The sequence below is a fragment of the Heteronotia binoei genome, chromosome 21, assembly GCF_032191835.1.
Source record: "Heteronotia binoei isolate CCM8104 ecotype False Entrance Well chromosome 21, APGP_CSIRO_Hbin_v1, whole genome shotgun sequence".
Lineage (NCBI taxonomy): Eukaryota > Metazoa > Chordata > Lepidosauria > Squamata > Gekkonidae > Heteronotia > Heteronotia binoei.
Window position 1 is genome coordinate 188,458,760 of NC_083243.1, and position 71,291 is coordinate 188,530,050.

Below are 71,291 nucleotides of genomic sequence, written 5' to 3' on the forward strand. Positions count from 1 at the left end.
TAATATTATTTACCTTCATGGGGGATAAAAAATACAGCCAAGGCCAATGATGCAAAATCAGGTAAAATCTATTTCATTACTCAGTTATATTTCCAAAAATACCCTATGCGTTTTGCCAACAAGCTATGTCAGGGGAATCTGTAATATATAGCAATGAGTTTAGGGAAGTATAGTCAAAATTATAAAATTACGATATTGTATTAAAAGTTAAATCCAGGTCCTAAAATACCACTCACATACCACACCACTAGAGTTTATTCTGCCCTAGAGACTGCATGAGGAAGAGAAACTCCTTGTAAAGAAGAGATATAAGATAATGCTGTCTGGCACCCAACAGGTTTTTTGCTTAAAATTAAATATTTTCCTGTGCCTAAATGAATGTTACAAGCCTGTTCGTCTTGCAGCCGTTCTTCAAAAAGAGTAAAAGATCAGTAGCTAATTGTCACTGGAAGAACTTTACTACATTCTGATATCCAGTTGATATAATCGCTCTCTTTTTTTTTACATAAGCAGATACCATTCTAGAGGCAAATTTAACCCTTCAGGGGTCAGTCATCTTTTTTCAGTCGCAGCCTTTTGTTTTTACATGTTAATTTCTGCACAACCCAAAAACTAAAATCAAAGGGACCATAGTTACCTTCAAAAAATGGGGCGCTTGTCGGGGGATTCCTATTACTTCTCTTCTTTAAGGTTTAAGGATGTTCCCGGGAAGGGCCAATTAGAGTCACAATGCATAAGTAACTGAGCAGTAAATATAGCTAAGACTGGATGAAGGCAATCCGTAAGACTGTGAATAGCAGCAAACAGCATACAGAGTGATAAAGGAGTTTACAAACGAATATGAGAACTGAATGATGTTAGCATGGGTGGTGAGATAACCAATACCCTGGGGGTTCCATGGTCCTGTGCGTTGTAATAACTTGTAATTCAGCAATCTCCCATTCTAGTCTGTTTCTGAAGTTCCTTTGCGATAAAACTGATACTTTGAGGGTTCCCCATTGAATGTCCTGGAAGGCTGAAGTGTTCTGTAGGTTTCTCAGTTTTGAGGTTCTTGATGTCAAGTTTGTGTCCATTTAGCCTTTGGCACAGGGTTTGCCCTGTTTGCCTTATGTGAAGAAATGAAGAGCATTGTTGGCATTTAATAACATATACAAAGTTAGAAAATGAGCATGTGAAAGAAGATGATGCTATTGGATTTATATCCCGCCCTCCACTCCGAAGAGTCTCAGAGCAGCTCACAATCTCCTTTCCCTTCCTCCCCCACAACAGACACCCTGTGAGGTGAGTGGGGCTGGAGAGGGCTCTCACAGCAGCTGCCCTTTCAAGGACAACCTCTGCCAGAGCCTGAGATGGTGTAGCTGACGTTGTTAGGTCCAGTGATTGTGTTGTCTGAGTGTATGTGGCAGCAAAGTCGGCATCTGGGTTTATGGTATCAGTGTCCGTTTTCAAATTAGATGTTGTATTATGGTGGGTGAGTAGATGAGACGGGGCGGGGATCTCTGTATGCAAGAAAAGGTTTGCCCCCCCAGTATGTGAAAGAGGACTGATTATGGTGGCTGATTATGCTATTTTGAGTTGAGAGCTGTACGTGGCCACTAGCGGTATTCTGTTATTGTCTCTTTGGGCCCTGTTTTTCTCTGGGTATCATTCTGGGTTAATTTGTTTCTTGATATCATCAGGTGGATATTTTAGTTCCAAAAAGATCTGTTCTATATCCCTCTGGTGAGAATCTCTGTCTGCAGGGTTGGAACAGATGAGGCTGTAGCACAGAGCCTGGCTGTATGTAATGGATTGTTTGGTATGTTTCGGATGGTAGCTGGAGGCAGGTAGACATGTCTGTCAGTCAGCAGGTTCCTGGTATAAGGTGAAGTCTGTGTTTCCATCATGTCTTTGTACAATAATGTCCAGAAAATATATTTCTTGCATAGATTGGTTCATTGTCGGGTTGATGATGAGGTGAAAGCCATTGAATGCCTGGTGGAATTTGTAAATTTGTAAATGGAGGACTTCCAGACTTTTGTTTCATCACACTGTCAACTAGTTCCTTGCCAGATGCCTCATTATAGGCAGTAAAAGTTTGGTTTTCTATATTGACCACTAGGTGGCCTAGCGGTAACCATCTATACGGAATTCCTTTATCACGTAGAATTTTTGTTGTGTCTCTCAGTCTCTTCCTTGCATTAATGACTTCAGCTGGGATATCCAGAAATAAAAAAAAAACTATTGCGTCTTCAAGGCGCAGTCCCTGTTTTCCCCTGGCAATTTAAAAAAGTTTATTCTTCATCTGCAGTTGTTTAAATTCAACAACAATATCTAGGGAAACGTTGTCAGGAGCATTTTTGGAAATGTTTAATCGGAAGGCAGAGGTAACAATCAATTGGGGAGACTCTGCTTCTCCTTCTTTGAGAAGAATCTGACTCAGCCATCTATTTAAAGCTGTAGTAAGGTTTTCCGCCTTCCCAAAATTTACAGATATTCCACGAAGCTTGGCCTTTCTTTCTCTCAATTTTAACTCCTGAAATATGGTCTTGTTTTTGGCCCAAGACTCAAAATCTGTAAAGTCTTTCAAATCCTCTGCTGTCTTTTTTGCCATCTGATATGCAGCTTCAGCTTATCAGTTGTTTTCAATGCTGCAGTGAATTCATCCAATTTCTTATTAATTTGTTCGACTGACTGTTTGAGAAGTCCAAGTTCCCTTGTTAATTCTCCAACCTCTCCCCGAAGAGACCTTATATCATTCTTAATTTCATTCTTTATCTCTGTTAGGGCGTGCAGTATCTCAGTCCGTTCGCTTTGGGGAGGGTTACTCCCTCTCGCCGCCATTTTCTCTAACAGAGAAGTCTCCAAGTCAGAAATGATCAGATTCTTCTAAGTCAGTTTTACCCTTTCTAGAAGGTTTATAGGGAGGGGTTTTAGTACCTTTTTTTGCTCTGGTCCTTCCCATACTTCACTTGATGTTCTTTCCATATTTGGCTGTGTTATCTGGGAATAGTAGTTAATCTTCCGCAGGGATAGCAGCAGCGTAAGAGGGATGCAACCGACCAGAAGCTCAGTCGCCACGCTCCCCGACTATTGTTAATTATTAATTACTTTTTGCTGGAAAAGTTATGTTAATCGTATTCTTTCGCTCTCCCAATCTTCTGTGACTTACCCCAATACTATGTGCAATTATCTGAAAACAAGCGAATTCTGCTAAACTTATTGGGACTCACTTGCAAGTAATTGCTCTTAGGGTTACAGCCTTACTGAAGGGTTTCTCTGGGTTTTTTTTAGTTGGATCTGCAGAAACCAGAATATGGAATCTCCTTCTGAAGTAGGGTTGCCAAGTCCAATTTAAGAAATATCTGGGGACTTCGGGGGTGTAGCCAGGAGACATTAGGGGTGGAGCCAAGAGCAAGGCTGTGACAAGCATAATTGAACTCCAAAGGGAGTTCTGGCCATCACATTTAAAGGGACGGCACATCTTTTCAATTCCTTACTTCCAAAGGAAATCATGAAGGATAGGTGCACCTTCTTTGGGGGCTCATAGAATTGGGCCCCTTGGTCCAATCTTTTTGAAACTTGGGGGGGGTATTTTGGGGAGAGGCACTAGATGCTATACTGAAAATGTGGTGCCCAAAAAACAGCCCCCCCCCCGAGCCCCAGATACCCACCGATCAATTCTCCATGATTTTCTATGGGAATAAATCTCCATAGGGAATAATAGAGTTCCCAGCAGACATTTCCCTCCCCTCCCCCCGCTTTCTGATGACCCTGAAGCGGGGGGAGGGCCTCCAAACCAGGGGATCCCCTGCCCCCACCTAGGGATTGGCAACCCTATTCTGAAGGGCTGAAACATAACTCATGACACAGCATGTCTCTCCATTTGCTCTGGAAAGTATGTTTGATTAAGTATCAGATTCCAGGTTTCTGCTCCTATGCCCAGCTAGGGAGAGCGGCATATTTATAATCCAGGCAGCCTAAAGAAAGCAGCTACTGAGCTTACTCCGTGGTTTGGCTTGAATTGCAGTACTGTATTAAACACCGTTGCTTTTATAATGCCAGAAGCCTAGACAAAGATAAATTTGTGCCTAGAAGGATTAATAGTTTAAATGAGACACGTTATCATAAGAGTGCGATCCATGCAAGAGCGACAGCCACAGCAAGGCCTGAGCAATCCCAAAAACAATTCTGTAGGGGGAAGAGCAATGCAGTGGGCATCAAATAAGGGGCTTTTAACATTGCCTCCCCACCCCCAGCCATTCAAGCCATTTCTATTGTCAGGAAGCCAGGCAATGCTGGGCAAATCCAGGTGCCAGCAGCAGTATAAAAAATGGTCAGAGCCACTCTCACTGTTTCACAGGGGTGTAGCCAGGATATATATATATATTTTTTTAGGTCAGGGGCTTTTTAAAGTTGGGAGGGCACTTGATCTTTTTAAAAGCCCCTCAACCTAAAAATATCCTGGCTACGCCCCTGGGAGACGAAAACCTGCCACCTCTTACTCTCCTGTCCTGCTCTGCCAAGCAGGAGGGGAGAGAGAGGCAGGGCAAGCTCAGGAGCCATGAGTTGGGGGGCCTCCTCAAGAAGTCAGGGGTGGGTCCCCAGAGCCCCCCCCCCCTCCATGGCTATGGGCATGTTGTTTCATGTACATCGACTCTTTCGGAAACCGCCATGGAAACCGCCATCACAAAAAACCAAAAACAAATATAGCATTCGCACTTTGTTAATTTAATTTAATTTTTAAAAATTTAACCAGAATTTTAATTAAAATGTTTTTAAGTGTTTAGATGTGATTTTACCTATCTCTGTATAACTGAAACTGAATGATGCTGTTAGCCGCCCTGAGCCTGCTCTGGCGGGGAGGGCGGAATACAAATAAAATTTTGTTGTTGTTGTTGTTGTTGTTGTTCCCCCCTCTCCAAGGAAAGGAAAGGAAAGGTCCCCTGTGCAAGCACCAGTCGTTTTCGACTCTGGGGTGACGTTGCTCTCACAATGTTTTCACGGCAGACTTTTTGCGGGGTGGTGTGCCATTGCCTTCCCCAGTCATCTACGCTTTCCCCCCAACAAGCTGGGTACTCATTTTGCCGACCTCGGAAGGATGGCAGGCTGAGTCAACCTCGAGCCAGCTACCTGAAAACCCAGCTTCTGCCAGGATCGAACTCAGGTCATGAGCAGAGATTAGGATTGCAGTACTGCAGCTTAAACACTCTGCGCCACTCTGCGCCCCCTCCAAAGACGTGTGCAAAAAGGGATACTTTTTTTAAAAAACAGAATGCAAAAGAAAATCCAGATTATAGTACGGTTTTATAGTAGGTGAGTTACAGGAAAGAAAAATCAGCAGTGCATTTCACAACTAAGAACAGGGCTTAGAGATGCCTAGGGTTGCCAATCCCCAGGTGGGGGCAGGGGATCCCCCGGTTTGGAGACCCTCCCCCCGCTTCAGGGTAATCAGACAGCGGGGGGGGGGGGGGGGAGGGAAGGGAAATGTCTGCTGGGAACTCATGATTCCCTAAGGAGGCTTGTTCCCATAGGAAATAATGGAGAATTGATCTGCGGGTATCTGGAGCTCTGGGGGCCCTGTTTTGTGAGGTAGAGGCACCAGGTTTTCAGTATAGCATCCAGTGGCTCTCTCCAATATACTCCCTAAGTTTCAAAAAGATTGGACCAGGGGGTCCAATTCTATGAGCCCCCAAAGAAGGTGCCCCTGTCCTTCATTATTTCCTATGGAAGGAAGGCATTGAAAAGGTGTGCGGTCCCTTGAAATGTGATGGCCAGAACTCCCTTTGGAGTTCAGTTATGCTTGTCACACCCTTGCTCCTGGCTCCACCCCCAAAGTCTCCTGGCTCCACCCCCAAAGTCCCCAGATATTTCATGAATTGGACTTGGCAACCCTAGAGATGCCGTGGAGGTTGAGAGACCCACAGGGTGAGCCAGACTTTGCTGGAGTCTGCGCAGAGCCCGAGGGTACACTGCCCCATCTGAGGCATGAATCCTACCTGCTCCCGAGAAACAGGTTTTTACTAATTGTGAGACGACAACTTCCACTTGAGTTTTTAGAAATTTGTTTTCATTTGAAAGGCTGTGTCTGAGTGGTACAGCACATGGTTTGTGTGCATAAATGTCCAGGTCAAGGATCTCACACTTTTTCCTATGTGGGAGTTTAACAACTGTTACCATTCAGACTAGACAATACTGACCGAGATGGACTCATGATTTGGTTTGGTATAATGTAGTTTCATACAATATCTCATAAAATAAGACACAGGTGTTATTGTTTGTTTGTTTTTTAAAAACTAGACTGGTAGTTATTGTCTCCTAAAAGTGGTATTGTTCCAAGCTTCACCCTTCCATTCAGTCCACATATACTGTCCTGGTTTAGGAGGAATTTTCCAACAACACTCCCATCAAGCTTCTCATAGTTAATTGATGGGGGCAGGGGGAATCTCACTTTGGCTGGTATGGCTGAAGGCATCATAAGGGTTATTAAAAGGTATGTTTGTGCTGACTGTAATTAAATGTGCAACTTGGTAGCTCAGTATAAAATAATAGTGCATGATAGATATGATAGATTTAACATAAAATCTTATATGTTCTAGTTGTGACTACTTTTTAAAAAATATGACAAATACTAGCATGGAAACTTTATAATGGCCCTAATGACTGATACACACACACACACACTTTCACATGAAATCTCTCTCTCTCTCTCTCGGCTTGACTTCACGAACGAAGATTTAAGAAGGGTGCAATAGTCCAAGTCTGCTGCAGGCTCGCTGGTGGCTGACAAGACCAATGCGGGACAGGCAGATCCGGCCACAGTGGCTGCAGGGAAAAGTCTGATTTGGGGTTGGTGCTGTAGCAGTGCGATTCTTCCTCAATCTCCTTTTGTCCTCAAGACCAGACATGAAATACTCTCATGTTATTATGCTAATATATAATGTTATGTCACTACTGGCTAAACTATTCTTACCTATTTGTACATTCAATAAGAAATATTTTCAGTATTTGTATTAGCAAAACTGCCCATATATTGTGTACTTATTTAATATATGTTTCTGCCCTTCACATTCCCCCTTTTTCTCTTCTGTATTTCTACTGAAAATTCAAAATAAAAATTTAGTATACAAAAAAGGCATCCTAAGGGGCAAGAAGCTAATTTAAGGAAGATGCCTACTATAATAAGGCTAAAGCTTCAAAATACAAGCTGTCCTTATAACTCGATTTATGCACAGTTCTAATGATGCATAAACATTAAAACATACCTACAGCCGTGGGTATGTCAGCAGGGCCCTCGAGGTTTCTGTTGGCTACTGCTGATTTTCCAGACGTTCCTTTGAAACCTCACCTGGAAATGTGGCAGCCCCAGCTACTAAGGAAGCCTGGCTATGGCCCTGTAGCCAGTGGGGAAATCGGCTGCCTTCCTACATAGATAGGATTGCCAAACTCCAGGGGATGGTTGGAGATCTCCTGCTATTACAACAGATCTCCAGGCAACAGAAGTCAGTTCACCCGGAGAAAACAGCAACTGTGGACTCTGTAGCATTATACCCCAAGGAAATCCCTCCTCTCCCCTCCTCCTCCAGCTCCACTAGGGTTGCCAAGTCCAATTCAATAAATATCTGGGGACTTTGGGGGTGGAGCCAGGAGACATTGGGGTGGAGCCAAGATCAAGGCTTTGACAAGCATAATTGAACTCCAAAGGCTTTTTTCCCACAAAAAAAGCCCTGGGTCCAGATCATTGGTTCACAAAGATTTTTATTTTGTTTTATAGGAAATAGAAATTTAAAAAGGGAAAGGGAGAGGTTAATAAATAGATAACAAAGGGGGTGTGTGTCTCCACCCCTTCTTCAGTCTCAAAGCAACCCATACATTACACTAACAATACATTCAGTTATTATCAGGTACAGACTATTTGAACCAGTGATGAACAAAGGGGGACTCGGTTTGCTCCTTTTCACAAGTTGTTCCTACAAAGACACTCACATATCCACAATCCACTTTGCAATTAAATTACTAACCTGATGGGCATGCTATTTAAGTGTTTCCCCAGTATAAGATGTCGCACTTTGCTCAAGGAACGTAAAATAACTTTAGCTAAAGTTCTACTTGTCCAAAATATTAATTTATTACAACTGGGAATCAACTGCAATATATGTTACAACTGGGAATCAACTGCACAGGAATCTAAACACACACACATACACAATACACACTGAGTGGGCAGAGAGGCCTTGCTTGCACTAATGTAATATACTGCCCTCTAGTGAAACTAGTATTTTTTTCCTCCTATGAAACTACAAAGTTTGGGGTTAGACTGAGGTTTTGCACATTATCACTTAAAAATGCAATGTGTCATGATTAAAAATGTGCACAAAAACAGATACATTTGGGGAAGCATCACACATTTGACAGAGGTATCCTGAGGGGGCAAAGGAGAACAGGGAGGCGATTGATCCCAATGCCAGCATAAGTGGCAGATACGCTACGCCATCGCTGGCCACAAGCTTCACAGCACGCACAGTATTGACTGAGCTGTGCAAACCCCTGTGCCAGTGGGAATGTGGGTGTGCCAGGGGGTAGGGCAGCAGTGAGTTGGCTCCCTATACATTTCCAGCTGGGGGACACCCCGCTGCAGCAAGTGCAAAGTCACACCATAAAAAATGGAGGTGAAGCCCACCAGCACCAGTGGAAACTTCTTGGCCACAACCCGAAGAACCCATGTAGCTCAGGATCCTGACCAAGAGTGCATCCAATCGCCACAGCACTCAAACGTGGTCCCCATGCCCTCTCTGCACCCAGTGCCAACCTGCCCTGCCCTACTACACACTACACCTTCACAGGTATGGCACATGGCACAGGATGCTGTCAGGCAGCTCCCGACCACGCGGACTTAGAGCGAGTGTGCACTTAGCTCGGTGATAGCCAGCACAGGCACAGGGCACCTTGAACCCAAAGAAGAACACCAAGAGAGCAAAGTCCACACTCCATTGTTGAGCCCGTGTTCCCCATGGAGCATGAATGTGGGTTGGTTGCCCTTGCTGCAAGGTGGGATGAAGACTGCCTCCATCTGATAGTGATCCCCTTCCTTTGCAGGTGCAGCAACTCCCATGGTGGCTGAGCAAGGGCATCCCCAAGATAGGAAGGTGAGGAGAGCACGTTGGGGTGGCCGTGGCCACCTTCTGTCCTAGTGCCAGCTGGATCCAGGAAGACTGTGAGATGAGCCAGGAGGCATGTTGGCAGCTGCACAGGGGACTGCTGTTTCCACGTGGTGGTGCTGATCCTGCAGGGAGAGCTGTCTCCATGGCTGGTGATAGGAGACCCCTTCCAGAACCTAGCCAAGACCAGAAGCTGCACCTACAAGCATGCTGAAGCAACTGATCTCCTGGCCGCTCTCCCGGTGTCAATCCCACATGCACCCCTGCCTCCAGGGCCGAGTGGGAGCCTGGTCGTCTAGGCCGCCACCCTAGTCTAACCACTCTGTAGGTCCATGCTCCAAGAATAAAGCTCTAGTTTAGTGCTCTGGCCTGTGTGCCTTGCTTGCTGTGGACTATGGGCAGCTGGGGTCTTGCAGGAGTGCCTTGGTTGCCACAGTGCCAACAGCATTCAGCCCATAATGGCAGCCAAGCTGCAGGGAAGGGGGGGGGGGAATGGCGGGTGAAGGCTTGCTCCCCAACAGCACAGCAGCGAGCCAGCATCTGCCCCACTGTGGTGTCATTAATAGCAGCGTACACATGAACATATGAAGCTGCCTTATACTGAATCAGACCATCAAACTCACAAACACCTCCCCCTAAATTCACAGGATCTTCATTGCTGTCAGATGGCCATCTAACCTCTGTTTAAAAGCCTCCAAGGAAAGAGAGCCCACCACCTCCCGAAGAAGCCTGTTCCACTGAGGAACGACTCTAATGGTCAGGACGTTCTTTCCAATGTTGAGCTGGAAACTCTTTTGATTTAATTTCAACCCATTGGTTCTGGTCCTACCTTCTGGGGCCACCAAAACAATTCCACACCATCCTCTATATGATAGCCCTTCAGGTACTTGAAGATGATGATCATATCACCTCTCAGCCGCCTCTTCTCCAGGCTAAATATGCCCAGCTCCTTCAACCTTTCTTCATAGGCCTAGTCACCCTGAAACCACTCCTGGCAGCAGAAGCAGCCTCCAGCCCCACCCCAGCTACTTAAAGGGCCCGTGGACCAGCTGTTTCACAGTCTTAATTCGCGTGGGACTGGGGGGCTGCTTCCACCTGCCCACATGTTATTTTATTGGTAGGGAAGAGAGGGTGGTGGTGAGCTCGCCACAGCCCTCCCTTCCCTGCCGCTAAAACAGTGTGTGGGCTGGCAGCAGAAACAGGCCCCCCTGCAAGTTAAGGGCCCGCAAAACAGCTGACCCACAGGCCCTTTAAGTAGCGGAGGGGGCTGGGGGCTGCTTCTGCTGCCAGGAGTGGCTTCAGGGTGAATAGGCCCTAGGCAGGCCCCCGTGCCCCCTTAGTCACGCTCTGCTCTCCCCCAATTGCCCTGGCAGCACTCTGCTCACTTCCCCCCCCCGCCACTGTGGCGCGCCCCCCTCTTCCCCGCCCCCCCCCTGCCACCACGACTGCTGCCGGCCAGCACACTGTTTTAGTGGCAGGGTTAGGAAGGGAGGGCTGTGGGACTCACTGCCACCCTCTCTTTCCCAGCAGTAAAATAATGTTACAGCCGGCAGCAGAAGCAGCCCCCCAGCCCCTGCGCCTATTAAAGGACCCGTGGCGCAGAGTGTTAAAGCTGCAGTCCTAAGCTCTGCTCATGACCTGAGTTCGATCCCAGTGGAAGCTGGGTTTTCAGATATCTGGCTCGAGGTTGACTCAGCCTTCCATCCTTCCGAGGTCAGTAAAATGAGTACCCAGCTTGCTGGGGGGAAAGCGTAGATGACTGGGGAAGGCAATGGCAAACCACCCCGTAAAAAGTCTGCCGTGAAAACGTTGTGAGAGCAACGGCACCCCAGAGTCGGAAACGACTGGTGCTTGCACAGGGGACAATTCCTTTCCTAACTTGTGCAGGGCTGGGGGCTGCTTCTGCCGCGGTTTACTTTTGTTTTACTTTTGCAGCTACACACTGACACACATTAGGGTTGCCAACCCCCAGGTACGAGCAGGGGATCCCCTGGTTTGGAGGCCCTCCCCCCCCCTTCAGGGTCATCAGAAAGCGGGGAGGGGAGGGATATATCTGCTGGGAACTCTATTATTCCCTATGGAGATTTATTCCCATAGAAAATCATGGAGAATTGATCTGTGGGTATCTGGGGGTCTGGGGGGACTGTTTTTGGGGTAGAGGCACCAAATTTTCAGTATAGCATCTAGTGCCTCTCCCCAAAATACCCCCCAAGTTTCAAAAAGATTGGACCATGGGGTCCCATTCTATGAGCCCCCCAAAAAGGTGCCCCTATCCTTCATGATTTCCTATGGAAGGAAGGCATTTAAAAGGTGCCGCTATCCCTTTAAATGTGACGGCCAGAACTCCCTTTGGAGTTCAATTATGCTTGTCACAGCCTTGATCTTGGCTCCACCCCAATGTCTCCTGGCTCCACCCCAATGTCTCCTGGCTCCACCCCCAAAGTCTCCTGGCTCCACCCCCAAAGCCCCCAGATATTTCTTGAGTCGGACTTGGCAACCCTAACACGCCTGCACATTTCCTTTTGCAGCCACACACCTGCACATCCGGGACCCTTGGTGGTTATTCTCTGTGGGTGCACCGGAGCGTCGCTCTAGGCTCATCATCTCTTTCGCATCGGCAGCACAGGGAGGGGTGAGAAACGTCGCTCAGGCGCTAGACCGGAAACGTCTCTATGGTTTCCCTTTCCGGGCGGTGCTTTGCGAAGGCGTGGAGGGCTTTTCTCCGGCGGCGCTGCCGTGCTCGTCATGTCTGTCAGCGGGATGTTCATCACTTTGCAGGGCGTGCTGACCGCGGACCAAGATATCCGCGAGGTGAGGCTCGAGGGGGGCGTAGGCATGTTGCAGCCGCAGCAGTTTCCTTTATCTAAGCCCCACTTATCATCTTGGGGCATTGCTGTCCCACTGCTTGCATTGCACAGAAGAGGGGGGGGACGTTAGGGAATCTCTTCCGGCGGAAGCTCTCCTTTTAAGCAGCTGCACTAAAGGTAGATAATTCCCAGGTGAGCAGCTGAATGAGTTACTGCAGGATGGACAAGTTGTCCAGTTAGGGTTGCCAAGTCCAATTTAAGAAATATCTGGGGACTTTGGGGGTGGAGCCAGGAGACTTTGGGGGTGGAGCCAGGAGACATTGGGGGTGGAGCCAGGATCAAGGCTCCAGGATCAACAACTCCAAAGGGAGCTCTGGCCATCACGTTTTAAGGGGCGGCACACCTTTTCAATGCCTTCCTGCCATAGGAAATCATGAAGGATAGGGGCACCTTCTTTGGGGGCTCATAGAATTGGACCCTCTAGTCCAATCTTTTTGAAACTTGGGGGGCATTTTGGGGAGAGGCACTAGATGCTATACTGAAAATCTGGTGCCTCTACCCCAAAAAACAACCCCCCCAGAGCCCCAGATACCCGCAGATCAATTCTCCATGATTTTCTATGGGAAAAAATCTCCATAGGGAATAACAGAGTTCCCAGCGGACATTTCCCTCCCCTCCCCCCGCTTTCTGACGACCCTGAAGCGGGGGGAGGGCCTCCAAACTGGGGGATCCCCTGCCCTCACCTGGGGATTGGCAACCCTATGTCCAGTGGAAATGTAGAGACTTGTCAGAACTTATTGTAGCAGGAGCTTTTGTGAGTCGAAACTCCAAACGCTAAACACGAATCTTGTTCTGTCTTGTACTGTCGTTATGCAGTAGTTGATTATTCACAACTGTATTGTTTTCCACATAGGGAAATCTAGTTTTGAATGGCTGCTATAATGTAGCAATGCTGTAATATCCAATGATGTGTGGATGCAGCTTTAGTTTCTAATGTGACACTGGATGCCTGGATTATTAAAGTGAGAGGAAGTCCAACCTCCTTTGTTTTTTTGTTAATCTGCCGTTTGCCTTTTTCCTGAAAAACAGGAGGCTGAATTAAAATGTGACAGATTTTTTATTGATTTCTGTGGTATCTCCTTGCTGACACAGATATGAAATTGAATCTAGTTCTTTCAGGGTCAGATCGTGTATTGTCTGGGGACAAGCCTGGTTTTACTGCTAGTACCTGGGAGCTTCAGCTAATCACAGCTACCTGAGTGTATGATGTGTGTGAGGCTATAGGATATTTACTTGTTAATAATGTGTATGTCTGCATGTATACACCCATATGTTTTGTGCTGAACACATGAAGCTTCCTGGTACCAAATTAGACCATTGGTCCATCAGGGTTAGTATTGTCTACTCAGACTGGCAGCCTCAAGCAGCAGTCTTTCACGCCATCTATTACATAATCTTTTTCTAACTGAAGATGCCAGGGATTGAACCTGGGACCTTCTGCACATCAAGCATTGAGCCACAGCCCCTCCCCAGCATATATGTAGCTAACATTAAGTGTGCATTTGCAACATGGGAGTGTGTGAAGTGGCCCTTGAATTCAAGTCTCATACACATGAACATGTGCTTGCGGATGTTATTGCCATGTTAGCCCTCTGTGCCAAAATAGTGACAATTTGTAATTGCTTCCAGAGGAATAACTATATAGAAGTATTGGTGGGATAGTGTTATAGATCTTGTATGGTTGCCTTGTGTATATATTTGATAACATTTCTACATATCCTTTCTGTCACTGCATTCATGGTGGCTATGGTTTTTAAAAATGGTCAACAGGGTAAAGGGACTGGGCAGAAAGGGAAAATAATAATAATAGTAATAAAATTTTATTTATATCCTGCCCTCCCCGCCAGAGCAGGCTCAGGGCGGCTAACAACATTCATAAAATATACAATACAATAAATATACAAACTTTAAAATTAACATTATTTAAAAACCAATCAATACCCAGATAACTTAACTTAATCTGACAGTAGCAATGGTGTTCCTGGTGCTATTCCTGTCAGTTTACATGATAGCAAGGGTCCTTGAACAGAACTATATTAGCGGATCCCTTTGTTGAAACATCATGAATCAGCAGTCCGTAAACGCCAGCTTAAAAAGGGTGGTCTTGCAGACCCTGCGGAACTGGTCAAGGTTTCGCAGGGCCTGCACCTCCTCCGGGAGCTGATTCCATAGGCATGGGGCCGCGATGGAAAAGGCCCGTGCATGAGTGTTCTGGAGTTTAGCTTCTTTTGGCCCAGGGATAGTCAGTTTGTGTTTCCCTGCTGACCTCAGTGCTCAAATGATGATGAGCAAGCTGAAGGACTAGTTCTTAAGGTAATTCATATAATGATTACACAGTGGGCAGGCAAATGACCACTGCAGGAGACAATTAGGGGACTGGTGGAGCCAAACAGGCATTGATCCAAAGCAGGCTGATGAAGGCAAAGCCCCTCTCATTCTCACCGTAATGCAGCTTAGTGAAATGGTTGCAGGTGCAACTGATGTCAGTGTTTAGGTAGTCGCTTTGTCTTTTTATGTCCTGGTTTTGTTTCTGTTTACAGGAGATTAGGAAAGTTGTTCAAACTCTGGAGCAGACAGCTCGGGAAATCCTGACAGTACTACAGGGGGTCCACCAAGGTTCTGGATTCCAAGACAGTAAGTCAAGATCTTCCCTTCATTGTATAATCACATCGCTGAGAGTGTTATAGGCATGCATATTAACATGAGATTGATGATAGAATGTGAGGATTAATTCCCTTGAGGAATATGCACTTCATACTGTTAAGAATGTAGGCTGCTGCTCTTTGTGAACAGAAGATGTAGCATAGTGAACCAGAATGAGACATTTTCCATGGCTGGATACTCGACTGGCAAAAAGTGTTTGATTAGCTAATCAGTTGAATGTTCGGAACTGTAGCACTGAGTGAGCTGTTGTCCGTGAAAGCTTGAGCTGCAGTACATTTCACCCGGCACGTAACAATTTTTGCTGATTCTAACGTCTGAAATCTGTAAAACAAACCTAATCCCTAGCATTTTTTCCTCCTGGCTGAGAAGGCTTTCAATGCGTTTTGCTTGTTTTTTGGTTGCAGTACCAAAGAAGTGTCAGAAGGCTCGGGAACACTTTGGTACAGTAAGAACACAGCTGGCCTCTCTGAAAACGAAATTTCCTGCAGATCAGTATTATAGGTGAGTAAGCAGTCTCCCTCCTCACTTGGAGACTCAGCAGGTTTGTTAGTACAGTGCAGTTTAGCCCCATGGAATACTGTCTACTGTCCCTGCCCTCTAATAATGTTTTAAAATGGAAAACGAAAGCCAAGTGGAGCAAAGAGTTGCGGGGGGTGGGGGGGCGGGGGGGAAGGAGTCTGAGGTCCAAGAAGTTAATGTGCACATGCTGAACATGTCTGATGCACTTTCATGCAGGGCTCATATTCCATATTCAGGTCTATGTTAGGGACTTGGAAGATACTTTCAGGTCAAAAAAGGCACCAAAATAGGGACCTCATAAAAACTATGGGGACGACAAAAACATCACTCAGCTTTAAAAAAAAAAAAATTCTTCTATCAGTAAGCCTGTTAAGGACAAACCAAAAACTTTTTAAAAAACTTTTCAATGCATATTAACTCTTTATAGTTCACAGAATCGTAAGAGTTGGAAGGGGCCTCCACGGTCATCTAGTTCAACCCCCTACACAATGCAGGAACTTCACAAATACCTTCCCCCCACACCCCCAGTGACCAGTGTTCCCTCTAAGCTGAATTAGTGTAAGCTAGCTCACAGTTTTTTAGCATCCAGCTCACACGTTTTTGTCTTAGCTCAGGAAGGGTGGCCCCAGAGCAAACTAATTGACGCAGGAGCCATCTCGCTCGCTCACAACTTTAATGCCAGGAGCTCACAAAGTAGAATTTTTACAAGACCCCACAGCTTAGAGGGAGTATTGGCAGTGACTCCATGCCCAGAAGGTGGCAAAAAAACCCCCCTCCAGGATCCTTGGCCAAACAGGCCTGGTTAAAAATCGCTTCCTGATCCCATATTGGCGGTTAGCATTTCCCTGGGTGTGTACGGAAGAGCCACAAGAACTAAGCGCTGATGCAGCCCTTCGTGCTAGCCTTCTCATGATCTGCCCAAGTTTGCAGAATCAGCATGGCTGCCAGATGGCCGTCTAACCTCTGTTTATAAACCTCCAAAGAAGGAGAGCCTGCCACCTCCGAAGCCTGTCCCACTGAGGGACCGTTCTGTCAGGAAGTTCGTCCTCATGTTTAGTCAAAAACTCTTTTGATTTGATTTCGGTGTCTGACCTACTGGGGCAACAGAAAACAACTCAGCATCATCCTCTACATGGCAGCCCTTCAAGTACTTGAAAATGGTGATCATATCACCTCTCAGCCATCTCCTCTCCAGGCTAAACATCCCCAGCTCTTCCAGCCTTTCCTCATAGCACTTGGTCTCCAGACCCCTCACTATCTTTGTTGCCATCCTCTGGACACATTCCAGCTTGGCTATATCCTTCTTAAATTATGGTGGCCAAAACTGAACATAACGCTCTTAAGTGAGGTCTAACCAGAGCATAGTAAAGGGATACCATCAGTTCACATGATGTGGACGCTATACTTCTATTGATATAGCCGAAAACCCCATTTACCTTTTTAGCAACCACATCACACTGCTGACATGTTCAGTGTATGGTCTCCTAAAAGCCCAAACTACTGCCCAAGACAACTTTCCCTTGTCCTATAATTATGCATTTGATTTCTCCTACCAGCCTACCTAATTACCAAACTTTATCCCTGTTAAAATTTATTTCATTTTTGCCCAGTTTTCCAGCCTGTCAAGATCATCCTGTTTTCTACTGTATTTGGTACCCTTCCCAATTTAATATCATTGCAAATTTAATAAGCATCCCTTCTGTTTCCTCATCCAAATAATTGATAAAGATATTAAACAAAATAGGTCCCAGGATAGATCCTTGAGGCACTCCGCTTGTCACTCTTCTGCAAGAGGATGAGGAACCATCACAAGCACTCTTTGGGTGTGATCCGTCAACCAATTACAGATCCACCTAACAGCAATAGGGGCCAAACTGCATTTTACCAACTTGTTAACAAGAATATTATGCAGAACCTTATCAAAAGCCTTACTGAAATCAAGATAAACTATGTCTACAGCATTCCCTTGATCTAGCAAGGTAGGAACTTTCTCAAAAAAAGAGATAAAGTTAGTCTGACATGACTTGTTCTTGATAAACTCATGCTGCCTCTTAGTAATCACAGCTGTCCTTTCTAAATGTTCAAGGACTGACTGACTGACTGATTTTCCAGGAATAGATGTCAAGTTGACAGGTTGGTAGTTACCTAGATCCTCTTTTCCCCTCTTCATGAAGATGGGGACAACATTTGCCCGCCTCCAGTCTTCTGGCAGCTCACCTCCAAGAATTCTCAAAAATAATGGTCAGAGGCTCAAAAATTATGTCCATTAACTCATTTAGTACCCTTGGATGCAGTTCATCTGGCCCTGAGGACTTAGTTTCATTTAAAGAAACTAGATGTTTGTGTACTGCCCCTGTGCAGATCCTAGGCTGCAACTCCTTTCCCTCAACGTGTGTCCTGTTTTTGGCATGTTAAGCACCATTTCCCTTGCAAGAGAAGAATGAAGAAAAGTAATAATTGAGCAGTTCTGCTCTCTCTTCATCAACTGTTACAGTTTCACTTTCCTGTCCCCGCAATGGGCCTATCATGCATGTCCTTGCTGTTTTTCTTACTTTGAACATAAGAGAAGATCCCTTTTTTGATGTTTTTTTGCATCTCTCACTAGCCTAAGCTCATAACTTTCTCTACAGCACTGGTTATTTGTTTATATTCATCCGTGGTTATAAGGCCCTCCTATTTCCTAAATGAGTTTTTCCCCTAAATGAGTCTTTTTTATTTCTCAGGCCTTTAGAAAGCTGTTTATGGAGTCATCTTGACCTCTTTAGGCTTCTCCTATTTTTCCTTCTCGTAGGAATAATTCAAGGTTAATCTTAACCTTAAAAAGGAGGATCTGGGCAACTACTGATCTGGGCAACTACTGAAAGTAGAAATTGTTTGTGACTGTGCCTTCAATATTTTGCTTTTAAGAAACTTCCGCTCCTCTTGAACTCCCTTCTCCTTAATTATTGCAGACCATGGGATTCTATCCAGTATAACTTTAAGTTTGTCAAAATTTGCTTTCTGGAAGTCCAATCAATACAGTTTTTCTACGTACACCTTTTCCCTTCCCCAAGACTGTAAATTCCAAAATTACATGGTCACTACTACCCACTATTTTCACCTTGTCAACCAGTTCATCCCTGTTGGTGAGAATCAAGCTCAAAATGGCAAATCCTCTTGTTTTCCTCTCCACTTTCTGAAAAGTTCAATTTTTAGCTTGTCTTTTAACTTGAACGCCCCTTTTAAGTTCATCGATTATTTTAGCTATATTAAATGATGAAAAATAAGAGTTTTTTAAAAATTTGACCTTGGATGGGGTATGGCTAATTTTTATTTATAGAAATGGAAGAAATGCCAACCAAAGAGAAAAGATCCCAGGGCACAAAAATAAGAACTTAATAAGGGGAAAAAGCCCTGAAGAGGCAATTTAATGTCATACCCGGTATAAAGGTTGAAACTTACCAACTTTTAAAGACATTGGGCCTGAATTGCTGCAGCTTGCCTAAAAAATTATTCCGAAAATCATAAAAATTTCCATAATTAAAAAAAAATGTCATACACCCATTTTAGGGATTTTAGAGACTTCAGATTTTAAAAAAGGGACTTTTAGAGACTTTTTTTGAGTTTAGGGACTTATAGATCAAGTATGAGCCCTGTTCCATGTAATCATAATTTAGGTAAAGGGATCTGGGAAAGTTGAAGCATTTTGTTGCTCAGTCAAGTTAGCGTGGGAAAAGTGGTTCATGAACTGGACTTCTGAGTCTGAGCAGACCTGGGTTCAAATGCCCACTCATCCCTAAATGTCATTGGGTGACTTTAAGCCAGTCACTGCTTCTCAATATAATGTAGTTTGCAGTCACATTATGCAGATAAAATGGGGGATTATTTTCTCAGATCTGCCAGCCTCCTTGAAGAAAGGTAGGGAATGATAATGATTAATATGAACGTATGAAGCTGCCTTACACTGAATCAGATCCTCGGTCCATCAAAGTCAGTCTTGTCTTCTCAGACTGGCAGCGGCTCTCCAGGGTCTCAAGCTGAGGTTTTTCCACACCTATTTGCCTGGACCCTTTTAGTTGGATATGCTGGGGATTGAACCTGGGACCTTCTGCTTACCAAGCAGATGCTCTACCACTGAGCCACCATCCCTCCCCTATTAATGTGCTTGGTATAAATTCAGATGTAATTTTCTTAAGCTTCCCAGCTTTATCCTGATGTCTAAAAGCCTTAATTATTAAAGTTTGTCGCAACAAGCTTAAACTTCTGAATTTTCCTTACAGATTTCATGAACATTGGAGGTTTGTCCTACAGCGCTTGGTATTCCTGGCAGCGTTTGTTGTCTACCTGGAGACAGAGACATTAGTGACCCGGGAGGCTATAACAGAAATACTTGGAAGTAAGTAAGCAGTTTACAAAAATGTGAACTGTTCAAAGTAAGAACACAGATATTAGTAATGACAATTTGGGGTGCAATTTGTCTAGTCAATCATGTGGAACAACCATACTTGCTACGCTTGTGTCCATTGAGCCCAGCAGTGTCTAGTCTGAATGGCTGCAAGACTGCCTGGGTCTCAGACAGAAGTCTTTCTACCCTCATTACTGAAACTCTAAACTGGAGACCTCTTACATGCATGGAGTGTGCTCTGCCACTCTTGCGATATCGCCTTTGATTCGGTGCTCAGATTAGTAAAAAGGAGAAGGCCTGACCTGAAGTAGCACAGGGGATCTTTCATCTTTGAAATCTTTCTGTGGAGAAAATTGTTTCCCAGGTTTGCTGTTGGTGCTGATGTCAGAGATGAATACAGATTAGTTCTTTTCCTTTGCAGTTGAAGCTGAAAGAGAGAAAGGTTTCCATCTGGACATTGAGGATTACCTCTCTGGAGTGCTGACCCTTGCAAGTGAGCTGGTAAGTGAAGAGTACTTTATAACATAGTTATTGTTACCGATATAGCCAAACTGAAAATAACAACAGACTAATGGCATGTGTTTTCTCATGTGTTGTCCCTGTGCAAAGCTAGAGGTTATGGTGCTTTATTCATTACTGATGGAGCTGCTAGTTGACCTTACCCACCATAAACAAGGATAGGCCTTGTGCTAGTAGTCACTAAAATAGTTGTCCCTCCTCATGAACTCTGGTCTCCTTGCCCCCACTTGCTGAGATAAGTCAGTTAATAACCAGAGACAGGGCTTTGTCAGTGGTAGTACCTTGTCTGGAATGTCATTCCCCATGAGGTTTGCTTTGCACTTAGTACACTCTCTCCTAGGCACTTTATACTTTACCCAGCTTTAAAATGAGGGGTTGATCTCTTACATTGCTTTTACAGTCTGTTGTAGCCTGTTTTATGAGACACTGAAGATTTTACAGTCTGCCCTGTGTTTATGCTCTAGCAGTTTTTTAAAAAATGTGTCAATGGTTTGCTGATTTTTATCTTATCTGTTCTGTGTTTTTATTGTGTTTTGCTTGTAAGCCACCTCAGGCAGTTTTCCTGGAAAGGCAGAAGGAAAACTTGCTAAATAAATAAAACAAAAATAAAAAGCCCTTTGACTTCATCAGATGTATGCATCTGCTTTATGCAGAAAACACTAAACTGAGAGCCAGTTTGGTGTAGTGGTTAAGTGCGTGGACTCTTATCTGGAAGAACCAGGTTTGATTCCCCACTCCTCCACTTGCACCTGCTGGATTGGCCTTGGGTTCACCATTAGCTCTGGCAGAGGTTGTCCTTGAAAGGGCAGCTGCTGTGAGAGCCCTCTCAGCCCCATCCACCTCACAGGATGTCTGTTGTGGGGGGAGAAGATACAGGAGATTGTAAGCCGCTCTGAGTCTCTGATTCAGAGAGAAGGGCGGGGTATAAATCTGCAATTCTTCTTCTTCTTCTAAAAGTCCCATTTTGAAAGGGTCAAAACCCTTCTTACTCAGAGGTAGATATTATTCTGGAATCTGGTTGGGTTATTTCAGTTCTGACTTGCTTTTCCACTGAGCTTGCTCAATTTTGTGTTCTAATAGTCTAGGCTGGCAGTCAACAGTGTCACAGCCGGAGACTACTCTCGCCCCCTCCGCATCTCTGCTTTCATCAATGAGCTGGATTCTGGCTTCCGCCTCCTGAACTTGAAGAACGATTCCCTGAGGAAACGGTATGATGGCCTCAAGTATGATGTCAAGAAGATTGAGGAGGTAGTTTACGACCTGTCGATCAGAGGGCTCAACAAGGAGGCAACAGATGGTGCTGGTGGAGAGAAATAAATCGGGGCATGTTGAACTGAATTTATGATTACCTCAGTTTTGCTGCCAATGGAGGAGGAGCTTTAACTGAGCTCTCCAGCAGTAGCCTAGAGGAACCACAAGCCGCAAAACCATTTCCCCCCCTACTGAATGTTTAGTATGTCCACATGAAAGCACTTGACTCTTCTGTAAATGCTGACCTAGTAGCTGCATTAGCAGCATGAGTTACCATGTTGTAAGCAAGCCGTTTTGTGATCTGCAGCCATAATGGTTATTAGCTCAGCACAAGGAGTTGTGGGGAGTCGTTTGGGCCACAGTTTAATTTTTCCTTCTCTGGTTGTGCTGAGCTTTGCCTTTTGTAAAATGTAGTGTGAACTAAGATGGGGGTACTTGGCTACAAATATATTGATTGTTGAAACACGATTTGTGTTCATTTCTACTCCTACTAGTAATTGAGTATTGTTGTATTAAAGCAAAAAAAAGGATAATCTGCTCAATAGCCATATAATTGGGAATTTGTTTTTGTGTACTTTTTGTGATACTTTTTGTGTACTTAAGAGCTTGGTTTGCATAGCTAGAAGAGACCTAGTTTTTGAATCTTTTAACTTTCTTAGTCTTCTGACTCTCCTAGGCTGCTTATAGGCATGGCATTAAGTGTACACCAGCCATTTAAGGAAAGCAAATCCCAAAACATCTGTTGCATGCGTTGACTTTAAGCACACACTTGTGGAGGCCAGTAGCCAAATGCTAAAGTTGGGGGTATTTGTGTGTGTGTGTGGGGGGGGTACTTGTGCTCCTATAGATTCCAGGTGACTTGTTTCATATTTCCATCATTTTGTATTGCATCTCTTTGTAAGACCTTAGGTAGCAGTAAAGAAAGTATTTGGCTAGCAAGAGGTAAGTTATTGCCCTTCTCTTGATCCTTAAACACACTTACTTGGATGCAAATTCTTTTGGTTTCATTGTGTACAGAGAATCGCAGCCTTAGTAATACAGCGTCTAAGTTGTGGATACAAACCAAACTGACTGGTCATTTGTATGTGTAAATCTCTTATGTGTCAGTGCTGAATGCCCATCTTCCAGATCAGATTTGCATACGCCATTTCTTTCTTCAGTGTACAGTGTCGTTTTTCACGTTATATGCTTTGTTGGATCCCCCGCCCAAAAAGTTTTCCTTTGATAAGGATCACATCCAAAGAATAAGAAAATCTTCATCCTTTACAAATCAGTAGCTATAAGTAACTTTGTAAAACTTTTTGACTTGTTCTGGTTTTTAAATGTTCACTGGGAAGAAAATGCCTTCATTGTTAATGTGGGTAAATAAAGAGAACCCTGTTCTTCAGCAGCGTGTGTGCTTATATAATTCCGCCCCATTCCCTACAAAAAACAGCAACCAGGTGTGTTGACAGATTGCCTAAAGGAGGATGAATTATAAATGCAGGGTCTTCTAAGAACCTGAAAGCAAAAGCAAGAATGCTCAGAACCAAATTACTAAAGTGCAATAAAGAATTTTCATTCAAGTAAACGTGTGTAAAAACACAGTAAAGAATTCATAAACACCATTCATGCCTTTTATACAAAATTTAATATAAGCAATACATGTCCAAAGTTCTTATTCAGCAAATTCCTTGAATCGAGCGATGGCTCCCCAGAGAAATCCTTGAGTGTGGCAATCCATTTCGAATGCCAAAGGTGAACTCTCAAAGTAGCCAGTTTAGCCTCTGACTCAGTGGGCATGTTCTTTTGGCATGTGAATTTGATGACGAACTTATAGATTTCCTTGTTCCGGTACCTGATGAAGCTGTAGTGAAATGGCTGACTTCAGCTAGCAGTCCTGTTGTCGGAGCTACTGGATTACCACACTTGGGGATACCTATAGACTATTTGGAATAGAGACGATCTCTGTAAAAGTTGGATTGTATTTATGAATTTTTATATTGTGGTTTTACACGAGTAGACACCATTTAGACCGGGGTGGCCAACAGTAGCTCTCCAGATGTTTTTTGTCTACAACTCCTATCAGTCCCAGCCATTGGCCATGCTGGCTGGGGCTGATGGGAGTTGAAGGCAAAAAAAACATCTGGAGAGCTACCGTTGGCCACCCCTGATTTAGACTAATATATTTGAATGATAATTCTTTATTGCACTTTAGTAATGTGGGCATGAGCATTCTTGCTGTTGCTTTCAGGTTCTGTATTATGACTGTTTTCCCCAGGTTGTTATATAGTGGGGGTCTTCTAGGAAGGCAAAAGCTACCTTCTCTTCCTTCTGCTGGTGCTTATGTTGGGGGAGGGACAGCTCATTCAGTTTAGATTTTATGGTATTTAAAGTAGTGGTGCAGCACATTGCAATGCTGTTAATGCGCACATTTCATGTATCAGTCCACATAAGAAGTTTCTGCCTTTACAGAAATCAGTCTTTTAATTTAAACATTTAATCTTTAGCATTTTGTAGACTTAGTGCTGAAAGAGCAGAGATAGGATCTTCTGCCTAAAAATATGGGATCCAAATGTTACTATAGTCGGGGGAGGCAGTCAGATCCGTAAATGAAGTCCACCTCAAAGTTAATTTTTGTTAAGGGAATTCCAAGTTCCAAAATCCACACATTAAAAGAACACTGACAAAGATTTCAGGTTTTCACGGCTGGTAACAACATTAGGGTTTGTAGAATCTTTCGGGCTCAAGTGCCGTGTTCTACTGGAGAAAGTTTTCCTTCCAGACGATGCACACTCAATGCACAGCAGCCAAGAAGGTCTGAGCGCCTGCTCCGGCTGCAACGCCACCGAGGATGTTCTCTGCAGCTGAGAACGAAACGTCTGGAAGGATAACTTTCTCCAGTAGAACACGGCACTTGATCCCGAAGGATTCTACAAACCCCAACACTGACAAAGTTTATATAAATTGATGTTGATAAAATAATTACAAATTGTCTGTGTGGGAAGGCGATGAGTCCCTTTGGGTGTTCTTTGGAAAAAATTACAATTCAACGGAAATGCAAGATGGAATACAGGGAAGTCGACTTAGCCCAAGAGGTTTCTGCTCATGCAAGAGCTCTTGCGTAAGCCAAAATATCCTGTGAGATGCGATTCCAAAGACCCTTTTTGCTGCAGTTATTCCCAGCTGGAAACATGTCCCTTTCTGCTACAGCAGCTGGGGCTGGACACAAAGTTCTGATGATCGTTGGACTGGAAGGAAGAGTGAGACCCCGGGTTCAGTCCCTGTCCAGACCGGTGGGAATTCTAACTTTGTTGTAAGTAGGGATGGGCACACCTCCCCGTGACCCCTAAATTCATTAAAAAATAATTGACAGGTTGTGGTTCGCAATCAAGATTCACGCCCACCCCTATCAACAACCCTCCCATGTGGTTATTGGGAAGGTTCATGCAGCTCACGTGGGGAGTGGGTGGGGAGTGAGAGGGATCGCTGAAACGGTGTTCCCGTCAGCCTGTTAGGGCTGAAAGAGATGCCAGCCATTTCAGCAATCCTTCTTGAAATGGGGGGAGTGAAATGGAAGGGGCTTCATGGCTCGCAGCCATTTAAACCTAACGGCTGGGACTGTCCACCCGCCAGCTGTTCGGTTAGGCTTCTGTCTGCTTTGCTCTTTCTCCGCTTTGAAGAAGGGGGAAGTGAAATGTCAAGCGTTTAACCTTTCCTGGGCAATCCCAACTGTGGCTCCTTTGTGGGCTCTGTTGGGCAGTTCAGTTTGAACCAGGCTGCCCCACAGAGCCCCCACCAAGGCTGCAGAGAGAGTTCTCCTTGAAGGATTGCTTCGTTTGCAGGCTGTTTTGGGCAGTCTGGTTTGAACCAGGCTGCCCAGCAGAGATCCTGCTGCGGCTGCAGGGAGAGTTCTGAAATCCTTCCTCCTTTTCCCCAAGGCCAGCAGAACAGAAGGGGGAGAATATCAGAGCTCTCCCTCCTTCCATTCCTCCTTTCTGCTGGCAGTGGCTCCACAGGTCGAACAGAAAGGGAGGGGAAGATCTGAGAGCTCTCCCTGCAGGATCGGCTCCTTTGTAAGTCAGGCAACCCCAGCCAGTCTTCCCTCCCTCCTTTCTGCTGGGGCGGCATATTCACCCAGTCATGAAGGGACGGTGGCTCAGTGGTAGAGCATCTGCTTGGGAAGCAGAAGGTCCCAGGTTCAATCCCTGGCATCTCCAAAAAAGGGTCCAGGCAAATAGGTGTGAAAAACCTCAGCTTGAGACCCTGGAGAGCAGGGGAGGGATGGTGGCTCAGTGGCAGAGCATCTGCTTGGGAAGCAGAAGGTCCCAGGTTCAATCCCCGGCATTTCCAAAAAGGGTCCAGGCAAATAGGTGTGAAAAACCTCAGCTTGAGACCCTAGAGAGCAGGGGAGGGATGGTGGCTCAGTGGTAGAGCATCTGTTTGGTAAGCAGAAGGTCCCAGGTTCAATCCCTGGCATCTCCAAAAAAGGGTCCAGGCAAATAGGTGTGAAAAACCTCAGCTTGAGACCCTGGAGAGCAGGGGAGGGATGGTGGCTCAGTGGCAGAGCATCTGCTTGGGAAGCAGAAGGTCCCAGGTTCAATCCCCGGCATTTCCAAAAAGGGTCCAGGCAAATAGGTGTGAAAAACCTCAGCTTGAGACCCTAGAGAGCAGGGGAGGGATGGTGGCTCAGTGGCAGAGCATCTGTTTGGTAAGCAGAAGGTCCCAGGTTCAATCCCTGGCATCTCCAACTGAAAGGATCAAGGCAAATAGGTGTGAAAAACCTCAGCTGAGACCCTGGAGAGCCGCTGCCAGTCTGAGAAGACAATACTGACTTTGATGGACCAAGGGTCTGATTCAGTATAAGGCAGCTTCATATGTTAGGGGAGGGATGGTGGCTCAGTGGTAGAGCATCAGCTTGGGAAGCAGAAGGTCCCAGGTTCAATCCCTGGCATCTCCAAAAAAGGGTCCAGGCAAATAGGTGTGAAAAACCTCAGCTTGAGACCCTGGAGAGCAGGGGAGGGATGGTGGCTCAGTGGCAGAGCATCTGCTTGGTAAGCAGAAGGTCTCAGGTTCGATCCCTGGCATCTCCAACCGAAAGGGTCAAGGCAAATAGGTGTGAAAAACCTCAGCTGAGACCCTGGAGAGCCGCTGCCAGTCTGAGAAGACAATACTGACTTTGATGGACCAAGGGTCTGATTCAGTATAAGGCAGCTTCATATGTTAGGGGAGGGATGGTGGCTCAGTGGTAGAGCATCAGCTTGGGAAGCAGAAGGTCCCAGGTTCAATCCCTGGCATCTCCAAAAAAGGGTCCAGGCAAATAGGTGTGAAAAACCTCAGCTTGAGACCCTGGAGAGCAGGGGAGGGATGGTGGCTCAGTGGCAGAGCATCTGCTTGGTAAGCAGAAGGTCTCAGGTTCGATCCCTGGCATCTCCAACCGAAAGGGTCCAGGCAAATAGGTGTGAAAAACCTCAGCTTGAGACCCTAGAGAGCAGGGGAGGGATGGTGGCTCAGTGGCAGAGCATCTGTTTGGTAAGCAGAAGGTCCCAGGTTCAATCCCTGGCATCTCCAACTGAAAGGATCAAGGCAAATAGGTGTGAAAAACCTCAGCTGAGACCCTGGAGAGCCGCTGCCAGTCTGAGAAGACAATACTGACTTTGATGGACCAAGGGTCTGATTCAGTATAAGGCAGCTTCATATGTTAGGGGAGGGATGGTGGCTCAGTGGTAGAGCATCAGCTTGGGAAGCAGAAGGTCCCAGGTTCAATCCCTGGCATCTCCAAAAAAGGGTCCAGGCAAATAGGTGTGAAAAACCTCAGCTTGAGACCCTGGAGAGCAGGGGAGGGATGGTGGCTCAGTGGCAGAGCATCTGCTTGGTAAGCAGAAGGTCTCAGGTTCGATCCCTGGCATCTCCAACCGAAAGGGTCAAGGCAAATAGGTGTGAAAAACCTCAGCTGAGACCCTGGAGAGCCGCTGCCAGTCTGAGAAGACAATACTGACTTTGATGGACCAAGGGTCTGATTCAGTATAAGGCAGCTTCATATGTTAGGGGAGGGATGGTGGCTCAGTGGTAGAGCATCAGCTTGGGAAGCAGAAGGTCCCAGGTTCAATCCCTGGCATCTCCAAAAAAGGGTCCAGGCAAATAGGTGTGAAAAACCTCAGCTTGAGACCCTGGAGAGCAGGGGAGGGATGGTGGCTCAGTGGCAGAGCATCTGCTTGGTAAGCAGAAGGTCTCAGGTTCGATCCCTGGCATCTCCAACCGAAAGGGTCAAGGCAAATAGGTGTGAAAAACCTCAGCTGAGACCCTGGAGAGCAGGGGAGGGATGGTGGCTCAGTGGTAGAGCATCTGCTTGGGAAGCAGAAGGTCCCAGGTTCAATCCCTGGCATCTCCAAAAAAGGGTCCAGGCAAATAGGCGTGAAAAACCTCAGCTGGAGAGCCGCTGCCAGTCTGAGTAGACAATACTGACTTTGATGGACCAAGGGTCTGATTCAGTATAAGGCAGCCTCATATGTTCGTGTGTACTCAGACTGGCAGCAGCTTTCCAAGGTCTTGGGCAGAGGCGTTTCACATCACCTACTGCCAAATCTTCACAGGAGATACCAGGGATTAAATTTGGGATATGGTGCATGCCGAGCAGATGCTCTGCTGCTGAGCCACGACCCCTCCTGCTTTCTTGCACTTCCAAGTAGTTATGAGGGCCTTCGTAAACAAGAGAAGTTGGAGTTGTTGTACTGTAATCCGGCAGCAGCTGAAAGCACGGGAGCTGTGCTAATCCTGAAAAAAAAAAATGCTAAACCTCTGTGGGATCAACAGGCTTGAATGAAATGTCTTGGGGGAGGGAGTTTCACAAGGGTTGTCGCCCTGTCTCTGTATTCCTTTGCCGTTTAGAATTGGTGTCTGGATGGTACGGTCAGCATGAGCTTGTTGACCTAAGAGGGCAAAGCGGAACCTTCTGTGCGTGGACAGCAAGGTAAAAGTAAATGGGGGGAAAGTCAGAAAACCCTCAAAAGTTGTACTTATTGCCATTCTGTAGCAGTGTGTGTTTTTCTCATTTAGAGAGTTTACACACACTAAACTTTAGAAGGCGAAGAAGCCACTCTTTCAGAACAGATAGCTATGCATTAGGTGAGCAAATTCGGGGAGGCTGGTTGGAGAGTAAAGGAATGAATATCTGGGGATAGGCCGAGCTGTAAAACAGCATCCCCCTCCCCTAGTAAGATAACAAATACTAGCAGGGCAACTCTTATTACTTTCAAAGATTTCAGGTCTTCACGGCTGGTAACATCATTAGGGTTTGTAGAATCTTTCGGGCTCAAGTGCCGTGTTCTCCTGGAAAAAGTTTTCCTTCCAGACGTTTCCTTCTCAGACGTTTTGTTCTCTCCAAACAATGGGCACCTCCACAAACCAATTGCCCTTTCATCACACCCCCTCCAGCCTACAAATAGCAGCTCTCCAGCAGCCCCGGCCCCACTCAACGCACAGCAGCCAAGAAGGTCTGAGCGCCTGCTCCGGCTGCAACGCCACTGAGGATGTTCTCCGCAGCTGAGAACGAAACGTCTGGAAGGAAAACTTTCTCCAGAACACGGCACTTGAGCCCGAAAGATTCTACAAACTCTTATTACTTTCTCAGAGCAAAACCGAACAGAGTCCTATGGCAGCTTTAAAGACAAAGATTTACTACAGCAAAAGCTTTAAATGTTTCGATCTGTTTGTCCTTATGGTGCCACAAGCCTATTTTTTTACTGAAGGTTATGTCTCTAGTGCTGTATGTAGGAGTCTATTATATGTCAGGGGTCCCTAAGCTTTCTGAGCCTGTGAACATATTTAGCATCATGACGCGGGGTGGTGTGCGTAAGCGCAAACTGGATGCTGCAGAAGGGGGAGCCACACATGCATGCACAAGGAAGTCCACAAGCAAAGGGGAGAAGAGGAGGGTAATTTAAAAAAAAATACACAGAGAAAGAGAAAGGAGAGAGAAAAAAACCCAACACTGGTGGCAAACTATAGCCAATCAGCTCTCATCAAAGATTTCAGGTTTTCACGGCTGGTAACATCACTAGGGTTTGTAGAATCTTTCGGGCTCAAGTGCCGTGTTCTACTGGAGAAAGTTTTCCTTCCAGACGTTTCGTTCTCAGCTGCGGAGAACGTCCTCAGTGGCGATGCAGCCGGAGCAGGCGCTCTGACCTTCTTGGCTGCTGTGCATTGAGAGCTGTGCAATCAGCTCTCAAATTGCCAATAAGATGCCCTGCGTGGCAAAAAGCCCATCCACTTTGTGCTTTTAATGTGGTTCAGTTCGGTGTTAAGCGATCCCACTGCTGCCATTGTGCTCGAAGCCGGCTTCATTAAATCTGTGTTGGGCATGTGCGTATTGTACTGCTCTCCTACATTAGACGTGCATTAGAAACTCAACTCCACCTGCAGAAAACGCACGTTCTTATCAAATACTAAGCTTGCTAGCGATAAAATTTGTTTTACATAATCCCAAAATGGGCAGATACCCTTTACCCTTCTTTCAAAACACTGTAATTCAGTAGCATCCAGCAATTCAAAAACTTGAGTTGGGAACTCATGAACCAATGGTGAGGCTACCTGAAAGCGTTCACCGCTAAATCCCGTTCTCCCACTGGAATTATAGGTGTTTTCACTTGGCTGCGGAATGCCGAGGGTGCAGAATTTTAAACAACAGATTTTGTTCTCGTGGGTGGGATACTGTTGTACGTTGTCTTTTAAAATGTTGGTATTGGAGCAGGAAATACACCAAACTAATCAAAGCTCAAAGGAACCATAAAATATTAAACCATTTTATGCTGTTATACAGTATAATGGAATGGAATGCCTTTTAAATTAAAAAGTGTGAAATACACTAGCTTACATCATTTAAATAATCACAAGTTAGGGGAGGTAACTGAACCTTGTTGAACAGAAGCACAGTTCAGAACTACTTCTGGTACATCACATTCCTTGAACTTCTACAGTGGATTTTTCACCGTTTGAAAATAAATCCGGTGATCCTTCGAGAGAGAGGGTATTGCTTATCCAGAGGATTCTACAGGTATTCTGGAATGTTCATGAGGGAACTCTGAAGAAATGCTGGCTTCCCCTTTCGGTTTTACATATCACATGCATTTGATAAAAGGTAAAACTCAAGCCACGAGACTTGTGCCTAAAGGAAATACTTCCTGGGAGAGCAAGCTGACATTAGAAGATAATTATACCACCTAGACATTCTCCTTTATCGGGTTAATACTGCTCTAAACTGGAACTGGGTGTGGCCTAATGCTGCAATAATGTATGCACAATGAAACCTCTATCGTGTAGCGTCAAGATTCTTTTTCTCCCCTGTACAATCATGCAGAGTCAAACACTTCACACGCTTTCCCTTAGCCCCAAATATTAGATCATTTCCTTTTTAGAGACCTGCTCCTTGCGATCTGTTACCAAAGATCTCCTCATTGCCATATGGGAAGATGTTCCTAGCAGTCCACATGTCTGAAGGGCCTGCCCCCCTTTGCAGAAATCCATAGGCTATAGCCTATACGTCTGCTAGACTGAACCACACAATATTTTATCATCTTTGCTGTCTCACCTATTTACAAGTGTGCAAAAGGCTCCCATTGCACAGAAGCTACATCCAGCCACTTCCCCACCTAAGAACCTCCAATTACTCCTGAGTTTGAAGATCTTCTGCTTTTGCCTAGTATGTGCAGAGCTGTGGTCCTTTGTTCAGCTCTTAGACGTGCTCTTCAAGCTAACTGCATTTTCCTTATTATCAGCTGGATACATTGCCAAAAGTGGTATGTGGTCTACCAGATCTCTCTCAAGATGGCAGCCTCTTATGGCAGCTTGTTTTCCACGGGGTTCCGTTAGGGGGAGGGACGGTGGCTCAGTGGTAGAGCATCTGCTTGGGAAGCAGAAGGTCCCTGGTTTAATCCCCAGCATCTCCAAAAAAGAGTCCAGGCAAATAGGCGTGAAAAACCTCAGCTTGAGACCCTGGAGAGCAGGGGAGGGACGGTGGCTCAGTGGTAGAGCATCTGCTTGGGAAGCAGAAGGTCCCAGGTTCAATCCCTGGCATCTCCAAAAAAGGGTCCAGGCAAATAGGCGTGAAAAACCTCAGCTTGAGACCCTGGAGAGCAGGGGAGGGATGGTGGCTCAGTGGTAGAGCATCTGCTTGGGAAGCAGAAGGTCCCAGGTTTAATCCCTGGCATCTCCAAAAAAGGGTCCAGGCAAATAGGCGTGAAAAACCTCAGCTTGAGACCCTGGAGAGCAGGGGAGGGATGGTGGCTCAGTGGTAGAGCATCTGCTTGGGAAGCAGAAGGTCCCAGGTTTAATCCCCGGCATCTCCAACTAAAAGGGTCTGGGCAAATAGGTATGAAAAACCTCAGTTTGAGACCCTGGAGAGCCGCTGCCAGTCTGAGAAGACAATACTGACTTTGATGGACCAAGGGTCTGATTCAGTATAAGGCAGCTTCATATGTTCATTACCACCTCTTAAGATAGTGCTTCTCAAAAAGGGGACTGTGAATCTTAAAGAGGGATGTGGACACCGAGGCTCAGAACTTCTTAGAATTTTAGTTTTTAACCCAATGGTCTTAAAGAGAGGAGTGGATCCCTGACTGGTGTAAGTTACCACAAAGCAGAGTTCCTGACAGAATAGGGCTTGCACTGTAGTCAGGAACAGAAATGGCACCCACTGGAGAAGCAGCTCTGTGCCTAGGCGCACAGGAATGACAGCAAAGAACAAAGTGGCACTGAGGTTATAGGAGCTGGGTTGTTGTACCCATTGAGGTTTCTAGGTTGGGAGGTTATGGAAGAGCTCATCAGTTCAGAAACGGGGCAGTTTCCTAGATTTTGACAAACACTGATTTAATGGTATTCTAATATATAGTCCTTCTTGGTAGAAAACGAAGTTGCCAAAGGTGGCTCCGATGCCATTTGGCCCAGTGATGGTCATCATTTGTGGAATTCTGCTGAAAGGAGTTAAAGCTATATCAAGGATGAAACTCAGCCCAGTGCAGATCTAGTGCTATTTCTGAGCTAAGTCAAGTAATTTCATAGTCGGGCACCTCTCAAGATCTATTGTGGGATGCACTTATCATGATGTTGGGTAGGGCATTACGGCGTTTCTTCCAGGATCCCAGCTCCTGTGAGTACCTCCGTATTTGTCTAAACCACTGGTGAGTCCGGGCTTTGTCTCCATCGCGGAACACAAAGGATTCCCGCCGGATTTCAATAAGTTCAAATGTATCATCACAGTCCGGATCCACAGAGATCACGCAATTACTGAGTCTCAAGGGTTCCCTGAGCAAACTAAACTTCCCGTTGTTTTTGTCTCTAATAACGACCAATACCGCATCTTTTACAGGCCCCGGCTCCCCAGGCTCAAAGCTCGACTCGGATGCACGTCTGATGTTGACCATGAGGAGCACTTGCATGTTCTGGAATTTTAAGGTCTTGCTGCCCTTTTTCACCCACTGTCCATCAGGAGGCTGGGCAAGCTGCAGGGGTCCTTCCATAACAAAGCGGGTTTCTTCCCGTAACCAGCCCACAGTCTTGATGGCGGTTTCCCGCATTTCGATGTTTATGACTTCCCTGTTCTTCTTGCTGTCCTGGCGGAATGAGCGCAGCGTCCACGAGTTTCCTTCCTGCTTAGTTTTCATGTTAATGTGCTCCAAGTGGGACTCGATGCGGCTCTTGGCTTCCCTCAGGCTGCTGTGATCTGGGTGGTACTCAAGGGTGGATTTGATGATGCGGCTCAACAGCAGCGGGTATTTTGTGACTCTCTGTAGAGGCGCCATGAGGAAGGACCTCAGATTCATGCGGCGAAGTACTGTGTTGTCATTTTGAGAAACATTGAGGAAAATCCTGCAGGGATTTTAAAAAAAAGAATTTTAAAGCAAACTGGCAGGGGAGAAACATCAACTAATAGGCAAAATAATCCCTAGTTATATGTTATGACATACGAGATGGATATCGGGAGAATAGTCACGGCAACGGGGTAGTTTTTCTGCACACTCTGTAAGGTATTGTTCAGCTTATTCAAGGATCTATTATTATTATTATTCCAGAATTCACATATTCCAAATGGAACAAACGCGGATGGCCCTGTCACGTTGCTGTCCTCTCCCACCACTTTACTTATTCCACACAAAATGCTCCTCAGCTTTAAATCTTAAGTCAACCAGTCGTCCCATTTGTCAGGACCTTGGTTCATGTACGGAAGTGAAATGTTTGAAATGTACAAGTGGACAGGACTTAACAGAACCTTTGCTGCTATTCACACCAGGATGGAGGAGAATTAAATTGTTATCAAAGATTTCAGGTTTTCACGGCTGGTAACATCATTAGGGTTTGTAGAACCTTTCAGGATCAAGCTCTCCAGCAGCACTGGCCCCACTCAATGCACAGCAGCCAAGAAGGTCAGAGCGCCTGCTCCGGCTGCAACACCACTGAGGATGTTCTCCGCAGCTGAGAACGAAACGTCTGGAAGGAAAACTTTCTCCAGTAGAACAAGGCACTTGAGCCCGAAAGATTCTACAAACCCTAATTAAATAGTTCTTTGCCTATGCCTTAGAACAGAAAAGAAAAAAACAACAACCCAGTGATGCTTTAGGGTCCTTGGGGTAAGGGCCATTTGTAGAAGAGGGGGAAATTAAACTGTCACAAATAGGCGTGAAAAACCTCAGCTTGAGACCCTGGAGAGCCGCTGCCAGTCTGAGTAGACAATACTGACTTTGACGGACCCAGGGTCTGATTCAGTAGAAGGCAGCTCATATGTTCAGCTCCACATTCAACAGCAAAACAATACTGTAGTCAGGAACAGAAGGAAGTGGAAAGTGGTAGTGGAAAGTGCTGTCAAGTCACATCTGACTTTAGGTGATCCTGCAGAGTTTTCAAGGGGAGGGACGGTGGCTCAGTGGTAGAGCATCTGCTTGGTAAGCAGAAGGTCCCAGGTTCAATCCCCGGCATCTCCAACTAAAAGGGTCCAGGCAAATAGGTGTGAAAAACCTCAGCTTGAGACCCTGGAGAGTCATGAATGGGGCTGTGGCTCAGTGGCAGAGCATCTGCTTGGGAAGCAGAAGGTCCCAGGTTCAATCCCCGGCATCTCCAACTAAAAAGGGTCCAGGCAAATAGGTGTGAAAAACCTCAGCTTGAGACCCTGGAGAGTCATGAATGGGGCTGTGGCTCAGTGGTAGAGCATCTGCTTGGTAAGCAGAAGGTCCCAGGTTCAATCCCTGGCATCTCCAAAAAAGGGTCCAGGCAAATAGGTGTGAAAAACCTCAGCTTGAGACCCTGGAGAGTCATGAATGGGGCTGTGGCTCAGTGGTAGAGCATCTGCTTGGTAAGCAGAAGGTCCCAGGTTCAATCCCCGGCATCTCCAAAAAAGGGTCCAGGCAAATAGGTGTGAAAAACCTCAGCTTGAGACCCTGGAGAGCTGCTGCCAGTCTGAGCAGACAATACTGACTTTGACGGACCCAGGGTCCGATTCAGTAGGAGGCAGCTTCATATGTTCAAGGCAAGAGACGTTAAGAGGTAATCTGCCACTGCTTGGCTCCATTTCATGCCCTTGCTATTCTGTGGAGGTCTCCCATCCAAATACTGGCCAGGGCTGACCCTGCTTCTGAGATCTGATGAGATTGGCTATCCAGGTCAGGCTACTGAGATGCATACAGAAATGAATTACAGTATTTATGTTACTCAGTATTATGTTACTTCGATTCCAGAAACTTACAAATATATTGTGCTTTCCTTCCAAACTGCCACAGTGCTCTAGGTTTTGCAGGCCTTAACATAAGTGGAAGCTTTTGGTTTTGTATGTTAAAGTTCGCAAACTTTTTCAGGTTAGGGGCAAACTGACAACAAACCTGTCACGAATACCTTAGCTACTAGATACTACTTAATTTATGTAAATTTAGACACCATGGCATTAAGTCAATCAGAAGTCACTTCTTTATTACACTCCCTTGTATTTTCCCTTCTGCACATGCCAGGGATAATACAGCTAGCCAGTGATAAGAATCTGAGCACAAACAAGCCTCTTCCACCACCCCTGCCACACAGTAGAATGAACAGCCAGGAAGGCCACAAACACAGACATTCCTTCTTTTACTGAAGCCTTCAATATTCCATATTCTCCTGTATAGAAGGCAGGGGATGAGGCTGAAAGCTCAAACGAGTTCAGTTTCCAGGAGAAAATACTAAATTCTCACAGAAACTTGATATTTCATCCAAAACCCCTCTTCTGGCCCTTCCGTTTGCACAAGGGGAGGGGGGCAGGGCTGGCTTCATGGCATCTCGTGCCCAAGGTGAGGCACCGCCCCCACCCCACCCCCCACAGCCTTCCTCCCTCGCCCCCAGCGAGGGTGAGCACCACGGTGGCGGCATAGCTCTCGTGCCTCAGAGCACTGGACCACCCAGCCACCGTCACTCAGTCCGGTCACCGTAGCTTCCGGAAGCAACAGTGGCCAGGCAGTGTGCACACTTGTCTTAGCAGTAGTATGTGCGAAAAGGATCTAGGGGTCTTAGTGGATCATACGCTGAACAGGAGTCAACAGTGTGATGCGGTGGCTAAAAAGGCAAATGCAATTTTGGGCTGTATCAACAGAAGTATAGTGTCCAGATCACGTGATGTGATGGTATCGCTTTACTCTGCTCTGGTAAGACCTCGCCTGGAGTACTGTGTTCAGTTTTGGGCACCACATTTTAAGAAGGATATAGACAAGCTGGAATGGGTCCAGAGGAGGGCGACGAAGATGATGAGGGGTCTGGAGACCAAGTCCTATGAGGAACGGTTGAAGGAGCTGGGGATGTTTAGCCTGGAGAGGAGGCGGCTGAGAGGTGATGTGATCACCATCTTCAAGTACATGAAGGGCTGTCATATAGAGGATGGTGTGGAATTGTTTTCTGTGGCCCCAGAAGGTAGGACCAGAACCAATGGGTTGAAATTAAATCAGAAGAGTTTCCGGCTCAACATTAGGAAGAACTTCCTGCCAGAGCGATTCCTCAGTGGAACAGGCTTCCTCAGGAGGTGGTGGGCTCTCCTTCCTTGGAGGTTTTTAAACAGAGGCTAGATGGCCAACTGACAGGGATGAAGATCCTGTGAATTTGGGGTAGGTATTTGTGGGTTTCTTGCATAGGAGTCATGCTGCCATGCCCACCTATTTCCCTCATCGAAGACGTGAGGGTGGGAGGCAGGGCCAAAACAGGCGTCCCTCCAGGGCCGCTGCCTAATGAATGGATCAGCCCTGGGAGGGGGAAAGCTGCTAGCAAGCCCCTCTCCACAACAGGTTCTTGTATCTTATCCTACCTGAAGTAGGAGGGGTAGAAGTTTTAAAGCTAGTTACACTCAAGCAGCATTAGCAACATCGGTAATACGAAAAGCATGTGTGGTGACACAGCCGCCTCATTACTTTGGTAAGACCTCAGGTGCCTCAGGAAGTCTTAGCTGGTCTGACATCCTAGCCCATGCTACATACCCCGGTGCTTGACTTTAGGTTGGATCTGCACACAGATTAGGTTGGAGCACACAGAAGGGAACTTTGCTGTCTCCCAGTAGCCAGCATGGCCCCCCAACCAATTGAAAAGCTGCTCCTCAAGTCTGGGGACCCTTAGGCCTTGTGAAATGTGGCAGGGAGGTTGCATTAAAACAGGGGGATTGATAGAAATTCTCCCCACACCGCACACTTGTGTGAATGGACCAAGGTCAGAAAATGGTACAAAATGTGCACATGTGTAGCAGTGTATGTGCACATGTGTAATTTCTACCTGCTTGCTGCAGCACCCCACCCCACCCCTGGTAGCTGTTTTTGAGAGTTTTCCTGACCTTCAGGGGTTGTAGCCTTCTTGGAAGGCTACAAAAGGGAAAGTAGCAAAAATCTACATGTGAACATGTTTCACTCAGAGATGGGATGACTCGAGTTCCATTTCACTCTCAGGCCACCCCACTCTAAAACCATGTTGGCTGCTGAAACTTGTGTTGCTGTGGGACCTCATACCCATCTATCACCTACCCAAGTTCCAGAACTCTCCTCACCTGAGTAGCTCCTTCTCTTTCTCCAATGCATTGAGCATGTTCACTGAAGAAGACTGCTGGAGACAATAGGTCTGGAAAGCAGGCAGCATGTTGACGAACTCCAGGAATATTTCACCGATGCACACAGTCATTAGGTCGTCATCACCCTGCCAAACACACAACAGGAGAATTTCCTCAGCCAGAGAAGGGGAGGTAGTTACGGGCATTCACCAGCCTAAAACTAATGTGAGTTCAGAGCCGTCTATATATTAAAAACGGTGATCAAGATGCATCCCAATAATTGCAGCCACGACAAGCTCCTCGGCACCACGTTTTCCAAGGATCACAGCATCCTCTACGAATTCTCAGTCAAGTCCTTTCGGCTCGGATGGGGGGGAAAAATCTGTAACAAGCTGTTCAGAGGCTCTGCGTTCTCACATCAATTTTTTCCCCAAAGGAAGCAGCACAGAGTGAGAACACCGCAATGCTCAGAGGGGAGAAATAACAGGAAAGAGAAGTGACAAAATGGGAAGAAAAGGAAATAATTAAGGAAGTGCTGCTGGAACGTTACTAATCAAATATAACCTGAGTCAGGTTATAATGCTCTAACGCCAACCAAAATTACTTCCAACAACTGAAGGAGAAGAAGAGGGGGGGGAGGAGTTGGTTTTATACCCTGCCCTGCACTATCCAAGGGAGTCTCAGAGGGCTTACAATCACCTTCCCTTCCCCTCCCTACAACAGACACCCTGAGGTAGGCGGGGCTGAGAGAGCTCTTTGAGAACTGCTCTTGAGAGAATTGCTCTGAGAGAACTGTGACTGACCCAAGATCACCCAGCTGACCTTTTGTGGAGGAATGGGGAATCAAAAACCCAGTTCTCTGGATTAGAGTCGGCCGCTCGTAACCACTACACCAAACCTGAAGCAGTTGCAGACCTTCACATCTGACAGTTATTCTAGTTTGTCAGTGTCTGGTTTCATTGCTTCACACAGCAGGAGCTGTCAACAGAAAGAAAGAAGCGGCAGATACGAGCCTGGCAAGGACACAATCCAACCAGAACAACTGCACTATCTTCCCATCAGATAAGATCATTCAGTTTGGCATTTCCAAGCGCAGCACTTTCACTTTCTGCCAAAGTGATCTGGGAAGAGTATCTGATGCTATATAACACAAGTTCTCTGCTTGCATACGCCGTTTTGTTCTCTGGAGCTGTGCCTGCTCTGCAAGTAACATTTTTAATTCCCTCTAGAACAGAGATGCTTTCTCCTATCTGAACGAAATTTAGAAGGGAGGATCCCATGTCTGAGGGAATTTCATCTCAATTGCATTGGGAAGGGAGTTACAACCAGAAATCCGTTTTCTATTGAAACAGCTGGAACGTTATTGCCTATTCTGACTAACTTCAATTCCAGTATTAAATAACTCACGTTTTTAAAATAATAATAATAAACCTGATGCGTAGTGCACAGCAACATCAAGGAGTCTCCCACTTTAGCTCTATGGTTCAATACGAAGGTTTTGGGTGAATCCCAGAGCCTCGTTCTAATGAGATGATGTCTGTTTTGGTTTTGCACTAAACTGGACCTTACATGTTGGCATGACAATGAAGAACTTGTCTCTGCCCTCCAAATTCTCCTGCTGGAGTGTCTGCTACAGCTGGAAACCCTAGCAGCTTCACTGAATGCCTCACAAACCAGAGATAAAACTTAGGAGATGATAACAGTGTTCCAGTCAAAGTAAGCTTTACTTACAGAAGTAAACATATGAAGTCTTCACTTGGATAGCTCAGGCTAGCCTGATCTCATCAGATAAGCAGAGTTGACCCAGGCTACTACCTGGATGAGAGACCTCCAAGGAAATCCAGGAGCACAACACAGAAAGAGGCAATGGCAAAGCACCTCTGAATATTTCTTGGCTTGAAAAACCTAAGGGGCCTTAAGTCAGCAGTGACTTCATCTCCCCCCTCCCCCCCGCTGATGAATGGAGGAATAATATTTTCTTAGGGTTTTTTTGCCCCAGGTGGGAAGAAGCACTCATTTGATATATGCCACTTTTTAAGGGCTTGGGTAAGAAATCTGGATCTGGGATTTTATTCTCAGGGCGAGGTGCACACTGTAAAACAACTCAGTACCTCTGGCTGTAAAGTCATTGCAAGTAGGGGGAAGGGGCTGCCTAAAACCCAAAATGCCACATATATGCCCCCACGCTCTTGAATCTCCCTCAAAATAAGTAGATCACTTATTGGGAACTCTATATAACTCGCCGGAAGTACTACTTGTCAAGCATGATATTTCTGTGTCTTAAATCAATGGAGGTAGGGGAAGCCATTTCCTCTTGGCCTTAAAATTCTTCTCTCTCATAGCTGCATTTCAAAGCTGGGTTACACCCCCCTTTCTTTTCTTTCTTCCTCCCTCACCACTGGGTAGAAGATTTAGAATATGCAAATAACTTTGATGATAGAGGAAAGGCACCTCCCCCGAACTGTTCCCATTCACACACCTTATCAGAAAGACAGGAATGCCTGGGATCAGGGGGAAGTTGTAACCACATAACAGTAGTATGTAGTACCCTTTGAACATCTATTGCAATTCACATCTGTATGTTATGGCTTGAAGCTGTCTTTTCTATTGCGTTTGAAGTATCCTTTAAGAATCTATACCATGTGAAACTTTGTATCACTTCCAAGGTATCGGACCTTGGAGGAGCACCGGATTATCAAATAAAACGAGTCTTTGTATTAAACAAGTGCTTGGTTATTTGAAATACCGATGCTTGACACTACTGACCTACCCTAAATAGCTCGAGCTCGCCTGATCTCATCAGATATCAGAATCTAAGCAGGGTTGATATTTGGTTAGTATTTGGATGGGAATTTGGTTAGTATTTGGATGGGAATTTAATTAGTATTTGGATGGGAATTCACTAAAGTACAGGGTTGACACTCAGAGGCAGGCAATGGCAAACCGCCTGCGAATGTCTCTTGCCTTGAAAACCACAAAGGGCCGCTGGAAGTCAGCTGTGATTGGATGGCAAAAAGCAAACAAAACCCCACCATGGTTTAGAACCATTCCCATTTTCATCAGCAGAGGGTGGTGTGGCACAGAGGCCTAGTAGTTTATTATACATTACCATGCATAGGGAATGCATTTAAAATTCTATGTATAATAAAGGGCTGGTTTCAGTCTACGGGCAGATTTCATTTTTTTCATTAAAAACCGGATTTCAAGATCAAGAGTGGACTTGCATGGATTAAAGCCACACCTTGAGTTTTTAAAACTTGAACTCTAGCATTGCACTGTTCGCATATATGATTTTGAATTCTAATGAATTCTTTGATGTTCGTGAGACTCCACCTCCTGGGGGTGGGTTTAGAGTCCAGGGTGGGCATACTCTCCAGTCTCTTTTCTTTAGGACGCCCCACACAAATCTCAATACGGAGGAGAGGAGTTTGCAACACCCTTCGTCTTCTCTCCGCAGCCTTTAGTTCACCTTCTGACTGCCTCCAACACTATTCTGCTGGCCTATATGGGTGTGGGGAGGGTTCTTCCTGCCCCACCAATGTTGCTGCAGTCACCTGGCCTCGTCCTGGAACTGATGATGGGCCTCCTCCAGCCTTGATGTCAATGCAGCCTCCCAGCCAGCCCCCAATACTGCAGGTAAGTGAGGGAGAGCTTTGTCAGCCCTGGACACTGTTGCCTTTAGTTCTGTCATGGGGAGAGATGAAAATGGCTTTCAGAATACCTCTTGCTGTTAGATTTCTAACTGGAGGGGCTGTGGCTTAGGGGCAGAGCCTCTGCTTGGCATACAGAAGGTCCCAGATTTAATCCCTCGTTTCTCCAGTTAAAAGGATCCTCACTTCGTGGCCTTTTGGCTAAGATCAAGTGTGTAGTATCAGTTAAAAGGATCAAGTATTAGAGAAAGAGAAAGACCTCTGCCTGAAACCCTGGACAGCCATTGCCTTTTAGAACAGATAGCACTGATGTCGATAGATCAACGGTCTAAATCTGTGTAAGGGAGCTTCCTGGGACTGTGCTTTATTCTCCTGTGTTTGAGGTTTAAGGGCTTCTTTTTGAGCAGGAATGCACAGGAACACAGTGTCAGGGGGTGTGACCTAATATGCAAATGAGCTCCTGCTGGGCTTTATCTACAAAAAAGCTGTGTGTGAAATAACGGTGACATCAGGGGGTGTGACCTAATATGCAGGTGAGTTCCCGCTCAGCTTTTTCTACAAAAAAGGCCCTGAAGTCAACTGAGATCAGTGGGCTTCGCTATACCTTTCCATTGGATTCCGCTGCCAACAAGCCTAAAAATTAAATTAAAAATGATCATATGGCATTGTGTGTGGTATGGCCAGGAGATCCTACGATGGTCTGGCAACCAGAAGCTCTAGTTCTTTTTTTAGTGTTATGTAGCAAGCTTGGCTGATTTTTTTGGACTGGGAGAGCTGTGACTGACCCAAGGTTACCCAACTTGGCTTTAAGTGGAGGAGAGTGGAATCAAACCCAATTCTGTTGCTCTTAGCCACCACACCATGCTGGCTCCCTCACCTATCTCTAGTGGAAGGAAACCATATTTCTGAAGGATAAAACTATTGCTTTCATCTTGGTTCTCGGTTCTCTTTATTTGACAGGACGCTCAACAATGAAGGTGACAACACGGTGTTCTAATCAGTAAGGTCTGCCCCATCCAGTTTTCACAAGTCCAGTAACAGTATAAAGCTTGGTGCTGGCACAGAATACTCATTTGTCATAATGTAATGTAAATGTAATGTAATGTAAAATTTTATTTATATCCCGCCCTCCCCGCCGAAGCAGGGGAGAATGATTGAGAACTGCTGTTCCAGCAAAATTAAATAACCTTGTACAATTTTGCACTCAGGCTCTTAAGGAAGATAAAATGTTTGGCAAATAGACTAAGTTTTAATCCTTTATCTTTTATCTGAGTTTGTATGTGTTTTTTACAGTTGTATTATTCTATTTTTTAAATAGTCCCAGGTACCCAATCATGGAACATTATAGTCAGATTTTTATTCTATGTATTGTATATGTCAGCCGATGTAACTTTCCTGAAATAAAAGTCTTAGCTGAACTGTCGCCATCTTGAAACGTTGCTACTAACCATGAGAAAAGACCTTGCATATCAAAGTAGAAAGTTGTAGATTGTTGCCAATGCTTGATGTGAACGTTTCTTCCCCTTGATACTAACAAAGGCAGAAATTCCCCCTTTGAAGATAAAGCGCCTCCAGGGACGGCCACCTGGCCATCTCCGGAAGACTAACAGTAACAATAAGATAAGAGAGGGAGACTGTGTGAATCTTTGCACCTTAACTCGGCAATGTTTAGAATTGTGGCTTTGTATAGTTCCCTTTGATGTACCCCAATATAGCATGCCTTCTACTGCTACAATGTATCAGTCTCAATCTTCCTTCGTTCCGATGCTTATGGATTATCAAATAAAGCCTAACTTTGCAACAATTCAAGGTCTGGTCAATTTGAGATCCCATCGTCTGACAGTATTCAAATGCTTTACGCAAACTGATGGAGTGAACTGGTCATCAACTGTAACCGTAAACTAGGCTTGACTTGAATAACCATGTGTGCATTTAAGAAAGGATGTAGTTTGGAGTGTAGCTCAAATAACACTTACCGTTTTCGCACACAGCTCACCTCGCAGTCACAATCCTGTTCCCTCCGCAGCGTCCGGTCGGATTTCCCACCATCTGCGCCGAAGTTACAGGAAGTGCCGCAGCTTTTGCGTAGCAAACGTAAATCGCTAAAACCCAGTTTACGTTTGCTACGCAAAAGCCGTGGCACTTCCTGTAACTCCGGCGCAGATGGTGGGAAATCCGACAAACGCTGCGGAGGGAACAGGATTGTGACTGCGAGGTAAGCTGTGTGCGAAAACGGTAACTGTGAAATTTAATTAGGCTTGTGTATGTTCTGGGCCACTGGCAATTATTGGCTTGTAAAGCTGCTCTTATTTGTTTTCCTGCAGGCAAGACTGGCCACCTTGGTTGTTGCTGTAAAAATGAATGTAATGGTGAAAGGATTTCCCCTCCTCCTTCTCCAAGCATGGAATTAGTGTGCCAAGCAAGGCGTGTGTATGTGTCTCTGCCATTTGCTTTGCTCCTTTAACCAAGGACAAAAGTAGCAATACCTGTTGATGAGGATTGGCCTCCATGCCCAAGTAGGGCACGGCACCAAATGTCTGAACAAGGAGTGAAGGAGCAAAAACAACATTGTGCATTTTTCAGAAAGCCAGCCCCTGCTCTGGCCTGTATCGGAATGTGGGTATTCAAGAGCAAAAGAGGAAAAAAATCATTTTCAAGATGTCTGCCTTGCATTTGCCGCATTTACACATCTGGCTGACACCTATCAACAAGAATAAGCAACATGTGGAAGACTGGGTGCATCCAATCCAACCCAAACATCTCTGAGAGGCAAAAAGGTGGCATACAAATCAAGAAAATAATTGAAACCCAAGGCTGTGCACAAAAATATGCCCACACATATAGGCACAAAAATAATTTGATTTCCTTCCATGGTTGAAATATGGGAGGAGGGGGATGCTGGCATGGGATCCGGAGTAATGGCAGCATGGGAGACTTTCAGAAGGGCAAAGGGAATGAGTCAGAAGAACACAGTGGCAGCCTTGACTCTCAACTCCCTTCCCTAGTCATTAGACATGGTGCCTTTCCAATTAGTGCTACAAACTGTACCATAGCAACAATGCCACTGGGAGGGTTTATGGCTCATTGATAGAGCTTCTGCTTTGGATATAGAAGGTCCCAGGTTCAGTCCCTGGCATTTCCAATTTAATAGAACAGGTAACATGAAAATCCTTTGCCTGAGACCCTGGAATGCCGCTGCCAAAGCAATATTGACCTTGATTCGCGGATGATCAGTATAAGGCTACTCCATGTGTTCGATCACGGCAACGCTGGCATACTTCCACGATGTCAACAAGCCAGAAGCACAACCCTACCTTTGAAAACTGTCAGATATTGGATTTATATCCCGCCCTCCACTCCGAAGAGTCTCAGAGTGGCTCACAATCTCCTTTCCCTCCCTCCCCCCCAACAGACACCCTGTGAGGTAGATGAAGATATTGGATTTATATCCCGCCCTCCACTCTGAAGAGTCTCAGAGCGGCTCACAATCTCCTTTACCTTCCTCCCCCACAACAGACACCCTGTGAGGTGCGTGGGGCTGGAGAGGGCTCTCACAGCAGCTGCCCTTTCAAGGACAACCTCTGCCAGAGCTATGGCTGACCCAAGGCCATGCTAGCAGGTGCAAGCGGAGGAGTGGGGAATCAAACCCGGTTCTCCCAGATAAGAGTCCGCACACTTAACCACTACACCAAACCAGCTCTCACTTAACCACTACACCAAACCAGCCAGGAAACTTTAACTTACCAAGATATGGGAGCCACAGTACTGTTGGAGGTTGCATAAAGGGACTGCATCACCCTTGCATCACTCTTTTGTTTCCAAGCATGATCTGAGTGCTTGATGAGGCCCAAAAGAGAAAGGGGGGAATTGGAGAATGCATACTCTACCTGCTCAAAGGCTTGATCAATTTCTTCCTGCAGGTACTCCAGAAAGTTTTCATTGAGGTCAATCAACTCCTGTATGTTGCCAAAAACCACCAGCAGCTGGTCCTGTGTTAGGAGGCCAGCCGCTTGCATGGGGAGGTAGAACTCCTCTTTGATGATGCGCAGGTCCTCCCCATAACTGGCTTCAGTATTGACAAACTCTAACACCGACTCCTTCCGCTCTGTCCGGCATTTCAGGCACTTCTCACAGAGGTTGGCCCGCCTCTTGTTCTGGTTCTGAACATCTGTTTCCACTGGGAAATCTCTTCCCCCACAGTCAGTGCACGGCTGGTGGGCTTCCCACACTTGTAGGGAAGTCAGCATTTCAGACACTTGGCTTCTCCTCCACTTCCTAGTCAGCACTTGGCTGATGCCGCTGTCTGCCCTCTCCATCTCGGCTGATCTCATCCTCGGTGCCCCTCCATTGCCGGCGTCAGCATTGTCCCTCTCGTCGTTCCCGCCCACGATGCCGCTGTCGGCACTCAGACTGCTGATGTTGCTCCAGCGGTGCTTGGAACGAAGAGAGCCACCCAGGACACGCTGGTTCTCGTCAAAGCTGCTTCCGTGGTCGACGTTGGCTTTTGTCATTGCTGGGCCTGAGCAGAAATAGAGACGTAAACGTTACTTTCAAGCAGCTGTTTGCTGTACTGTGCGAAGAGGGAAGCTCCACATTACTTTCCTTCCTTCCTTTATTTAAACACACTGATCAGCAGCCTTTCTGCCTTACAGAACTCAAAATGGATTACAATGTAGATAAAATTCATAAAACCTAAAATTTAAATTACAATTTAGAGCTGCCAGTAAATTAATCAAATGCGGAACTAAATAAAATTGTGTTCAACTGCCTCCTAAAGTCTGACAGTCTGAGGGGGCCAGGTGCATCTCCTTGAGAAGACTATTTGAAGCCCGCTTAAAATCTACCAGGGACACGGCCTTCTCTGTTATGGCCCCTTCCTGGTGGAACCAGCTGCCGGAAGAGGTGAGGGCCCTGCGGGACCTTGCTCAGTTCCGCAGGGCCTGTAAGACAACCCTCTTCCGGCTGGCTTATAACTAATCGGCACAAGAAACAAAGTGTGCTTCTATTAGACTTCTGTTATTCCTAATGTTTTTATGTTTTAAATGTTTTAACTGTGTTAAATGCTTAAACTTAATTTTTATGTTGGATTTTATGGTGTGAGCCGCCCTGAGCCACTTGGTGGGAAGGGCGGGATATAAATCATAAATAAAATAAACTAAAAACTAAACTATTCCATAATAGTGGGGCTGCCACTGAAAAGGCCCTTTTTCACACCAGATGAGCTGCTGTGACTGATAGGAGAGTCAGGAGGGTTTCCCCCTGTAATCTTAATTTCTGAGCAGGAACATATATGGGAGAAGAAATGATGTCAACCTCACTCCTCCAGCAAGAAAAGCTAGTTCTGTTTTTTTATGGGATGGACGTATGCTGCAAAACACATGTGTCTTTCCCAGACAGCACAGATAGAGAGAACCTAGCTGTTGATGGCTTAGGGCTGTGGCATTCCACACTTGAAGAAGACAATGGCAATAATATGAGGTGAAGATTTTCCTATTACTTTATCTTTATACTAGAAAAAACTTCACTTCTTCAGCTTCTGAATGTTAGGTTGCTGTTAAACACAGAGCAGTAGGGTGAAGAAATGTATGTCAGAACAACTGTCTGTTTACCCCAACAGTGTCACAGTGATGCACTTCAAGGGTTGTTGTCTAGGGTTTCTCCAGCACTGTCACTTCACCACGTCTAGACGATGTGAACCACCAGGAGCCATTTGAGACTCACCAGTCGTCTGTTTGACAACGCCTGTTTCGAGTAACACTCCTCTTCTTAATTCCACCGCTACGGAAGCAGGGGTGGGGAACCTCCATCCCAAGGGCTGTATACGGCCCTCGAGGTCACTTGGTGTGGCCCTCGGGGATTGCTGGACAGATACATAGATTGCCATGTGGCAGCCTCTCTGGGGCATGACTGGTCAGTGAGGATCGTGGGGTCCAGTCATGCCGTGCAGCAGCCTCCCCAGGGCCAGGCAGGGATCACAGGGCCCAGATGTACTGTGCGGCAGCCTCCCTGGGAACTGGCCGGCCGGCCAGAATTGCTGCAGGGCCTGGAAAAGTTACTGTCACCGTTCAGTTTGCACTTGCTTATCCCAGAGGGTGTGGCCTAATACGCTAATGAGTGTGTGACCTAATATGCTAATATTAGGGGATGTGGTCTAATATGCTACTGAGTCCTGTTGGGCTTTTCCTACAAAAAAGCCCTGGACCTATGCATTTGCCTAGGGTGGCAGTCCGTGTGTGTGTGTGTGTGTGTGTGTGTGTGTGTCATATTAGGCTCTCCCCACATGACTTCAAGTAGAAAAACAATTATTTGCATTAATTTTGCTGGCCTGAATCATTCTCCCTCGGCGGAGCACTGTTTTGTAAGTTGATAATTTTTTACGGCCCGCGAATGATGTTATAAATATCCATATGGCCCTTGGCAGAAAAAAGGTTCCCCTCCCCTGTACAGAAGGAAGCTCTCTTCTGCAGCTAGGCTCTGGTGGGATTTAGATGTCCCTTTCTCTTCCTATCCTAGGAATCCGTGAAAACAACAGGCGGGAAGCATCTGCTGAGCCCATTTGCTAAATAATGGTTCCAGTTCTTGCTCACTTCTTATTCAAGAAGCCATTGGCAAAGTCGCTGAAGCACTCACAAAGCCATACCGGTTCCTGGGAAATGCAGTCATGGCAAATTTGGGCCCGCCAGAATCTTGGCTGTCAAGCACATAGGGGTGTGTGATGTCCCTTCTCCCCTATGTAGCCCCTGGCATAAAAGACTGCTGCTGGCTACAACACATACTCCATGAGCAAGATCTGGTTTTTTTTGCAATTATGAACTCAAAAGCTCAGAACTGAGAGCAACAAAGGCACATCAACACCTGCACAATTCAGAGAAAAGGTAGGGCTCTCACTGTGTTCTCTCTCTTGTCGGTGCTTCTGAGCATGCTGCCGTGCAGCCGCGGCTATCTTCAGCTCCAGTTGTTTCCTCTTCACGGCATCTGTTGGCATGGGATCACTGAAATGAGGCCGTAATCGACACTCCCGCTGAGTTTTAGTGAAGTCTGGGGATTCATGGGAAATGTCAGAACTGGATCTGCGGCAGTTGGGAATAGAGTTCTGGGAAGAAAACAGAAGGGGGTGTGTGTATTTCAGGCATCAAAATGCAGGGCACTCAAATATGCTCAACCAAATCTGTCAGTGCTTTGAACCAACATACAACTCCCCTCTCCCCCCACAGCCCACTCTGTCCCTGGAGTCAATTCTGTGTTTGCAGCACAATCACTGAAGTGAGGAGGCAAAACAAGAGCTGTTCTATTAAATGCAAAAATTTGAGAAATATGCGTAGTGGTGTTTGTGAGCATGTAAGCATATATGCTGAGGAGGAATCTAGGTGGAACCTAGACAAGAGCACCCCGATTTTACTGGGCTGTGCAGGTGGGATGAAGAATTAACTGGTCACATGGAAATTAGGGATTTCTCTTCCTCCTGATACATTCTGAAGGCTGACTATGCCTATATAAAATGTTGGCAGTGCAGGTCTACGCAGAGGTCAGTGGAGAGTCAACAGGCTTAGAAGGGAGTTCCTCTATGATTACATTGTAAGTCTCATTCAAATTGGTTTAACTGGCATGGCTCCCAACCAAATAATTAGGGCAACTGAAATTGTGTGGAGGGCTGAGAGACAGCTATCATACAACTTCCAGCATCCTGATTAAAGGATGCAACTCACAAAGTTGGGAGGGGGAGTGGAGAGGCCATGACAATTAAACCAGTTTCAAACCAATTTGCATCTAGCGAGCCTGATTAATTTAAAATTAGTTATGACTATGGTCTGTTGAAATGAATGGAACAAATTAGCCCCAACTAAGTTGCAACATTCTCAATAGGATTTCATCCCAACCATCTTAAATCCAAATTTCAAACACAGCGGAGATGTGCCTCAGGTTCTTCGAAATTAGGGAGAGTGGCTGCAGGGACAGGAGGCCAAGACAGATAGGACAGAGTGAGGGCCACAACTAGCAGAGAATTAGAGACAGGCATGAAGAGTGGTTGAGAGCTACAACACACTGCAAGGGTAGGTGAACATATGGACATATGAAGCTCCCTTATACTGAATCAGATTTTCGGTCCATCAAAGTCAGTATTGTCTACTCAGACTGGCAGCGGCTCTCCAGGGTCTCAAGCTGAGGTTTTTCGAGACTATTTCCTGGACCCTTTTTAGTTGGAGATGCCGGGGATTGAACCTGGGACCTTCTGCTTCCCAAGCAGATGCTCTACCACTGAGCCACCATCCCACTCCAGGTGAAGTTCCTGGATGAACTGCTGTAAAACTCTTCTGTACCCCAAGATATGAAACTCACTGTGGGTTGATGATGATCCTCTAGAAAAGTGAGGTCAGCCTTCTTAAATTCACTTGGTCCTTTGGATGGGGACTCTGTGGCAGTTTCAGCACTGCAACTGCATGGAAAGAGAAAAGATCCGGTTAATGTTTTTGAGGAGGGCTTGTAAGTTGGAGGGGGGCTGTATTTGCATTCAGGAGGTATCAGGTTCAGTCCCTGGTATCTCCAGGTAAAGAGTGCTGGAAAAGACCTTTCTCTGCCTGAAAACTCCTGCCGATCAATGTAGATGACATATAACTAGACGGACCAATGGTCTGAACTGGCACAGGGCCGGTTCCTATTTTCATATAATATTATATCAACCACAGTCTAGAGCTAAGTCCAAAGGCAGCAAGGAAAAGATACAATTTTAAAGGAGCCTGGTGAAAAAAGCAACGTTTTAATATAAAGTTTAAACTGAGAGAATTTTTTATTCCTTTAGTTTTTCTTGGCTATTTGGTTTTCACCGAGACACAGATAACCTTTTTCTCCATCACATAGGCAATAAAATACAAGAAGGTACCAAGATTTTCTCCTGTTAACAGACACAACTTTGCTAGCCGTATTTGCTGAAAATTTCTGACAGAACGAGTGTAATTCCCCCCCCTCCAAGTAAAGCCCCAAATGCCCCCTAGAATTCTGTTCCTGGGAGATGAAGGGACCCCAGTAACAGCATGAGGTCTGCAGCGGGAATGTGAAAATTAGTGAAAATTGCCCCCCTTCCATACACAGAAATGTGCTGAAAGATCTAACTTCATGTATAATTGCTCCTCCATAAATGATAATTGCTCCTCCATAAATGAAGAGCAGATATTACATCCAAGGTCAGCGAAGAGAGAGGTAACACTTACACTAAGTAGCTACCATGCATAGGATTTAAAAGGGCAGATATAATAATACTATACTCTTACTCAACGCATTTCAAATGTTCACTATACTTTGCAGGCATTTTGTGAATGTATGCAGGAATTTAAAAACCTTTCCAGACATTTAGAACATAAAAACAGTATACTTTTCTCACTTGTAGCACAGGATTCCCACAGAAAATTACAATGTGGGGACATTCTTGTTAATCACGCAAAGAATAAAGAATCCTGAAATTATTATTATTTATTATGTTAGATTTATATCCTGCCCATTCTACGAAGACTCAAGGCAACTAACAACATAAAATAAAACAATATTAAAACAGTAAAACAATCAGATAATATCACAATGGCGCTACTTCATCTATTCAAGGCAGGATCATATAGTATTTTCCTTTCTCCAAAATGGTCACATCCTAGGCAGTTGGTACTAATATGAGATCGATCCAGGTGAGGTGGCAGCCGTCTCCCATTTAGATGTCATATGCCATCTGAAACAATTCAGTCTTGCAGACCCTACAGAACTGCGATAAGTTCCACAGGGCCCGGATGGCTTCTGGGAGGGTGTTCCATATTATTGGGGCTGCCACCAAGAAGGCTCTTGCTCTGGTGGAATTTAACCTAGCCAAGGGATGACCAAGAGATTTTGAGAACTTGATCGAGCTGCTCTCTGGGGAACATGTGGGGCCAGGCGGTCCCGTAGATAGACAGGTCCTAGGCCATATAGGGCTTTGAAGGTTAATACCAAGACCTTGAAATGGATTTGGTATCCAATAGGCAGCCAGTAAAGTGCCCTCAAGCACAGACATTTTGCACCAGCTGCAGCTTTCAAATCTGAGTCAAGGGCAGCCCCATGTAAGGGCATTACAGTAATTGATTCTTGAAATGACTGAGGTGTGGATCACTCTTTTATGTGATATCTTTTATGTGGCACATAATCATATACTGTTCCAAACCAGGGGTGGCCAAACTTGCTTAATGTAAGAGCCACATAGAATAAACATTAGATGTTTGAGAGCCACAAGACATGAGCATCAGATATTTGAGAGCTGCAAGGAAGGCAGGCAGGCAAAGAAATGGGGAGGAGGGGAGAGGGAGAAAGAAAGAAAGAAAGAAAGAAAGAAAGAAAGAAAGAAAGAAAGAAAGAAAGAAAGAAAGAAAGAAAGAAAGAAAGAAAGAAAGAAAGAAAGAAAGAAAGAAAGAAAGAAAGAAAGAAAGAAAGAAAGAAAGAAAGAAAGAAAGAAAGAAAGAAAGAAAGAAAGAAAGAAAGAAAGAAAGAAAGAAAGAAATTTTAAGTGCATTCTCCAAGGCACTGGCTGGCTTGGAGAAGTGATTTGAAGAGAGAAATGCCTTCTCCAAGCTGGTCAATGGGGTGGTGGGGCTTCGAGAGCCACACAATATGTGTGAAAGAGACACAAGTGGCTCCCAAGCTGCAGTTTGACCACCCCTGTTCCAAACAATGGACATTCACCCAACTTCATTTTTTTTACAAAGCCACAAATTCTTGATTACTCCCAGTGGGGGTCCATCATGCATTACATCACGCAGTATCTCTTCAGTTACTGGCAACCCTACTTCAGCCTAGAGTGGCTGCTGCCACATGGGGATGGCACAGCTTGCTGATAATCTCTAGTTTGAGCCCCCAACATCACCCTGCCATGGATCATCTTGGCCAGAGGCAGCCACGGCCACACAGGCATCTCCGGCTTATTGGGTTTTGCTTGGCCTGGGTCCCACCATGCACATGGCCTCACACCTGAGTCACTGCCCCCCTGTTTCTGCAGGCAGGGGAGTTAGTTCAGCTTGTCCTCTCCGTTCCCTTCCATGGTGGCTCGGGCAGGGGGGAGCTTGCAGCACCCGGATGCTTTGCATTTCTACCCTGGGGCCTGAGCTCACAGCATTGGTGGAAGGAGCAGGCTGGAGAAGGGTTTTGTCTCAGCTGGTTCTCCAGTCCACCCATATGGGTTTTCCTCTGCATCTTCCTCTCGAGCCTATGGGGTCTCATGGTGAGGACACACCAACTCAAAGCTTACCAGTTGCTGTTAGGGCTGCCAAGCTCCCACTGGCGGCAGGGCATCCCCCAGTATGGGGCCCCCCAACCCTCTGGCACAGAGCAGGCCACTAGGAGGATCCCTGCCGCAAAAGGGCCCCATTGTCGCACAATGTGCCCTGCGCAATGATGTCACCCAGAAGTAACATCATCATGGCAGGCACGTCGCTCCAGGGACGCTCTAGGATTCGCGGTAAAAACTCTATGGTATCATAGAGTTTTGTCGTGACTCCTTGAGCGTCCTTGGCGCAATGTGCCTTGCACGATGACATCACTTATGGGTGACATCATCGTGCTGCGTGCTCTTTCCATACACAAGAGGCGTCGCCCACCACAGCAGCGGAGAGACTTGGCAACCCTAGTTGCCTTCCTTACAAAATTTGTATCTCTGGTACCTGGAATTACATTTTATGGCACATGGTTTAGGCCTACAAAGTGACATTTATGTCATCTGGCCCTAGTAACAAATGAGTTCCACACCTCTGCCCTAGATAGTTATCCCTCATTCAGCTTATCCTCTGAAACACAATATTTCTTTTCCTACATTACATAAAACATTTATTTATTTTTATATATATATATATTGACTTTATATCCCGCCCTTCCCACCGAAGTGGCTCAGACAGAAAATAGCAAGCCATATTCAGGTGGGTAGCCATGTTGGTTCAAAGCATTAGAACGAAGTTTGAGTCCAGCGGCACCTTTAAGACTAGCAAATTTTGTTAGCAATACACATGCATTTCACATAAATGACTGTGATGACAGATCTATAATCTCTCCAAGATTAAAATCTATGGATTAGGGGTTGTGCTGTTCTTCTTAGTCGATATGTATATGATTAACCTCATATAAAAGGTTCAACAGATTTTTAAAAATATATATTAAGAATTCTAAGATTAAATATGAGGGTGCAACATTCACTAAAATGATACTTTCATATAGAAATTTCCACAATGTGAAGTACTGGCAGAACAAACGAGCCGTTTGCTCTATGACTATACTATGCCCTCTGGCTGAAAAAGCATTTAAAAGGTTTTGTAGAAGGAACATTTCCAGTAAGCTAAAGAGAAACAACCATCATGTGTAGAGAACCTCAAGAGAAGTATACATAAACATGAATACCGCAGTAACTCTTCCAGCTCCGACTGGCTAGTCATTAGAAAATATATGTATTCGCATTCCCCTGTGGGCCTGGCTCACTTACTCAAAGCATTTGATATTATGTGCTCTGAAAGCAGCCAGGTTGCATTCAGATGTCCTGGACAAACAAAAGTTTGTTTATGAGGGGCACAGACCTGGCTTGTTGTCATGCCTGCACACTTTCTCCTTCCTCTTTTCATGGACTTCTCCTGAAGATCTCCAGGCTTCAAAAGGAGAGCTAGTTTGGTGTAGTGGTTAAGTGTGCGGACTCTTATCTGGGAGAACCGGGTTTGATTTCCCACTCCTCCACTTGCACCTGCTGGAATGGCCTTGGGTCAGCCATTGCTCTGGCAGAGGTTGTCCTTGAAAAGGCAGCTGCTGGGAGAGCCCTCTCAGCCCCACTCACCTCACAGGGTGTCTGTTGTGGGGGAGGAAGGGAAAGGAGATTGTGAGCCGCTCTGAGACTCTTCGGAGTGGAGGGTGGGATATAAATCCAATATCTTCATCTACCTCACAGGGTGTCTGTTGTGGGGGAGGAAGGGAAAGGAGATTGTGAGCCGCTCTGAGACTCTTCGGAGTGGAGGGCGGGATATAAATCCAATATCTTCATCTACCTCACAGGGTGTCTGTTGTGGGGGAGGAAGGGAAAGGAGATTGTGAGCCGCTCTGAGACTCTTCGGAGTGGAGGGCGGGATATAAATCCAATATCTTCATCTACCTCACAGGGTGTCTGTTGTGGGGGAGGAAGGGAAAGGAGATTGTGAGCCGCTCTGAGACTCTTCGGAGTGGAGGGCGGGATATAAATCCAATATCTTCATCTACCTCACAGGGTGTCTGTTGTGGGGGAGGAAGGGAAAGGAGATTGTGAGCCGCTCTGAGACTCTTCGGAGTGGAGGGCGGGATATAAATCCAATATCTTCTTCTTCATCTTCTTCAAAACCTGTCAGTCAAATTCCAGTCAAAGTCCAAACGGAGTGTAAACTGGAGTTCCCACACATAAAATGGGATGTTAAAACATGGTTTGATACTGGTTTTAAATCCTGGCATTGGATCTAAAGTACTGTCACCAGAACTCCTCTGCCGGATGCACCCACCCACTCCTGTACAGGCAACTAAGCTCCTTGAACTGGGGGATCTACAAGAGCAGCATGGGTGTGTAAAGGGGGCAAAATGAGGGTCTGCTGCAGAAGGGGGAAATTCCTTGGTGAAAAAACTTTTCCAGTTGGATCAGAACACCTTTGGATCTAATCCCACCTTCGTGGGAAAACAAAAAAACCGTGATTGGTTGCTGTGCCCACATTTGGATTTTACAGCAAACTGGAGTTTAACTGAAGGCTTCTGAAATGAGGAAGCTTCTCATTGCACTCTCCATGTCAGGGGAGGAGGGAGGATGTGTGCATGTCTGGCAATAAGTCAAGTTTGCGCTTGTCATAGACAAGCCTCTCTGTGTTTATTATGTTCAAATGGAGCCTACGTGATGTGCTTTTGTTCATTCCTGTTTTTGGCTTGTGCCACAATGGGGTCTGGATTTATCTGAGAGGCAATAACGTGTGGTTAATTCTGCCTCGTGAAGATCTACCACACTGTCATTACAGAACTTCCATGATATTATTCAGATTACCAGGGAATGGTTATGGAGGTGGTCATTTGATGATAGATCAGTCACCTGAAACTACTGGGAATTTTCATGCAAATGCATCAGTCTGTCTATACTTACAAGCAAGTAATTTTTTGTTTATTGTATGCTGGCCTAGTAATCACTTCTGTACATCACTTTGTGTGATATCATTTCTACTTTCCCTTAGCCATTCTATATCTTATATGAAGCAATGGAGTGCGGCAGCCAGGCAAGCAGGAATTGGGGGAGGATCTCGATTTTTTTGATATAACTGGCTTCTGTTGGTAAATGAGTGAATTACTTAAACTGGATTCGGTGTTGAAAGAAGGCCTCACCAATCTACCTTATATTCGGGTCCTTATCTCCACAGCTCCTTATTTATTTATTTATTTTATTCGATTTATATCCTGCCCTACCCCACCGAGGTCCACATCCATTTTTAATTTTCTTACAGAACCTTCCCCACACATCTCCCCATCTCTGAGCAGAGTATTCTTTTTTAAAAAAAAATTATTGAAAAACACCCTTTAATGATGATATTGGATTTATATCCCGCCCTCCACTCCGAAGAGTCTCAGAGCGGCTCACAATCTCCTTTCCCTTCCTCCCCCACAACAGACACCCTGTGAGGTAGATGAAGATATTGGATTTATATCCCGCCCTCCACTCCGAAGAGTCTCAGAGCGGCTCACAATCTCCTTTACCTTCCTCCCCCACAACAGACACCCTGTGAGGTAGATGAAGATATTGGATTTATATCCCATCCTCCACTCCGAAGAGTCTCAGAGCGGCTCACAATCTCCTTTACCTTCCTCCCCCACAACAGACACCCTGTGAGGTAGATGAAGATATTGGATTTATATCCCGCCCTCCACTCCAAAGAGTCTCTGAGCGGCTCACAATCTCCTTTCCCTTCCTCCCCCACAACAAACACCCTGTGAGGTGGGTGGGGCTGGAGAGGGCTCTCACAGCAGCTGCCCTTTCAAGGACAACCTCTGCCAGAGCTATGGTTGACCCAAGGCCATTCCAGCAGGTGCAAGTGGAGGAGTGGGGAATCAAACCCGGTTCTCCCAGATAAGAGTCCGCACACTTAACCACTAACTGGCTCTCAAAAAGCATTATTTTTGAGGCACCTTGTACACAATATGAGTCCAGTGGCACATTTAAGACCAACAAAATTTTGTTCAAGGTATAATGTATACCTTTAATGTATACCTTAAATAAAATGTTGTTGGTCTTAAAGGTGCCACTGGACTCAAACTTTCTTCTGCCGCTTTAGACCAACACGGTTACCCATCCGAATCTGGATTCAATATTGTGTTCATTATTCCACACCTTCCCTGTATTCCTTTAACACTGGCTGTTCTTTTGATCATAAAAAATACGCTCTTGTACAACAACTTCACATCTTTTAATACACAATATTTTAAAGAACTCTTTATTTCTGGGCCCATCCATCCCACAATCACTTTCACGATCATTAAAAAAAAAAATTGCAAACCTTCACTTATTTTGTTATTCATTCGAACTTCAAATTGCTCCAGTCACTCTTTATAGCCTGCTGAAGTCAGCGTTAATAATCTTTTTTAAAAACATATTATTACTGAATTAAGCCAACTATAAAAAGGTCCCCCCCCCGGCAAAAAAAGGGCAGCTGATTTTAAAAACTACAAAGTCCCTCCTCCCTCACAGACCAAGACCTGATTATTTTCAATATTCATAGAGAGGGCTTTTTTGATAGAACAACTGCACACCCCTACATCATCTTTGTTTCAGGCTGGGCCTTTTTTTGTAGAAAATGCCCAACAGGAACTCATTTGCATATTAGAACACATGCCTTGACACGAAACCAGTCGGAACAGTGTTCCTGTGCGTTCCTGCTCAAAAATCCCCTCCCCCTGTTCATAGAGAATAGAAAATAACGAATCATGCTGGAACTGGAAGGAAGGACTGCAAATTTAAAGGGGTCCAGTAACTCTGAGAAGTTTTGGCACTCCATATGGCATTACAATTAACAGTTAAAAAAAACCCTACCCACCAGAAATTGTTCTAAAAAAGACAGAAAATCAACACAGAAAATACAGGAATGCAACAATTGATTACAGCGCTTGTGTATTGTCCATAAAAATGAGTGGAGAAACCTTGGCAATGGTACTCTAAATAACTAACATGACTAGCATGAAACCAACCAATATTTCTGCAGTTGTTGTACATGGACTGTAATGTCCCTTCAGGGCCAACTGCCACGAGACAAATAGTTCCATGGACCTGCTTATCTGGTCTTATGTGGGACCTAAACTAAGCTTGAGTTCAGTGGCACCTTTAGGACCAACTAAGTTTAATTCTGGGTATAAGCTTTTATGTGCATGCACACTTCCTCAGACCTAGATTTCTCTTCCCCAAATCAATCTATGGCCCATCACTGGTATTTTTTGTCTGCCGAGGACTCATCTTTCCTTCTCTCCGCTTAGCTTTTTTTGCAGATTGCCCCATGTACCCAGTACCAGAAATATGGCCATTAGTTAGGCTTCCACGCTTCACTAGGTTTTGAATCCTTTATCCTGAGTGATTTGAAGTGAGTTCCTGATTGGTCAGAGGCTATGTCATGTAGTGGGGCTGAAAATGACTCGAATACTCCAGTTTATTACTTCAACTGAAAGGATTTAATAAATCCACATGGTTGAAGTGGCCCCCCAAATCAGTTTCATTATACTAAAATAAAAATGAATTCTCCTCACATCTCTTATTTATAAACTAGATAAGAGTTAATGTGATAGCAGTAAAGAGTGAAAATGGACAAAGGGCATCATAACCATAAGAGTGCCTGTAGGAATAGTTCACTAAGTCCCAGTGACTCCAGTTTGCTCAATCATCTGTGAAGGTACGTAGGGCTGAGGAAAGTAATGCAATCCCTCCTTTCAATTGCTAGGCAACTAACTTGGGGGAAATTCTTCCTAGCACTAGTCATCATAATTAAAATCCATGGCCTGGTTATATGTATCAATTAGTTTTCCAAAAAGAGAAGATAATGTATCTTGCTCCTCCATTTTAACATCAGTTTGCCCCATCACCACCACATAATTGGTTATGGCAGTCCAATGCCTCAATGGAAGAAAATTCCCACAGACCTAGATTGAAAAAGCCACCAAAACATCAATTTCCACACTGCATAAGGGACCAGCATCACTTCTACAGCAAATAAATTAAGACATGGGAAGTTCTAAAAATTGCTAGTGCTAACTAAATCTGTAAGGACATTTGTAAATTCGTTCAGGAACTCAAACAGAATTGGTTACCTCTTCTTAATGAGGTCCAGTGCAGAACCTATAAATTCATCCTTCATTTTCTGTAGTTTAGCTCCATAGCTGGATATATCTGTTGCTTCTAACAACAGTGGGCAGCAAGAAGACTGAGTTTCAGATGCAAAAGACTGTCCAGCAAGGTGAAGTACTTCACTTAGTTGTGTTGCATCCAATTCCTGCTTGTTCCGTTCAGCAAAGTTCTTCCCTTCCTCTGTAACACCAGCGGCAGGCTGTAAAGGTGATCTTGGAACTGGGCTAGAACAAATGGGGCCTGCGATCCTATCAGGACTTGGCATCTCGCAATCCCTGGCCACTGGCATACTCATCAGACAGATGCTCCTGTCCCATGTGGATGAAGAATCTTGATAGCTATCCAAGTCAGAAGCGTTTTGAGTATTTTCATGGAACACATCATCATAATCATCTGCAGCTGAAACCATTTCTTTGGCAAGATCCTGCTGAGTATCTAAGCAAAGGTTCTGGTTTCTCTTTTCTTCTAATTTTTGAGTCCATTCCTTCAAGTCTCTTGTGGCTTCATTACTACCATTTTGCAAACAAGTTTCCTTGATTCTCATCCTCTTAAACTCCTCAAAAGTGGGTATGTACAGCTGCTCTTTGCAATCGCCTTTTCTGCTCAGTTCCAGTGCCCTTTTGGTGTCCCCTTCCCCCACATAACCTTTTAGGGATTCAGTGGTTTGGGATTTGACCATCTCCTGTCCTTCATTGGCACAATGAAGAGCTAAGTTGGGTGAGCTGTTCTGTCTTCTGAACTGCAGCCTTCTCTGAGCTTCTTGTTTGATGTCTTCTGGACTGGTCAGCCTACGAGAAAAACAAGGGTGATGCCTCCCTAGTGCCATCCATGGCCTATGAGCAAGGGTAGCATGTTGCACAAATATGGTACAACAATTAACTGAACAGCCATTCTTATATGGCTGACACACCCAGCATTCTGAGCACTCCCTTGCAACCAGGTCATTCAAGGAAGTTTGAGGTCTGAGAGGCTTGCAAATCTCTGCAGTTTTAGTACTGTGGATCATAAGTTTCTCCTTTAAATTTCTTTTAGCATCCCCATTCATTGATGAGGGGAAAAGCCATGGAGGCACGTTGGCACAAGGGGAAGGGACTACATCTTGCGCTGAAGGTGGTATTTGCTTGGACGGAAAAGGAAAGCGTCTGCAACATTTAGGTGAGCTGAGGGCTGGGGCACCTTCCACGGAACACTTGGACCAATGTGTTGTGCCTCTGTAATGGAAAATGAGTTCATTGTCTGCATTCCCACAGTGGGGATGGCAACTTGAATCAGTCACTGAGCCCCAATGTAGATTCTCTACACTCTGATAGAGATGTGTCTCTGTATTGCCGTTTGCTTTGCCTACAGGATTAAGATTGCCAGTAAAAATCGGAGTGTCTAAGTTCTTCAGCGGATGCATGCTGCTAACTGAGAAATCCTTTAAGCCATGTTGTGCATACAGCTGATTATTCTGGCAGCTCAAAATTACCCGACAGTGCTCCTGTCTCTCATCAATGTTGATATATGTCATAGCAAACAGACACGGATGTTCTAACAGACCGATGATTTTAGAAGGGAGAGGGCAGGAGGAGGTTTCCGGACTGCTCCAATGGTGCTCGAAAATCCTGCCCACAGAGAGCAGGGCTCTGCAACCTGGATATTCACATTAAAGAGCAGATACGGCTCTCCGGTCATCGCTGTGGACTTGTGTGCCAAACTGAAACCTGGTAATGCAAAGAAGAAAAAACAGCTTACAGAAAAGATTTGGCATTCAAGAGACACAAGCCATTATGCAGTGAGCGATCACAGAACAAACACAAGTGAAAGCATCATTTAAAAAAGGCTTAATTTAGCAAAAAAAAAAAAAAAGTGAGATATTGACAGAACATAACTAGCTGGAAACAGCAGCAGGAGACCCATTTCTTCAAATGGTGTCCAATGGTGGAATAAGGAGTGGGTGACTTCAAGCATGGAAACTGTATGGGACAGGGTTGCTGAGTCTCTTTTCTACTCCCAGTTTTTCTCTAACAACTTGTGGAACTACCACAGGATACAGTGATGAATATTAGATTAGATGGTATTCAAAAGGGGATTAGACAAATTTATAGAGCATTAGGCCATCAATGGTTATTAGCCACAATGACTAAATGGGCCCCCAAACTCAGAGACTGCGTAGCTGAATGCGGGGCGTTGCTGGAGGACAGCAACGAGTGGAGGCTTTGTCCTCAAATTAAAACTCCTAGGATTCATGGGAGTAAAGCAAAGGTAGTATAACACTTTCTCTTCAACTGGTATAACATGGATGATTTTGAAACAAAGGAAGGGCCTCTTCCAACTGGCCTCTGTAGAAACCACGATGCTAGCCTAAATAGATCACTGCTGTGCTCCAGCACGGCTCTTATGATACCTAGGCTGGTTTTTCCTCTGATTTGCTTATTTCCATCTCAGAGTCCAGTTAAGAGAAAAGTCACTATGAAGAATTGTGACAGACAGTGAGCAGATGAAGGTGTGAGCACCTCCTTCTCACCTCATGAATACACATGAAGCTTCCTTATATTGAATCAGACCCTTGGTCCATCAAGGTCAGTATTGCCTACTCAGACGTGAACATATGAACATATGAAGCTGCCTTATACTGAATCAGACCCATGGTCCATCAAGGTCAGTATTGTCTTCTCAGACTGGCAGCGGCTCTCCAGGGTCTCAAGCTGAGGCTTTTCACACCTATTTGCCTGGACCCTTTTTTGGAGATGCCGGGGATTGAACCTGGGACCTTCTGCTTCCCAAGCAGATGCTCTACCACTGAGCCACCGTCCCTCCCTTGCAGCAGCTCTCCAGGGTCTCAAGTTTCACGTCATACACTGCCTGATCCTTTCAACTGGATATGCCAGGGATTGAACCTGGGACCTTCTGCATGCCAAGCAGAGACTCTTCTACTGAGCCACAGCTCCTCCCTCATACTATACAACAATTTGGTATAATCTGAAGACTAGGGACTACTGCTTTCACCTCTAGTTCTGTCCCAGGTCCTGTCAGATAACGATGCAATTTATCAAGGGACCATCTGGCATAATTTAAGGTTCTTAAAATGAGCTTAAATATCTGTCAAGGCTCTGGAACCTCCTCCTGGCAACCAGTTTGTCACAAACCCTTTTTCAGGGCTACAATTCTCAGAATGAAAAAAAGAAACAAGACAATAATACATTTCAAAATAGAATTGTTACTACAGAACAAGATAGTAGGCTCACAGCATATCCACTCTAGAGACTTATACTTGTTTCAAAGCCATTTCCTCTTCCTGGGGATCTTTAGTAAATTACAGCTCTCTGAGGCAACAGAAACTATTGTCATCGTCTCCAAATTAAAATCCCCAGAATTCTTGGAAGGGAAGTAAAGCGGTATAGTAACGTCACAAAACATACCACTTTAATTGGTATAAAACTGATGCTTTGTTATACAGTCAGGGCCTTTGAAAAGCTTGACTGATGTCCTGGTGCTCAGTGAGACGGCTGTGGGAATAGAGAGGCCTCTGCCAAGGAATGTAGGAAAGGAGAAGAAGCCTAACTTCAACTTCAAGTCCATTTAAAGGCTAGTTTCCTCCTCATAAAAGAAAATGGGTTTCACTAAAACTGTTGGTCGGGATAGTGACATTGTAATTATCTTTGTTAGGACTCTCTCCATCACCAGAACAATAACAAGATATAGTTCCATGGTAGATTTCACTACCGGGGTGTAAAAAGTCACAGAAGTGAACCCTGCTAATTCCACTTTAACAGGGTCATCAGATATAAAGCCTGGGAAAGACCCTTAAAAACTATTATCAATCAAGGCAGAAAACAAAGGTCTGCTGTTGCCTTTTGCTAAATCAGTATGGAATTAGTGAACGTTGGTACATCCAGACTTCCAGTATGTACAGATATAGCTACACAGAAACAGAGATGATGAAACTGAGAAGTTCCTAAAAGTCTTTAGTCGAACATATAAGCTTCTGCTTTCTTTAGGGTGGGGTTGTTGGGTTTTTTTTTGGGGGGGGGGGGTGACCATCAAATTGCAAATGAAATAGTGCCCCCATAGAGTTTTCAAGGCAAAAAACATTCAGAGGTGGTTTGCTATTGTCTGCCTCAGTGTAGCCATCCTGATATTCCTTGGTGGTCTCCCATCCAAATACTTGCCAGGGCTGTCCCTGCTTAGATCTCTGACAAGATTGGGCTTCCTGGGCTATCCATGTTAGGGCTTACATTGGCATAATTTAGTGTACGGCTGTGTTCTTCCAGGGACTTAATAACGCAGTCCTCAGCAGAGCTCACCCTTTTAAGTCCACTGAAGAAAGGTGTAACTCGGCTTATAACTGTACTGTGAATTTAGTTGTTGGCAGCACTGTTTAGTGCTTTTTAAAATGTATATGCATATATATGAGGGATTAAATGAAGTCTCTCCACAGTTCTGTCCTACGGGAAAACCAAAGTACTCCACTTGAGGTCAATATTATGGTAGCAAACCTGCTCACCACTCTGGAAAGTCACTGACCCTGCCACCATCAACAGGAGCACTCTGATATTGGATTTATATCCCGCCCTCCACTCCGAAGAGTCTCAGAGCGGCTCATAATCTCCTTTCCCTTCCTCCCCCACAACGGACACCCTGTGAGGTAGATGAAGATATTGGATTTATATCCCGCCCTCCACTCCGAAGAGTCTCAGAGCGGCTCACAATCTCCTTTCCCTTCCTCCCCCTCCCACAACAGACACCCTGTGAGGTAGATGAAGATATTGGATTTATATCCCGCCCTCCACTCCGAAGAGTCTCAGAGCGGCTCACAATCTCCTTTACCTTCCTCCCCCTCCCACAACAGACACCCTGTGAGGTAGATGAAGATATTGGATTTATATCCCGCCCTCCACTCTGAAGAGTCTCAGAGCGGCTCACAATCTCCTTTACCTTCCTCCCCCTCCCACAACAGACACCCTGTGAGGTAGATGAAGATATTGGATTTATATCCCGCCCTCCACTCTGAAGAGTCTCAGAGCGGCTACAATCTCCTTTACCTTCCTCCCCCACAACAGACACCCTGTGAGGTGGGTGGGGCTGGAGAGGGCTCTCACAGCAGCTGCCCTTTCAAGGACAACCTCTGCCAGAGCTATGACTGGCCCAAGGCCATTCCAGCAGGTGCAAGTGGAGGAGTGGGGAATCAAACCCGGTTCTCCCAGATAAGAGTCCGCGCACTTAACCACTACACCAAACTGGCTCTCCTCCTCCTCACCAAACTGGCCATACCTCCCCTTTCTCCTGAAGGAAACTGCAGGGTAGTGAGGAGTATTCCATATTTCCTACTTAGGTCATGTTCAGTTCATAGAAATAGAGGGAAAGACCCAATATTGGCAACCTTCCAGGTATGTTCCTGCTCTTTGCTCCACCCACTGCAGGTTTTTAACTAGTGCTGTGTCAGACCAAAGTTCAATCTAACTCAAGGCTACCAATGGTAACATCTCTTAGAAAATCCATGGGAATAAATCGATAGGAATCTCTCCCCACTTTTTTTTTTTTTTTGGTTTACATTCACAGTAACATCCATCCATCTTGGGAAATGTGTAGATGACTGGTGATTAGGTGATTCTCATCATATGTAATGGCAAAGACATGAGCTAGATTGTGGCAAGCAATATCACAGCACAACTTATTCTGCCTCATTTTGGACTCTGGTACTGAAGTCACAAGCAGATGGTAGAAGACAGGAGGGCCTGGCGTGACTTTGTCTATGGGGTCGCAAAGAGTCGGACTCGACTTTGCGACTCAACAACAACAGCACTGAAGCCAAGTATGAATATATACTCTTTGAGCCAATAATGAATGGCCCACACATATTTTAGTTGCTGTTTGCCCTTTAATATACACAGGAGTGGGCCCCAATCTTTTCTTGATGACATGGACATAACTAGGGGTATACACACACACAGGGTATTTTTCAGGCTTGGTATATACCAGTATTCCTGAATCCCAATATTGGTATGATATTGGGATTCAGGAAATAATAATTACTGCTGAATTTATTCAGCAAAGCCTACCCAGTTTAAACTTCATATACCTTCCCTCCCCAAGTTGCTCCACATCTGCGGCACACCTCAGCAAGTGAAAGGAAGGCATTTAAAGAGACCTTGGTCTGTGACGTGACTCAGGGAGGGAAGTCTCTTTAAATGCCTTCCCTCCCTGAATCTCTTTAAATGCCTTCCCTTCACTCATTATGGTGTGTTGCCGCCGCGGCCCAACTCAGGGAGGGAAGGTATTTAAAACTGCACCACTGAAGCGGCACGACTCTGAGTCACGCCGGCAACTTGACTTTGCAAGAATAATTTAAAAGGAATTTTCCCATTAAATGGCTTTCGTGAAGTCAAGCTGTACACAAGGAATCTGGGAGTGGTGCAAGTTCACCTGGAAGGTGGGTGAACTTGTGCCGCTTCAGCTAATAATACAGCAATACAAACTATTGTGCACAAACAAACACTCTTAACTGGTGACTATAAAGTTCTATTATAATGAAATGAACAGCCTACAACAGTGGGCATACATTCATACAGTATAAATAGAAAACAACAGTCTCAAAACAATATACCAAGGAGGACCCCACACAGTCACTGAGTTTTCCAAAATGAGTACACAGACTCAAAAATAATGTTCCTCAGGAGTCCCTCCGTTGTTTGTTGACTTCTGAAGGACAAATTCTAGCCTTCACGCAAACCCCGGATTTGATTGCGTTCCGCTGCTCCTGCAGCTTCCTCGTAAGTCAACTGAAAACTTCAGCCAAGTTCTTTCTCAAATGCCCATTTTGATATCTTAATTTACGAGGAAGCTGCAGGAGCAGCGGAACGCAATCAAATCCGAGGTTTGCGTGAAGGCTAGAATTTGTCCTTCAGAAGTCAACAAACAACGGAGGGACTCCTGAGGAACATTATTTTTGAGTCTGTGTACTCATTTTGGAAAACTCAGTGACTGTGTGGGGTCCTCCTTGGTATATTGTTTTGAGACTGTTGTTTTCTATTTATACTGTATGAATGTATGCCCACTATTGTAGGCTGTTCATTTCATTATAATAGAACTTTATATACACCAGTTAAGAGTGTTTGTTTGTGCACAATAGTTTGTATTGCTGTATTTTTGGATTTCATATATTGTGCTGCCACTGTTCTTTTGCATTGCTTCAGCTAATAAAGCTGAGCCTGAATAAAAGTGAAATTATATCTTTTATTTGGGCTCAGCTAGATAGGCAGGCGAATCGGATTAGAAAATCCAATTGAGCTAAATAAATACCTCCAAAATACCATTTTTTTTTTTTGGCTCAGTATATCCCAGGCACACAACCCTAAGTGTTACCTTCCTTTAAAATAAAGACCTGCCCGAGGGTACCAAATGAATTTCAACAGAGAACTGAACAAGGTCTTCTCAAACCTAGAGCTCCGGATGCTAAAGCCATACTGTGTACGCTTTTTGTACAAGACCACCCAAGCATAAAAAACATTTTTTCCAGAAGCCATCTTAAGACTCATAGTCTCTTGGGATGACAGCCACTGCCATGGGCTAACACAAAAACAAATGTGGTCCAGTTAAAATATGCAAGCATAAACTACTCATGGTATTCTAAGGTACCTTTAGTCATTATCCCACTATCTCACATGGTCCTCATCCATCCTGAGAAGTCTTGTTTTGTAATATTTGAATCTTTTTCCCCAGTGCTTTAATTACTTGGGCATGCTATTCTCTTCAGGAAAGACCACAGTTAATGATACAGTTAAAAGACTGAGCATTTCTTACGTGATCAAAGGTTATAACTGGATCTGTCAGGAAACAGAGACCAAAGACACCATAACAGGAGAACATTTAGCAGCAACAGAGATGGCTCACGTTAGCTGTGGTGTAGAATTAATCATAAAAGGGGGGGGGGGCTTATAAGCAAACGCAATATTTTGCAGCCATCATAGGGTTTTCATCACCCACAATGTGAACCTGATTTCATAACTAATAGCAGAATTACACACAGCAGCAAGCCAGTCACTGGAGCAGTGAGTGAATCAGCTTTCAGTCTTTCTCCTTCTCCATGTGTATCAAACAGGCTGTCCACCATTTTTGTCTGAACACAGATCTATTTATGCATATTTATGGAGAGCCAGTTTGGTGTATTGGTTAAGTGTGTGGACTCTTATCTGGGAGAACCGGGTTTGATTCCCCACTCCTCCATTTGCACCTGTTGGAATGGCCATGGGTCAGCCATAGCTCTGGCAGAGGTTGTCCTTGAAAGGGCAGCTGCTGTGAGAGCCCTCTCCAGCCCCACCCACCTCACAGGGTGTCTGTTGTGGGGGAGGAAGGGAAAGGAGATTGTAGGCTGCTCTGAACCTCTGTCCTTGAAAGGGCAGCTGGTGTAAGAGTCCTCTCAGCCCCACCCACCTCACAGGGTGTCTTGTGGGGGAGGAAGGGAAAGGAGATTGTAGACTGCTCTGAGCCTCTGTCCTTGAAAGGGCAGCTGCTGTGAGAGCCCTCTCCAGCCCCACCCACCTCACAGGGTGTCTGTTGTGGGGGAGGAAGGGAAAAGAGATTGTGAGCCGCTCTGAGACTCTTCAGAGTGGAGGGCGGGATATAAATCCAATATCTTCTTCTTCATCTTCTTCATATATATGCTCCATTAGTACATTAAGAACCAATTACTGGAGGAGGTGCGGACCTTGCGGAGCCTTACCCAGTTCCGCAGGGCCTGCAAGACTACCCTCTTACAGCTGGCCTTTGCTTAATATGAAATTTACTGTAGAAGAAATACCGTCGCCACGGAACAAGTGTAAGATGGTCAACACTGAGATCTTAGCACCAAATTAATTTGATGGTTTTAATTAGATGGTTTTAATGTAGGATAATGATATGCTTATATGACCTGTAATATTTTTTATATATACCTTGTTTTAATTGTTGAAATGTAGCATACTATGTTATGCCATGTGAGCTGCCCTGCGCCTGCTCCGGCAGGGAGGGCGGGATACAAATTAAAGATTATTATTAAGAAAATGTTCCAGAATTTTCAGGACATATATTGCTGATACCATGAGCATAGGCTTCCCAATCCCCAGGTCCCAGAGGGGGATCCCCCGGTTTTACAGGCTTCCCCCCTCCCCCAGCCAGCTGGCCGGCGGGGGAAGCCCCGCCCCCAGAACCATCATGCACCTCCATGGACAATTCCCATAGGGAATGATGGGGAATTGATCCGTGGGTATCCGGGGCTCTGGGGGAGCTGTTTTTTGAGATAGAGGCATCTAGTGCCTCTCCCCAAAATACCTCCCAAGTTTCAAAAAGATTGGACCAGGGGGTCCAATTCTATGAGCCCCAAAAGAAGGTGCCCCTATCATTATTTATTATTTCCTATGGAAGGAAGGCATTTAAAAAGTGTTCAGTCCCTTTAAATGTGACGGCCAGAACTCCCTTGGAGTTCAATTGTTCTTGTCACAACCCTGCTCCTGGCTCCACCCCCAAAGTCTCCTGGCTCCACCCCCAAAGTCCCCAGATATTTCTTGAATTGGACTTGGCAACCCTACATGAGCATTAGCCAATAGGTATTTATCAGAGCTGTGCTGTGACCTGGATAGTCCAGACAAGCCCAATCTTATCACATCTTAGAAGCTAAGTAGGGACAACTCTGGCAAGCACTTGGATGGGAGACCTTAGAATACCGGAGCCGGAGGCAGGAGAGGATTTATTCAGCCACCTCTCTGAATAGCCTCCATGTCCCCAGTAGGGGTCAGTCACAGAGTCGCCATGACTTCCTGGTGCATGCATGCACGCACAAACACACATGCACATAAAAATACAAAAAAGGTATTTATCAGAGCTGCAACACATTGACCACCAAATAAGGAATCAGTTTCCCCCCACTTGTCTACGTATGAGTAAAGCCGGTGGAGATGCTATCAAACTCTTAATGCTGTTTTGTCCATCTTCACTCCAACTTGATTGATGATGGAAGAAAGGGGATGAGATCTTTGATGCAATCAAGGAACCTCCCACATCAGTAGGCTAGAAAAACACTATCTGGGACTAGGTTCTTTCACCTTTTCTGGAGCCAACATTTTTTGATATGGCATGCCTGGCTGCTTTGTGCTTTAAGTATCAAAAACAGTTCCCTACAAAAAAAAACATTTAGATGCTCTTGTACTAACAGGTATGATTCTTCTTATAACAGGTATGTTTTCTCAGTCTGAACACTGGTAATTCAGAAATCACTGACAAGCTATCTAGCTTCCGAATCATTGTCCTGCAAGTCCTTCTTGCCCACACAATTTTTAATTTAGGGTCATCTCACAAATACATGTTCACTACTAGATTACTGTATTAAAGTAATTACCTCCCTGTCTCAAAGAGATATAACAGATAGGACTTTCAGGTCACCTATCACCATCTCAAACATTTCAGTGGAATCTGTGGTGGAATGGGTCTGCAGGCCCTGCTCCCCCCTTCCCAACACCCGGAGAGACTTTTCTTTCTCTCACACATAATGACTGCTACCACCTGACCTTTGGAAAGAGTTGCCTGCTGAAAATGTAAAAAGAAAATGTTTACAAGCATACTTTTAGAACAGCACCAGATTGAGCAAGGAATTAAAAATAAATGGGTAAAACACAAGTTCTCTGTCCCTCTACATATGCTCTATTAGGTGTTAAAATATAGGACAGGCTCCTTAGCTTAGGAAATTGCAGATCTCTACAGGGTGTCAATTACCTGGAAGCTTTTTTCAGCTGTCTGGGCCATCACATGGCTAATGGGCAGCCTGCTCCAGACATCAGTTAAGAGTTTGGTCTGATCTGATGGACTCAGCATAAAAGAGACCTCCTCCTTGTTCCCCTGAGTTGTACTGTCTCTCCCCCATCCACTGAGCAGGTCAGAGAAGCTTTTCCTGAAGTCTCTCTAGTAATTAATTCCTCCAAATCTCTGTTCCCTGCTTGACCATCCCACTGTCTAGACTTATTACCATTTAAATGATGGTGGGCTGAGGTGAAGTCTAGAAAGCAAATGAACTGATTTCTCCCCTTCCTGCTTGTTCTCTGCCCAGAGAGGGGAAGGGGGACTTTTAAAACTCAAGAGTAAAGGTTTTGCTCATTTCAAACCTCCAAAGGAAAAAAAAAATACATTTCTTCACAGAGTCCATTAACAAACCCAGCCACAGGTCCATCAAGTGATACAGGATGAAACGATAGAAATATATCTGTAAATGTGCCCTTAACTATTTATTATAGAAAGGAATGACCAGTTTAGCAGATTGTTCTTTCAGTGCATCAGATCTCTTGTGAGCCACACACACCAGGCATGTTAGCCCGTGCCCCACTCATCAACAATACAGAAAGGTATGTTTTCAAGCACAGTTTAGGCAAACACATCTTGTACTGTTGTCCATCTATGGGAAAGGATTTTATGAATGTTGAGCTTTAATATTAAAACACTAATCTCTGATCAAAAGATGCAGTGGGGTCAGATGGCTTCCATTCTCAACTACAAGTTTTTGACCTTCTAGGGGCCAATTCCAACGTTCATTTACTGAGGAGGTACAAATGGTCCCATGCAACTACGCCACCTTGGATTTCACATGGGGTTCACTTTTTTTGAAAGTATCCTCACAAATAATCTCCCATGCATCAATATGATGCCAGCTTTTACATGTAAGCTTTTCATGTGGGGGTCAAGTCTGGTGAGGATCTGTTTTCCAACAAGCAATCTTCATATGAACAGGTACGTAGCCATGAGAGAGGACTATACTATATCAGTTTTTTATTTTGCTCCTTCTCCAACATGGGAGCCAACGTTTCCACTATTAAACAAGATAAATCCTCGTTTTTCTCTTCAGGTATGCTTAAAGATCTTAAAGATATTCTGCCTTATCCATGTCTGATATAGCACTCCTGGTCTCTGTTTCTTTCTGTTTCTTTTCAAATTTTCCTCCTCCTTGATCCTTTAATATTTGTTCTGTATCAATAGAACCCATGGTTTGCTTCAAGTCTGACATATCCATCTTTATATCCTTCCATCTGTTTTCTAGTCTGTCCAGCTTAGTTGATAGTCCCCCTATCTGTTCAACCAAATTTTTCTGCATCCGGTTCAATGGCCCCTTAAAAAAAACTTCAAAAGATGACTGAAGTTCTTTGAGAGCGTCCTGTGGCAACATCATTCCCTCTATCTTAGGTTAAGCAGCAGATTTCCAATTTAATCTAAACTAATATAAAGTGAAGACACTAATATAGAAATTTTATATCCCCTTAGAAGCAAATTTAAATCAATTTGTCCCCCAAACCAGAATAACAGTTCAAACACAGTTGTAGACGGTAGCTTCAATTCCTTGCTTTCCCTCTATTGCAGTCCCTTCTCCTTTCTTCCTTCGATCCTTCTGTTTCCCCTTCTTCTTCTCCCTCCCTTTTTTTTCCTTTTTGCCTTCTAGTCTTTTAAATTTCTTCCAAGTTACTTATATTGATTAAACACAGTCTTTTAATGCGCTATTCACTATTTTCTACAGCTCTCAGCCCAAAAATATAGTCCACCAAATCCTATGTATAATTCAAATCTTCTTTGACATTATATATTTTCTCCTATCCGGTCTCCACTGCAGTTAACAATATTTATACACAAAGTCCTGAATGGGCCTTTGCTTAGAGTTGTTCAAACGGGACAGGGTAAAAGCTGGAACAGGCATAAAGCAACACACAGCTTTTTACTCCTTTTCTCCTCTGGTTCACTTTGTGGTTCTCCCTACTCCATCATGTAAGTCTCTCACCAAGTTTACAGTATTTTAATTTATATGCGAGATAAAATCCAAAACAAAAGGCATGGTTCTTCCCCAAGGAAGGGGGGGGGGAACAAAAATGCTGTTTATTTCTCTGACGTTACCGCTGACGCCCTTTTTTTTCCCTGCACCTTCACTCTTTAATCCAAAAAGT

General features: G+C 45.1%; 2 protein-coding genes and 1 non-coding gene across 3 annotated transcripts; 2 read left to right on the forward strand and 1 right to left on the reverse strand.

Annotated features, from left to right (window-relative positions):
* The first annotated feature begins 11,695 nt into the window (after window positions 1–11,695).
* TSN (translin) lies at window positions 11,696–22,728 on the forward strand. Its single transcript, XM_060262866.1, has 6 exons — window positions 11,696–11,948; window positions 14,545–14,638; window positions 15,073–15,169; window positions 19,447–19,562; window positions 19,993–20,072; window positions 21,171–22,728. Exons 1-6 carry the CDS (start codon window positions 11,883–11,885, stop codon window positions 21,405–21,407), a joined length of 690 nt encoding a protein of 229 aa, XP_060118849.1. The 5' UTR covers window positions 11,696–11,882; the 3' UTR covers window positions 21,408–22,728.
* A 9,156-nt stretch (window positions 22,729–31,884) lies between these two features.
* On the reverse strand, window positions 31,885–60,063 carry LOC132589179 (uncharacterized). Its single transcript, XM_060261863.1, has 6 exons — window positions 58,326–60,063; window positions 49,338–49,434; window positions 47,889–48,093; window positions 44,888–45,519; window positions 37,351–37,496; window positions 31,885–33,182 (listed from the first exon to the last, which is right to left on the reverse strand). The coding sequence occupies exons 1-6, from the start codon at window positions 59,870–59,872 to the stop codon at window positions 32,387–32,389; spliced, it is 3,423 nt and encodes a 1,140-aa protein (XP_060117846.1). The 5' UTR covers window positions 59,873–60,063; the 3' UTR covers window positions 31,885–32,386.
* Window positions 34,493–34,564, forward strand: TRNAT-GGU (transfer RNA threonine (anticodon GGU)). Its single transcript has one exon. It is a non-coding gene; the product is annotated as a tRNA-Thr (tRNA).
* Window positions 60,064–71,291: the final 11,228 nt, after the last annotated feature.

Bases quoted from the DNA above. Each gene is read 5' to 3' on its own strand.
- TSN (XM_060262866.1), top strand. From the start codon at position 11,883: ATGTCTGTCAGCGGGATGTTCATCACTTTGCAGGGCGTGCTGACCGCG. The intron at 19,563-19,992 runs GTAAGTAAGCAG...TTTCCTTTGCAG, and splicing joins TATAACAGAAATACTTGGAA to TTGAAGCTGAAAGAGAGAAA. The intron at 20,073-21,170 runs GTAAGTGAAGAG...GTGTTCTAATAG, and splicing joins TGACCCTTGCAAGTGAGCTG to TCTAGGCTGGCAGTCAACAG.
- LOC132589179 (XM_060261863.1), bottom strand. From the start codon at position 59,872: ATGACATATATCAACATTGATGAGAGACAGGAGCACTGTCGGGTAATT. The intron at 48,094-49,337 runs GTGAGTTTCATA...TTTTCTTCCCAG, and splicing joins AGGATCATCATCAACCCACA to AACTCTATTCCCAACTGCCG. The intron at 33,183-37,350 runs GTGAGGAGAGTT...AAATCCCTGCAG, and splicing joins AAAGAGAAGGAGCTACTCAG to GATTTTCCTCAATGTTTCTC.